Below are 72,089 nucleotides of genomic sequence, written 5' to 3'. Positions count from 1 at the left end.
ACCACATTGAATTGAACAGAAAGTCTGCATTTTAAACAAATATTTGAATATTAAAACTAGCTATCAGCTGCCAAACTTTACTCTTTATTTAACTCAATTAAAAGAGCAGTACCTGGAATGTTTATACTGAAAAACTATGTGGAAATTATTGAAAAGTAAGATTTGTGAGACCTGTTTTCTCAACCATTATTGTCTTCTTAAGAAATAAATTCTTTACCCTAGAATTATGGGCTTGAATGCAGTCTAGAAGCACCATTTAAAATAAGTGCCTGCTTTCATTGGGCATACTGCAGTAAGGGAGAAAGGTACATCACTGATAATAAATAATCATCATAAACTCTGTCTAATTCTGCAGAACTGTGCAATTCCCAAGGATCTATGTGGCTTCAACTTGCCATTAGTGACAGGAATCCATCTTTAAGACACCACATTTTGTCATTTATCTAGCAGAATCGTCACCTGCACAATTATCGTATTAGTACAAAAAGAGTTCATTAAGATGTCATCTGTTCAGCAGACAGATTAAGCAGACCCTCTACCAACAGTAAAGCAAATTAGATGTAAACACATCCTTGAAGTATATGCTTATGTTCTTTCCTGGATAGAACTTGAAGGGTTAACAAGTTTAAATTTCTGATTTAGGAATATAACTAACATTTTTTTAAAAACCCAAAAGAATATACCAAAGTACAAATGTGCAATGAGGCCCATAATTCCTGCCAGGAATTGGAGTAAACTAGTCACCCAGCATCCAACTATTCTTTGGAATACATGCCTCTAGCAAAGCACATTTTTGTGGTATTGAGCTATACTAATGTGAAAGGTATCACTTACTACTCTGAGTACAGACTCATGAGTTTGGACTACACTGTATGATATCATAACGTTAGAATTATAGAATCAGAATACGCTGACTAATAAAGGACCTAGAAGGGCCATGGATTCCAGCTTCTGGTCCTGCACAAGACCACCTCAAGAGTCATACCAGGTGCCTGAGAGCATTTTCGAAATGCTACTTGAGCTCTGTCAGGCTTAGTGCTGTCACCACTGCTCTGGGCAGTGTGTTCTATGCCCAATCACCCTCTGTGAGAAGTTCCTTTTCCTAATACCCAACCTAAGCCTCATTTGACATAACTTCAGGCCATCCATCTCTCAGGTTCTGTCACTGGTAACCATAGGGAAGAGTGCAGTGTCTGCCCCTCCACTTCCCCTCCTGAGGAATCTGTACGCTGAGATCTATCCTCAGTCCCCTCTTCTCCAGGCTGAACAAATCAAGTGACCTCAGCTAGTCCTTGTATGGCTTCCTCTCTATACCCTTCACCATCTTCAGTGCCCTGCTTTGGATGCTTTCTAACAACTTTATATCTTTCTCATTTTGCACCACCCAAAACTGTCCCCAGGACTCGAGGTGAGGCTCCCCCAGTGCAGAGCAGAGCAGGACAATCCTCTCCTTTGCCCAGCTGGTGATGCTGTGCCTGATGCCCTCCAGAATAGGGTTGGCCTTCCTGGCTGCCAGGACACTGCTGACCCAGATTCAGTCAACCAGGATCCCCAGGTCCCTTTCCACGGGGCTGCTTTCCAGCATCTCATTCCCCAGCCTGTCTGTACATCCAGGATTACCCTGCCCTGCGTGCAGAATCCAGCACTTTCCCTTGTTCATATGGTTGGTGATCGCCCAGCCCCCTAACTTGTCAAGATCACTCTGCAGGGCCTCCCTGCCTTTGAGGGAGTCAACAGCTCCTTCCAATTTAATATCATAGACAAATTTGCTTAGTATCCCTTCTAGTCCTGCATCCAAGGACATAATTTATGAAGATGTTAAAGAGCACTGGCCCTAAGACGGAGCCCTCCAAAACCCCACTAGTGACAGGTTACCAGTCTGATGTCACCCCATTTGCCGTCACCCTTTAAGTCCAACCCATGAGCCAGTTGCTCACCTATCACATGATGTGTTTATCCAGCCATGGACTGGACATTTTGTCCAGAAGGATTCTTTGAGAGACAGTGTCAAAAGCTTTATTGAAATTCAAAAAGATTATATCAGCTGGCTTCACTTGACCAACAAGGTGAGTTATCAGGTAATGAAAGCAAATCAGGTGTGATAAGCAGGACTTTCCTCTCATGAAGCCATGTTGTCTGTGATCAATGACTCTGTTGTCTTTCAGGTGTTTTTTAATACCTCCCAGAATAATCTTCTCCATAAGACACTGAAGGGAAACTGACAATACTGTCCAGGGTCGTGCTTCTTACCCTTCTTGAAAATTGGGACAACATTGGTCGGGTTCTAGTCTGCTGGGATCTCACCAGATTCCCCATAGCATTCCAAAAATCATTGACGAAAGTCTCACAATGACACCGGCCAGCTCTTGTATTCTAGGATGAATCCCACCAGGGCTCATAGAAATAGGGATCCAGCTGGAGAAGGAAGTTCAGAGTCAACTGAGAGTCTATCATTCTCACAGTCATGGTCCTCCAGCTCATGCCTTTAGGACTCCCAGAGCCTATCACTTGTGTTGAAGACCTAAGTAAAGAAAGAATTAAACATCTCTGCTTTGTCTATGTCCCAGTTTGTGAAGTGACTTTCCTCTTCATAAAAATGGGATAATGCAATTTCTGGACTGCCTTTTGCTATTAACGTATTTTAAAAAGCTTTTTTAATTGTCCCTCACAGTAGTCAATTTGAGCTTTGGCCAGACGAGTTTTCTCCTTACAGTGGCAAGCAGTATCTCTGTATTCCTCACATGTCACCTGCCCTTGCTTCCACCGGGCATACACCTTCCCTTTACACCTTATTACAAAGTGATGATTCATGTTAAGCCAAGCCAGCCTTCTGCATTGCCTGCTCGTCTTCTGACATTAGGGAATTGCCTGCTCCTGTGCCCTTAGGAAGTGGTGCTTAAAACATGATCAGTACTGATGGGCCCCAGCACCTTTAAAAGCATTTTCCCAGGGGATCTTACTAACTAATTTCCTAAGCAGCCTGAGGTCTGCTTGCCTCATGTCCGGAGCTGAAGTTTTGCTGTCACTTTTCCTCCTGTCACCAGAGATTTTAAATTCAACTGCTTCATGGATACTGTGGCAAAGAGAGCTGCCAATTGCTTCGCTCATGACACCTTTGCTGTTAACAAGAATCAAATCAAGGAGGGCATCTCTCTTAGTACATTTACCTCTTAGTCATCTCTCTTAGTACGTTTACCATGAAGTCATCATCCAGATGTTTTAGCAATCTTCTGAACCTGCATGTACCAGCTGTGTGGCATTCCCACCTTACATCTAGCAAAAGTCCCCATTAAAGACAGGGGCAGGTGATTTAGAGGCACTTAGTTTCTTGAAGGAGGACACCTTCATCAATGTCATCATCCTGGCATATAGGGTGGCCTATAGTAAACTCTCACAATGGTATCCACCGTATTTGTTTGTTCCATAATCTTTATGGAGAGACTCTCAGTCATGCCATTAGCAACTGCAAGGTGTTAATACAACTTAATATGGTGAAACACAGGGAATTAATAAAAAAAGAAAATATTGCAGCAGAAAGCCATGCAACTTTTCATATGTTTCAAATATCGGGAGTAAGAAATTTCTTACAGAAGAAATTCTGGAGACAGTAGTGATTTTTACCCTCCATTCAAAGTCAAACAGTGTCTCCTTATATTTTTTGCTGTACATGACATGCTGCTTTGAACCATGTTTTATGATGCCCTACTTTGTCTCATGTATGTCATGATAAAATGTGACATGACTGTCAGTTTTGTTAAGTCAACAGGAATGAACAAATATTCACATGGTTTGAATCTTTTTCTAATCTGGTAAATATTAGCCTATTGGCATATCCATCCTTGAGTAACACAAAAGAGCAGTTCATGCTTCATGGGGTACTCAAACAAACATTTGGAAAAAAGTCCTGCTCAAATTCACAACTTAACATTTTTGTCCCTTGTCCAAGTTTGAATGAATGATAACCATGAATTTTTCCCCAGCTAGAAATTGTGATGCATCTTAGTGGTTTATGATTTCAGTTGAACATAAAGTAGAAAGAACAGATTTGTTCTGAAGAAAAAAAGATTCTCACCTGTAAATATTTTTGTAAAAGAAACAGCAAGCTATACAGATAGAATATTTTCTCATTACAGAGCCAGATTCATTGCAAGAGTTTGCCCACTAGCTGAAAAATAACTTCCTGACAGTTTTTAACCATAGGATTCTCAAAACTGGCTACAGAATGAATGATCCTCTTCTTTAGTAAAACCTCCCAGAAAGGACAGAAGTTCAAAAGTCTTCTACTCTTTCAAACAGATACTTTCCATACTTTGTCTCTGCTGTCAAAAAAAAAAAAAAAAAGGTGAGATTATACTATAATACATGCATTAGCTACCTTGCTGAACGTCCTCAGGGAGGCCAGGCACTGCAGTTTTAAATGAGATAAACCAGTGGTGAGAGAAGTGTTGACACCAGCTATATCACAGAGAGACTGCAGACGTGTGACCTTCACTGTGATTTCACAGTGAGCTCACCATGGCCGGTCACCTTGTCGCATCTCTACCATTTCCACCCCTATGGAAAAAGGGATGCAGCATCAGTCAGTCTGCGACAGGACAGATCTTAAGTGAGGCAGTCTGTGCCCTGGCACACAGGGATCTAAGGCTTGTGAGAGTGGGAGAAGTCAGACTGCAGTTAGTACTAAGGCAATTATCCAATATGTGAAGACAGCTATGCCCAGGCCTTACTTTCCTTACCCCTCTTCGGAGCCTTTCATTACCTCCCTGAAATACAGTTGCTTCCACTGTTGAAGGTAGTACAGTCCAGGCTCTATTTCACTTTTATGAGTGAGAGAGAAAGACACTTTGATAGTTTTATTCCTGCAGTTTTTTGCAGACTTGTAGCTATCTCAAGCAATATTATAAAAGGAAAATTTCTGAGACACATTGAAAACTGGAAACATATCCTGCCTGAAAGTCAATTTTTGCTTTTGAAGAACATCTCTCCAAAAGTTAGGAGTCAGGGCAGCTGGTTCATTTATAGCCTCATGTATGTTCCATTTTCACTGTTCTGAAAACATGACTTAGTATGTACATGCTCTATATCTTTTCTTCTAACGTGCCAGCCTTCTAAAATGGAAAAAGTACAAAGTCACCCTGTAAATTTAATTACCACAAATACAGAGCAATAGTCAAATGTACCCAGATTTAATAAGTGTGAAAGAGAGAAGAGGACATGTAGGAACATAATCAGGACTCTTTTTGAGTGAGTATTAAAGTCTAGACTGAGATTTACTTGTCAGTGTCACTGATAAAAAGGATAATTATTGACTCCTGAATTTCAGAGATAAAGGATGCTGTAGGATTTTATTAATTTTCTTGGAATAAAGTACAGTAATATATTAGCCTAGTCTGAAGTTTCTGCTGCTGCGAAATTCTTTCCAGCTATCACCCTGCATAAAAGTGCTCAAAATCTACAAGCAAAATTCACAGTGTGCAATTTGGCATAGTGTGTCTGGCAGTAATCTTTCTTGTGTATTTGCATTGATTTATCATAAACATACTACTCGACATGTTCATACACAGTATTTGATTAGTCTTCCTCTATGTCAAAGTGATTGTGCAGAATCAGGTACAAAATTTGCTCGTAACTTTTAAGTTTTGGTGGCATGGAGGCTGCAGGCATGGTCTCTGTGGAAGGATGTCAGGGTCTGCCCTGTGTCACCCACAGTCAGCTTCAACTGGGGGAAGCGAGTGAGTGTCTGGGTGGGAGTTTACCCATTACCCAAAGGCAGCTCACCACATTTAGCAATAAGTAATTGCACTGACATTGTTTAAAATAGAGACACAAAAGTGAGGATTGAAAGCAACAAGAGCAAAGGGGATTCAAATGAACTTCCTATCCAAAGCAAAGTATTTTTGACCATAAAATGTAGATAACATATTTATATACTTAAATAAATTTACATGGAAAACAAACTAGCAATTTTCTTCCTTTCTGGAAGGATGAAATAGTTCCCTTAGAGACAAAACAAAATTCCAAGCACTTGGCTGTGTTTTCCTGACTGAATTACACAATCAGAATGCAGATTCTTATTTGAATCAACTAAACTTTTAAAAGTAAGAAACAATAATTAACTCTTTAAAAATAGAAAAGTAGTTTTTCTCTTTCCCCACCAAAAAAAAAAAGTTTGTGGATTAAGAAAAGCATATTCTACTATTTTGTAATTCTTTGAATAATTATTATTATATTTATATCTAATTTTTCAAGTTTAAATGAAGCCACATTTAGAAAACATTTTTTCCCTTTCTCCCAAATTTCTTTGCTTTTCAACACCTTGAAGTAGTTATGAAATCACCATCTCAATTCACATAAAACCATGCTTCCAGAAGTATAACTCCAAAGCAGTTAAAAGGACCTGTAATTTTTATTAATTTGTAATTCTGCTTCTAATTTTAGTTCTTAGAAGCAACAATACAATTAACAGTACCTGTCCCTGCATTTAGAAAGAAGGAGCATCAAGTTCATTTCATCTATTGATATTTAATTTCTAAGCTGTGCATGGTCAGATAAAACCAGCTGCAGTTTTCACGAGGTTATTTTCCTCCAGTCTCTGCAGCACTAGGCCACTACAAACTAAACACAATAGGTATGGGATTTTTACACATAGCTAATAAGACAATAAAATGGGCAGCTGTGGCCAGTGTACAATGGTCATTGCATTGAATAAAGGAGAATAAGGTCTTGGGTTTGGCACTTATTTGATCAACAGGTTAACACTGACATGGGTATACCTCAAATATTTAATGAGAAATTTCATCCTTGGCAAGTGATTCAAGTTCCAGCATTTTTTTTTTTTATTTCTTTAAAATAGATACCTGTGTAAAAAATCCACAAATTAAACTTTTCTAATGCAAATGTTTTTTCAAAAATTGTAGTCCAGTTCTAGTTCTGCTGGTATAGTGAAGAGTGAAAAAATGGCTTTTTTCCTTTAAATTTGTAATCCTTAAACATAAGATCTGCTACTGATCTTTCCTTATTGTCTTATACTTCAATAACAAGATATGTCCCTTAAAAAATAAAAGAAGTTCCACACAAAAATTTTGATTGCTTTGAAAAAAATCCCCACAATTTTATTAGAACAATTGCTAGAAAATATTAAATACCAGGAAAGAAAAGAAACAAAGATGACAGACAAGAGTGCCTATTCACTGTTTATGCAATGACAAAGCTTTGTTTCCACTTCATATGCTCAAGATAATTTCCATACAAATAATATAGTAAATCTTCAATTTTTCTTTCGTTATAATCAATAGAAACTATAATCACTTCAAGTAGATGATAAGTGACTCTGTCAAATCACATTTGTTTTGATCAGTTGTTATTTTAGGAGATTTCTTGATCCCAACCATTTTTTTTTGCAGGTAATAATCTTCTTTTATTTGCGCATCACTGTTTTCATACTTGATGGCCTCTCAGTTAATGCTCACTAAAACAGATAAATTGATTCTGCCATGTTGCTCCAATGGTGACAGTTTTTCCTTGTCCTACACATATGAGCATTTTGTCTCAATTCTATACATTAATTGACCATGGAAGTACTTGCACAGCCCAAACCTAATTTGTACAGCTCAGATAAGACCAGCTGCTGGGGCAGAAACTTGAGTGTGAGCAGAGTGCTTAAACGGAGCACCCCCCCAATGTCTGAGATGTCATTTTTTCAATATTGATCAAGCTAAAGAACTGTCGGTTGGATTAAAACATAACCGCGGAACTTCAAGGAGACTTTTGAAACCAAAAAGGGGTCCCTTTGAAAAGAAGCATGGAGTATGAAAATTTGTAAGGAAAAAGACCCTGGAGCACGAACTGGAGTGAGGCAGCACCCTCAAAGCCACCCTGCAGAGCCAGGCTGAGCAGTCTCCCAGTGAAACACTGTCAGCAGCCAGGGAGGTGATGTAGCAGGCGCAGCATGCAGGGACACAGGCCCAGGTGTGCCTGTGGAGAGGGGCTTTGGTAGGGAACTGAGAGCAGGAGCACTCACCCCTCCAAGCAAGCCAGGGAAAAAGGCACATGCTCGATAGCGTGGGGATGCTGGTCACCCACTGTCACAGACTGAAATATTATAGTTTATGACTTAAACATTTTCATGAAGGACTTTTAAAACTCTATTACAAAAGCTGCAGAGAAGACTACCATACCCTGAATGGGGCTCTGAGAGGCCCTGGACTGCTCACTGGTGAACATAAGATAAAGTAACAACTCAGGGCTGGGAACATTCACAGAGCACAAGCTTAACACCTCAGGAGTGGAGATCATGGCCCCAGGGCTATCAGCTGCCAGGCCCCCACAGACCCCCGCACCAAAGAGTGGGGGGAGAGAGGCTTTGGGTGTGTGTTGGAAATGCCTCTGGTCAGAGGCGCAGTGACCGCCCATCCTCCACTGTGCAGACCAGCTCAGCTGAGGGACCCTCACCCAGGGAGAAGCTGCATCCACACGAAGGACAGAGGGGGTGACATGGCCCATCAAAGGCCCCCTCAAAGGGGTCCCCAGACCCTGCACCAGAGCACCAGAGATGATGCAGCAGACCCTCAGTGTTGCAAGGGACAGTGTCAAGCTGGCCCATGCAAGGGAGGCACGTGGGCGTTCCCACCTGCCCAAAGCATATATTAATCCACTGGATTCTAAACTCTTTGGCGTGTGGCCACGTGTGGCAGCGTGTGGCAGCATGGCAGCCATGACAGGGGACCCTCACCACCAGCAGACCAGATGGAGGGGAGCAACAAGATGTCATTGGGACCCTCAGATGGGTGATATCCTTCCACCTAGCCCTGTCACTCTCTCCCTGTTCCCCCACCCTCATGCACACTTCTTTCTCTTTCTTTCTTCCTTTTCTCTTTCTTTCTCTTTGCCTCTTTTATTATTAAAATATATCAATTTTTTGGCACCAACATCTAACCTAGTTTGATTTTAATCTTGGTTTTGGGTATATTTTGAACCTTCTAAGCTCTTTCCAGTTTATACACAGAGACTTAATTTTCTTTGCTCTTCTGGATTTAAACTGGATCATAAAACCCACTCTGCAAATGATGGAGCAAAGCAGGAGGTGCTTAGAACACTTTGGTGCTAGCTTTCAAGGTTGCTTAGAAATTTGTAATGTTTTTTAATAGCTTGCAAGTACCTCGTATTTTCATTTGTCTGCTGTATTGCTGATACAGAGCCTGAATATATATAGTTCACTGGTTGCTGGTTAATTGCATGTCATTGATGAATCAATAAACCACTTTGATCATGATTTGATTTAAGCTGCAAGAACTGAGCAGTGTTTTCCTGCAACAGCTGGTGTCTTCCTGTCTGTTCTGAACAAGAAAGAAAAGGTGGAAGCCAACTCTTATTAAGCAGAATACTGTTATTTAAAATTGGAGAAGGCCTTTCAATCATTATGAAGAAACACTAAAAAATTTATCTTTAACAGCCTTACTAAAGCATAGGAATATAAGGAACTAATTAGTTTAGTAACTTTATCATAAATTGTGAAATATATCAATCCCATCAACTTCTATTCAGTGAATGAACCTCAAAACCAGTAATTTGCAATAAATCTACATCATCAGTGAGATATATTGCAAGTCAATAATGTTTGTGCTTTGAGGTTTTTTTGACCAACCAGTGTTCAAACTAACACTCTCACCACTCATAGTTTGTTATGGAAACTTCATCAGCCTTCCTTCTGAATGATGGAGTGGCCAATTACTACTGTCCTCCCTGCACAAGCAGCCGTGGATGATGTGGACGGTGCATGAACATGCTGGACGTAGTTTGAAATCTTACTGTGCATAGAAATGATTTTTTTTTTTTTAATTTGACAGCCAGGTGAAAAGCAATTAATTAATGTTTTAGCTAGATTAGAAACTTCTTTATCATTTTCCAGTATAAAATTTTTACTTGGTTTCGATGTTAAATGTAAATAAATAATAGGTTCATAAAACCTGAGATGAAAAGCATTATGTCATTTTTCTTAGTTTAGGATGTACTCTAAATCATATGTGTTATGTTTGAGACCTGAATTAAAATCACTTCTCTGTCTCAGAGAAAGTGATTCTGCCAAGGGGATTTTACCGAGATGTTCTCCATATAAAGTAGTTCAATGTAATTGCTTAAACAAGACAGAAAAGTCTGATTCAGACACTGCAGTATGGGTATTAGCAAGCTACCTTGGGGGTAGGACCCCAAGATGGAGCACATCTTGGTCATGGTTCTTCATTACTTATACCCAGATCACTAGACAACAAAAGTTCATTCATGGATATTACCTACACTAATGTGCTGAAAATATAGCTGCAAAATATTGCCTCCATACAGCTTAAAGAGCCTCCATTGTGATGTTTCTATACAACATTCTTCTACTTCTCTTGTAGGTACCCATGAATAACTGACATGTCATTTGAAACTATTGATGCAATAGTATTGTACTATGGAGATACTATTTTTATTTTATAAACACACATTTTAGGGTGTTCTTTGCAAATTGCAGTGATAGGCCAGTCCTCCTGCTTCAGTATATCACAATCTTTTAAATTTTAACAGAACTGAGAACTAAGTAATTCAAGAAGTTTAATTGCAAAGGCACAGGTTCAGGACTACAATCTCAGTCCCTCAGCTCTGCTGTGTTATTACATTGTTCCTGTACAAGAAAAGTAAAATTAATGAAAGCTCTTAAGTTCATGGTATATTGACCTCCCTTTATAAATCCACCATGAGCAAAAAAAATGAATAAAATGAAGATATTGGGATGCTTAAGAAAATTCTCCTCTGTGCATCCTCAGTTATAAACTTGTTTAGCCAAATCTGCCACCATGTAAAGTCAGCAGAGAGCAAGCATATTAAAGGAATGACTCATAATGTGAAAAAATATAGCCTAGCTGCACATTTTTGGGTGATCAGGATACAGAGAGTCAGAGAAAATGAACCAACATACAAGAGGTCTAAAATGTGAAATGACAAAATTATGCTGGTCCAGTCATATGTGCAGTAAAAAGAGACTTTGAGTATGACCAACTCCAAAACTATCCCACAAAACATTATAAAGTACTGAAGAACAATAAATAATGAGCTATTCAAGGTCACAAAGGACATTTCCCCTGCCTGTTATTTCCTAGTGGCCAGATATTGCACTGATACAATCCTGGAATAAGACATTAATTAATATACCTTAAGACACACAAAAAATTTATTTCATAAATGAAGTGCATGTGAAAATTGAAGGCTGAAATAGAAAACTATTGAGATTCATGGTAGATGTAATTATATACTAAAGACCATGTCAAGGCCAAAAGCCTCCCTAAACAGTACTGAAGTTATACCTTTACAGGTGGAAATGGAGGGACTCTATCTTAATGAAATAACTCCAAGATTTGGAGTTTGTGGTGAATAACTAAGTCTGAGCTTAAATTGTAACATTGCAACCAAGACCTTGACACAAATCACCAGTAAATTAGTAAGAAACTAGTTAGTAGCCAAATAGATGAGACTTTACTCCCTTATTTGATGCAGGTAAGATAGATATTGGAATATTGTATCCTGTCATTATTTTAAAAATTCTGCAAAGTAGGAAAAAAATCAGAGGAAGTTGAAAAGTATATGCAAGGACTTCAGGAAAAGGAAAAGACAGTTTTCTCTCTTATCAAACAAAAATTATTTTAGTGTCATATATAGACATACAAATGTTTCATCTCAGAAAGACAAGATCAGATCAATTTGAGCTAGAAGTGAGCAATAGTATTTCAACGGTAAACATGGCTCACCACTAACATAACCAACAGCACAAGATTTTCCATTTGTCAGGAGTGAAAACAAAAGGTTTTTCCTAAATTTCCTAAATGGAAATTTTGATTCCTTATTTAAAAATACTTTTCTACTCCACTTTCAAATGAAAATTTTTTCCTTATTTCACTTATTTCATTTTCTAAAAATTTGTGTCAATTAATAAATAAAACCATTATCAAAACAATTAATTTATTAAAAACTAAAAATATATATTAATTTTCCTAGATATTTGTCCATTTCCTGTGCAAATCTCTATCTATCGCTTTAGCCATGACACAGAGATTTTAATGTGGAATAGATAGGCCTCAGATTTCTGCAAATATAAAATACAGGTGATCTCCATACCCAACCTTCAATGGGCTTCTTTTCATAATACTCTCAAATGCTCATGAAACCCGGGCACTCCACATCTCATTGTATCATAAATAACTTCTATTTTCCTGCTTTCAAAATAATGACAGGTAATAAATTTAAGATCTTGATACTTGATAACCATACCCCCAACCTCCCCATTTTCTATTTCTGCACATATTTACTCAGATATAAGCAAACTACATTTTTGCAGTTGTTTATCCCTGCTAGACACTTTAGGATTGACTTATGCAGGTTTTATTTTAGGTTTATTAATTGCTCTTTGGAAGAAGCAGGGACATAAATAAGAGAATGATTGCTGTTGCAACAGGAAGAGATAATCTGTTATTAGTCATAAAAGTTGGCAGGATAACACAGAAAACTCCTAAAGAAAAATCAATTTAGCAAGACTTATCTACATTTGCTCACCACAGCACTCCAAAAGCCAAAGAATTTAAATATACCTATAAAAGGTGCATAAATTAAATTTTAAAAATCAAGTTTGTAAGTGCAAGCTGAGGAAACTAAACAGAAAGGAACTTAATAGGATGGTGCCGGTACACAGTCATCACACCTCCTCAGCAAAAGGATTGAATGATTTATTTTGTTGGACCAAACCTATAGTAAAGGTACTTTGCATTAGCATTTTGTGTCTCTCTAACACAGATGCAAAACAATTCAATTTTCTCAAGTCTCATTAAACTCAAGAACCTGTTACAGATAAAATGTCAAGCAAAGAATTTACCTTTAGTGTAATTTAAAAAATTCTTAAAGCACAACCAAAATGCAACAAACAACTATTACTACTAGGCCAGTTACAGAAATAGGAACACGCTTGAAATAAGGAGTTGCTTAAAGGTACTACAGTTAAAAGCTGTTATCCAGCAAGATCTCCCATTATATACCTCTCTTTTTTTGGTGTTATCTCCACCCTTCCACTGCTCCTGGGTCTTAAGGTAACAGATTTGGTCAAGAGGGAAAGTGTTTGGAAATATGTGAGGAGTGTGACGATACTGACAGAGGCACGGGATGTTGCTATTGACAGTTTTCCCTTTCTCCTCACTCCTGTATCCACTTGGGTACAGTCTTCTAAGAGGTTTTAACACATATTAGACCTTGACCTTGTTTTACTGGTCCATAACTTCATGTTACAAACAATTTTCCTTTATAAGGTGCATTGTATATGTTAGACTATGATTTTTACCCCCTTCTGTTACCCAAAAGTTACCTTTGTTCAGCTTCTAAGTTTGTACTTTTTTAGTAACTGGTTTTTTAGTAACTATTTTTTTAGTAACTTAGATATTCATGAAACCTCTGTTTATCAGCCTATGTTCACACCTACAAGGTCTCTGCTGTCAATCCTGACCTGTAAGTCCTTTACACCACATCATCATCATAGTGCAGAAATAATTCACTCTTGCAGAGCAAAACTACTTGTTATGTCTCCTAGCACCAAAACTATTAATGACAATTATTCCACACACTTATACGAAGGTAAATAGAACTGAAACTAGATAACAGCCACCTGGTCATTAAACAACTATTGTTACAGCTAAGTAAGCTAAACCTAAACTCTGAGAGAAAACACACCAGACAACACAAGACTGACAGCCACAAGCATGCTGATGCCTGTGCTGTTCACTGACTACAGAGTTAACACTCTGGTAGAAGGGATATTGGTTCTGTCATACATAAACACATACATAACACTCTCACATATGTATTCATAACAAAGCTTATCTTAAAGGAAAAAATTACACGCAGCTATTCTTCATTAAAGATATTTTATATATATAATGTTAAAGGCATTCTAGCAATTTATTTAAAGCCGTGATTTGGAGTTATTAAAAAGTAGCATAAAAAGTAAACATTTTTGTGTTCAAAACCCTTAAGAATCATACCAACATTTTAATTAAACAGTTCTGAAACTGCTAATAATAACTCATTAAAATTATGCCAAAGAATTTAAATACACCTATTAAAGAGTGCACTGTCATTAACTAAATATGAAGATCCAGTTGGTAAGTATAAGTCTAAGAAACTAAGCAGAAAGAACTGAACAGCATGGTGCTGGTACACAGTCATCACAACTCCTCAGCAAAAGGATAAAATAAACTATTTTGTTGGACTACAGGGACCCTTCTAATATTTTTCCTGTAGGAAATGGGTTTGTAACAAAATTGTAATTTGTTACAAAGTGAAAGAGCATTTTGTGCATCCTGTACATATGAATGTCAATAAAGGACCAATTAATGCAAATCTTTCCAGTTATAAATGAGGTCTTCACCATAGTCCGAGCTCCTTTATCAGCTCCCATATGTGAGAGCTACTTGATGTTCCTAAACTATTGGGAACCACCATATTCACTGTTCAAGGGAATATTGCCCGTGAGTTGCAAAATACCTGTCTGATAGATTGTTCTGAGGTCTCCTATTTATTGGCAAACACTAAAAAGAAGGCAAAACACCTGACTAGTCCTTGGCTAATTTTGCTTCTCCATGGAAAATCTTAATTTCATCTGGGTTCTTAAAACACTGGCAACTGTTTCTTACAGCATGGGCTCCCACCGGCACAACATCCCTATCTGTTTCCTGCAGTCTTGAGGCTAAAAGATAGAAAAGAGTTCTAGCAATTTCTGCTTCCCTGAGGAAAACGCAGATTTTCTACTCTGTAGACAATAAGGAAGGGATCTGGGATTTTGACTTTCAGCTTAAATTTAGGCAGGTTTGACCCTCTGTTCTGCTACAGACACAATATAAAATGTGAAAAATCCTCAGAATAAGCCAGGAAAAAAATTCTGCAATTGCTTTACCATCTTCTGGGAACTAATATAATCTCACTGCTCTAAAAATTTATGAAGTGATTTTGCAAGAATATTTGGGACGTGCATGCAATCAATTGAATCTTGCTTAAGTAAAGATGTGGGTAGAATGTCCTGCAACTAACATGGCTTTTCCATTACTAAAAATTTTTCAAGTGATGACAAGAGAAACTTGCAGAATCAGAATTTCAATAACCTCCTCCATATGTCTGAACAGAAAAGAACTAGAACCAGAAGGAAATTAAAATTCATAGTGTTTCCTGTCTTTACTTCAATATTTGCAACCAGAAAAAGGCATTACAAAACAGGGTACAAAACTTTTCCTACATGCTGTTCTTGACATTTACAAAGTTTACATGAATCTGCGCAAGATGAGCCAAAAGACTGCAGATCGGAAAGTTCAAGGCAGATGCTAACTCAAGTATGGCAGCCACGTATTGCCATACTGAGCCTTTTTGCAGAGGTCTCTGCAGGAACAGGCTTGTCAAGGGCAAATGATGGAGTGAATATGGGTCTAAAAGCAACTGTACTAATAAAGTAGTGGTGAGGCTGGCACTATAAGCCAGGATGTTACCTGTTAGGCAAGGTACTAAACAATAAACAAAATTTTAAAAGTACTAAATAACCAAACAAATTAAAAAATAAACAATAAACAAAGTACTAAACAATGAAACAATTTATTTCCTGACAGCAAAAACACTTTGCTGTAGCTTTTCCAATACAGTGCCAAATAAAGAATTAATTTTAGCTAGTCAAGACAGCAACTTTCCACTTTTCTTTAAAGTTTAGACTAACAAGAGGAACTAGTCTGCTTTAAAGGATCACATTTTAAAAATACATTGAGAATTATACACAAGTAAATACACTCTACATTCTTACTTAAAAGATTGGATTTTAGAAATTAGCCTCTGATCCAACTGGACTCAGTCATACATAAACACACATATGTATTAATAAAAAAGCTGTATCTTCAGGAAAAAAATACATACAGCTCTACATCATAAAAAGATACCTAACATATACAATATTAAATCATCCCAATACTTTATCCAAAGCCATGACTTAAGGTTATTTTTAAAAAATTGAAAATAAATATCCTTGCTGTGTTCAAAAACCTTTATTTGATTTAAGGATCATGCCAACATTCTCATTAAATGGTACTGAAGCAACTAATAATATTTCATTAAAACAATGCTATAAAGGTTGAGTCTGCTGGGGATAAAGATGTATTTGGATTATGTAAAATCACATCTCTCTGTTTCCCAAGGCTTTGGAAAAGATTTTGTGGTGTTCATGGACCAGGAAAGCAAGCTTCTGTACTTGACGTTAAACATATGTCATTGTAACAGCACAAAGAGTTCAAGGTGAATCTTTCACAGTGATCACTTCCTTGATAGCATGGTTAAAAAAAACTTGCCATCTCTAAGAAGAATTGGTAACATTTTCAAATCACTCAGTATCATCAGAATCCTTGGTTTTTGCTCAGCTTTCTTGAAAGCAACTTATTCTCTCAAACCTGTCAAGAGACATGTCTGGAAGATCACTACCAAGTTTAAGTTCAAACTAAGCAAGATGGTTTCCTTTTAATATCAGGAAAGAAGGCACAGGCATCTCCACAGATTATTCATTTAGCTTCCATCTCATTCTGCTCTTATTCTGAAATTTTGGGGCCTAGTTCCAAAACACCGTGTTCAGTTGTGATAGGTTAAATATGGAATGTGGGTTTGGTTTTTTTTCATTATGAAGTCACCAAAACTATACTGATCTGGATATTCTTAGGATATACCTCAAAGTAGTCCCCAAAGACTCAGTTGATGAAAAATATTGAAAAATATTGACTATTCACGACAAATTCTGTGAGTTCTTAAAAATACTGTAATTTTGATATGTGATAAAGTGAATTTAAAAAAAAAAAACAAAAAACCAAAACAAACAAACAAAAATGGTCTTTCCAAGAGAATCACAAGTAACAGAGTACACATATTAATAACATGTTCTGCTTCTTTTGGTTTTGCTTTGAGTTGGGGGGGTTTTCAGTAATTATTTATAGGGGGCAATAGGTGTTAAAGTTCTTTCACACATCAGCTAAATCATAAGTGAGTTAAAGAAAGCACAGCTCTATTACACAAGCTGGAAAAAGTGTTTGGTGCCTGCCAATTTTGATATAAGCCATCAGAAATGCCCTTCAAAAATCATTATACTCTTAGGCTTTCAATTGACTGAAACAGTTTGTAAAATCAGAAAGAACTGCTTTATTTCAGAGTAGAGGGGACATAAGTCCTAGTGGCTTGAACTTTTAAATACCTCCTTTTAATAACCTCCTTCACTATTCTCGAATCAGTTTTTATGAGCTGAGCCAAGTAATGCCAGCTCCAGTCCTTAAATAAGAGCTGTGGTTTAAGAATTGTTTTTCTTTAACCCTGAAATACAGTCTACCTAATTATGATCATTGTTGTGCCTCTTCCTTTAAAAGAAAATATTGACCTTTCTTGTAGCTGACACTGGAAGAGCTTGGGTGCCTGTAGTGGCAGCTCTGGGGCACATAGCATTCAAAGGACCACAGATTAGAATTCACTGAGAGGGAGAAAAAAAAAGAGCAAAATTAAACATGAAAAGCAGAGATCTGCCCAAAGTCTCAACAATGCTGCATTCACACTGTGATGTGGGAGACCGGCCACAGGTGATAGAAGCTAACCTTGGTCCCCGACAATAGCTGGTTTATAATAGGGGTGATGCCCTCAATCTCAGAGGAAGGGATTTGTGGAGCATCACTCACAAGCACTCTCTGGGAGCAAGTGTGCTGTACTACTCTGATCTTTCAGAAGAGTAAAAACTCCTGCAAAGGTAGGACTAGCTTGAACAATCTAGTTAAATGTATGTGAGGCTAGGAAGCAGAATTAAATGAGAGAGGATGGCAGTCCAGATTGCAGTGGTCAGAAAATGAATGGTGCTAAGGAGATCAGTGAAATGCTCCACGCTTTGAAAAGAAACTTGCCCAAATATCCCTTTCAAACCCACTATTACCAGAAATATGACTGTAAAAAAAAAAAAAATAGGCAGACAGCAATCGTTTCAAAGGAGCTCCTCTATTTCATTTCTTTTAATGTTATCTATACTCTGCTGGAGGATTTTTCTAAATCAAGTTCACGGAGGAGAAAAACACATAGATATTAATTTAACTAAGGCAATTCTTGCATCTTCTTCCTTCCAAAAGTGAGAATTTTTAGGCATCTCTTTAGAGGAAAATATAATTCTATGCAAGTAGTCCACAATTTTTTTAAGTGCTTTTTACTCTGTGGAGGTCTCTTAGGCACTGGAGTATCTGCAAGAAATAAATTTTAAAATGTTTTAACATCAGCTCAGTTATGTTGTTCACACTCTGACCAACAAATATCCATGCAGTCACAAAGACATGACATTCCACACTAGGGGAATGAGCAGGTGGATACAGTGGAAGACAGTGTTCAAGGCCAGGCTGGATGGGGCTTTGAACAACCTGGTCTAGTGAAAAGTGTCCCTGCACATGGCAGGGGGACTGGAACTAGATAATGTTTAAGGTCCCTTCCAACCCAGACCATTCTATGATTGTCTTAAGCACTTAATACTGATGGGTTTGTGTAATGAAATCTACAAAGTAGAAATAAAACCTAGGAGACAATTTACAATACAGATGAGCTTCTTCATCTGATGGAAATCACTCTAGCCACAGGTCGCCAAAGGTTTCAAATAAATTGGCACCAGATGTTAAGTTGATAAAGCTTATTCTGATATATAAACTAACAGTTTATTGTGAGAGCTTACTCTGATAGATCTGAATTCTGACAGCAGGTGGAAAATACCACTGAACTGAGAGCTTGCTTGATAAGCAAGCTTGATCTGGTCAAGTTACAGTGCATGGCCAAAGACAAGACACATAAAAATAATTTGAAATTGTAACATTCTCAAATAAATTCTTCAACTCCTAATATTTTTAGAGGATTTGCGTGTAGAAAAACTATGTATCCTTTTTAGCTATTTTGATGATAATATAAACCAAGTAGCTCCACTTTTAATTACAGTACAAACCATAGGTAAAAATAAGGCAAGGACTTTTCCTCTTTGTTCCACATCTCTTCCTGGTTTTCTTATTTAGCCCTAGAATTTAAAGTGCTTTAATGTCTGCTTTTTATGATTAAGAAAACATTTTCTTTAAAAAAAATAATAACAAGATAGCCAATTCTTATATTCAGCTCTTCTCTTCAATCTCAGAACTTCTAATCCATTTTTGCTATCTTCACCAGTTATGCTTGCTTTACTTCAGGATAGATTTTAATTAAATACTCACAATATTTGCTGTAAAAATATTCCATAATTTTTTTGATGGCTAAAATAAGATTATAGTCATCTAACCTGTATTTCAGTGAAATGTTTAATTATCTCTGTACAAAACAGGTGAAATCATAAAACATACTTTCTAAAGGAGATAATAAGCTTTAATTCAGGATATTTACAACCAAGGGGAATCATATTAAGTGCAGATGTTAATTTACCATAACAAGACGGGTCTACTGCTAACTACTCCTTCTTTTAAAAAGAAAAACATTTGAAATAATTATTTTAACTGCAGGTGTTGGTAATGGCTCAGCAGGAACAAAAGTATTTAAAACCCATCCTATCTTTCAGCTGTGTTTGCAACCACAGCTTTATTCATTCCAACAATAGATAAAACATTACTAAAAGCAGCTTGTTTACATCCTTGTTAACAGAAGAAAGGCATAATTTGGGGCCCACGGGCCTGAAGTGTGCTTATTGTTCTGACTCAAAAGCCTTTCAAATATTGTGATTGAAATGACCATAGCCAAAAACCTATGGACAGAGAAAAAAATTATTTTTTGTTTGTTTTCTAGTTCCTTATATTATCCACTCCTCTATATGGTGTTCTGACACCCTAAAAATTATCAATTCTAATTCATTGATTTTTATGCTGGGTTTGGCTTCAATTTCTTTCTGATTAACATGAAAATGAATTTGTTAGTCTTATGCTTCTCCTACTTGAGTGCTAGCTGGAAAATGCACAGAACCATTTGGTCCAAGTCACCACAACTGAAAGACTCCTCTCAGGAGAGAACAAAGAACTTGTGAAAAAAAAAAAAACCTTTTTTCTTTTTTTTTTCTGAAAAAAGCCAATATGAAACCTTAATAGCATTCTTAAAACTATTTACTATAAAACATTTACCATTGGTAATGTAAAGACTAATTTTCACAGGAAATAAAAGTTTTAACCTGGAAAGTGTTTTCTAATTAGAAAATTTATTTCTGCACAATTCCAGATTGTCATGCCAATCAAAGTAGCAATGTACTTAACCATTCAACATCCAGTGATGAAAGGATGGTTATAAATCTAAATTTAAATGTTTAGAAAGGTTAGGAGATACACTCACAATATCATTTGCATATTGCCTTACTTTACCTTCCCAAGAAAATGGATTATTGCTTAAAGTAGACTCAAGGTTCAAGAACCATGCAATAATTAGAGAAAATTTTGAGATTAAAAGCAAGTTTTTTATGAGATTACTGTTTATTACAGGCTTCGGAATATGGGGCTAATAACTGCTCATATATGCATATCCCTCCTTAGAAGGTATGAGGTTTATCTGAGCATACTATAAAACATGCTAAAAAAGGGGTGACAATGGGACAAACCAAAATCAACAATTTTAATGCAAAAACTATCAACTTTTTTCCTGACCTCAATTTATCATAAACCCCAAGCTGTCCAATTCCAACTGATGGATCCACTTGGAAGGTGTGTTGTGGCTGGACACTGGCCCAGCACCAGGCACCCACGAGAGTCACTCGCTCACCCTCCCCTGCCACAGCTGGGCAGAGGAGAGAGGGGAAAAAAAATTAAGAAAGGCTTCATTAGCTGAGATAAGAACCAGGAGAAAACATTTCACGGGCAAAACAGGCCTAACGTAAAGTTATAAAGTTAATTTATTGCTAATAGAATCAGAGAAGGATAATGAAAAATAAAATAAGCCCTTAGAAGAAACACCTTTTCCCCCCAGCTCCTCCCTCCTTCCCACCGACAGCGCGGGGAGACAGGGCACGGGGGTTTGGTCAGTCCATCCCCGAGATTTCCTCCCGCAGCTCCGGGAGAGGAGTCTTCCCCTGCGAGGCCGTGGGTCCCTCCCACGGGGGACAGTTCTCCGTGAACTTCCCCGGCGAGAGCCCACCCTCAGAGCAGCAGCCGCACCGCCCCTGCTGCAGCGTGAGCCCCTCCCACGGGCACACAGCCCTCCCAAACTGCTGCGCCGGGGCTCTCTCTTCCCACGGGGTGCAGCCCTCCAAGGCCAGGCTGCTCCAGCCTGGGAGCAGGGCCCTCTCTCTGCACCGGGTCTCCCACGGGATCACAGCCTCCTCCAGGCATCCACCCGCTCCGGCACGGGCACGTCCCCCACGGGCTGCGGGTGGATCTCTGCATCCCCCGTGGATCCCCAGGGGCTGCGGGTGGATCTCTGCATCCCCCGTGGATCCCCACGGGCTGCGGGTGGATCTCTGCATCCCCCGTGGATCCCCACGGGCTGCAGGGGCGCAGCGGCTTCCCCATGGGCTGCCCCACGGCCTGCAGAGGCATCTCGGCTCCGGCGCCTGGAGCGCCTCCTGCCCCTCCTTCTCCCCTGCCCTTGGTGTCACCACGTTGTTTTCCCTCACATGTTCTCACCTCCTCCTCTTCTCTGACAAGAAGCAAAACCTCGTGACTTTGTTTTGATTTTCGTCTTAAATCTGTCATCGCAGAGGCGGTACCAGCCTCTCTCACTGGCCCAGTTTTGGCCAGCAGCGCGTCCACCTTTCAGAGCCATCCGAGATTGGCTCTGCTGGACATGGTGGAACCTCCCAGGAGGTTCTCGCAGGAGCCACCTCTGTGGCCCCCCTGCTACCAAAAACCAGGCCGAGCAAAACCAATACATCCTGACAGAACTGTAGAAGGTAAAGACTGTCCTCTGATAACATTCCATCAGCTATCAAAAATAATAAAGTACAAAAGTATAATCTCATGCTAAATAATAAATTGATAAATAACCAACTGGTCCCATTGACGAGATCTATATAGAAAATACCTTGTATTTTCTAGCTCTGGTTAAAGAAACATGAACTCAGAGGATTTCTCTCATATACCTTCATTTTATTTTGTTTACTTCCACACCCTGGTCTGACCTCTTTATGTTCTTTTCCAGTCCCAAAGTTACAATAAAATAGATTTCAATGAAACAATTGCCATAACTATGAGAACACAGAGATTTTCTTGTATTTCTGATCCTTCCGTGACAGGTCTGCCATAGTCATACAGTATTTCTAAGTACTTTTCTTATCATGTATAAAATTAAGCTTTTGGTACCTGTAAGCATTCAGATTTCCCATGTCAGTTAGTTTGGACTTTTGCAGATGAGTAGCACAAACCATAGCAATCTTAATAAGGAAATATTTAAATAGTAAGAACAATGGAATTAATAATGATAATTTATTGGCATTTGTATACTTTCTCACTCATATCTACATAGAATTAATATTGGCATAGAAAATCAAAATCAGAGTGTTCATTATTAACATTTATATCAGTAAGCCAGCATTTGAAAATCAACTGATGTCTTTTCTGCTTCACACCTCGTCATCAACAATGACAACAAATTAGAACTTCATTTAATACCCCAGAAGTTGGACAAATCTATAGTTTTTCTGCAGAATAATAGATCTACAGAGTAAGAGAGTACCAAAGGTATAAAGTAACCAGGAGCACTCAGAAGATATGAGCTGGCAAAACACAAGTAGAAAGAAGATTTTTTTTTGGCAACAACTGCAAAAATATTCTTTCCTCAAGAAAATCCAAACCCACCACAACACCTGTTTCATTCTCTTTGCATTTTGCTGCCTAAAATCTGGCTTTGATCTGTATCTCTTTTACTACGTGGTTCTGTTCTTTATTAAGAAATACAAGGAAGCAGAATTAATTTCCAGTCCTGGATGAAAAAAATTCACATTAAAATGAATGTGATATTCTGTGCATTGGGTATGCTTTGAGATGATTATTCTTACGGCTTATTGAAGTGCCTCAAAAAATTACTAACTTTGCTGTAGTAGTTGAATCAATAACTGTGCTTGCTTTTAAGGATGGCAGATTTAAACAGAATAAATAAATATTTTTGGAGTCCACTTTATTCTGCAGCCTCTGTAAAACCTGTTCTCTTTCTCTTTCATTGTTACTGAAAAACAGGTATAATTCCTGCACTGTTTTCACACAGTGTAGGATATTCATTCTCCCTTCTGTGGTCCTGGGTGTACTATTCTGTTTGCTTAATTCAAGTCGTTGATCGCTTTGGGGAAAAGTAGAATGCTACAGTAATCAGAATCTCTGTTACCTCCTGCTAACCTGGATGCATTCCTAAATAGCTCCCACTATGGGCTTCAATCACATCTTGCATACCCAAATCTGATAGCCTAATCTCTTAACAGGTGGACACATCTGTTCTACTCTGCCAAATTCAACTTATGGTGATTGTGCTTTGAAATATTTGCATAGTTTTTTCCAAAAACTATGCACATCTGTTATGGTTCAGTTAAATAAAAAGTGACATTTTTAAATTTTCCAAAGGTTGTACATGTGTACACATTTCAAAATACCCTTCAAATATTTTAAAAGATCTTTATATTTCGTGACCTTTGGTTTTGCTTTAGCCACTGAGTAGGTTATCCTCTTTATTTTAAGTAACTAATAAGTACAGGTAGAAATAATAAATGATAAATACTCACCTGCTAATAAACAGAGAAATCACCCATCATATGAGAAGGTTCATGCTATAAACAGAATAGCTAGTATGCTCGACTATTGAGACTGCTAGAAAGAATAATTTTTTTAATGTTATACCTAATACAGTGAATAGCAATTGTCCCATATATTCTAAATTTTTCTGAAATCACAAAAGTATATGACAGGTAAAGAAACATGGCTAGATAAAGAAGCAAGGGATGGACAGAAGCAGTAGGGAATATGAAGAGTGACTTTGAGGGTTTCCGTCACATTCTTCAGTAAGAGCAAACATTTTTACCTAGAAATATTTTGAGAGATATAGCTGCATATTATTGGTTTGGGTTTTTTATTTATCATAACTGGAGAGAACTCAATATTAGATCAGTTACTTGGCAATTCCATACTTCTTCCTATTGAAAGATATCAAAACCAGTTTGTGAGAGGAGTGTAAAGAGGCTGTAAAATCTGTGGCCTGTGGGCTTTATCAGGCTGCAGTCTGAAGTTTATTAAGGGCATGAGTCTTATTCACCAAGACAGCTCTTACAGGTCAATTAATACTTTGGAGATCAGACAGAATTAAATCCACAGAACAATTTAGTTGTGTATTATATCAACCCCACATTTTAGGTGGACAGATAAAGAACTGCAAACCTAAAAACCAATAGACTTGTTGTTGCTCTATTCTGCAGTCACTTAAAACTTCTGTGCCCTTAGATCTTCAGGAATGAAATTTATATTTGTCCAAGATTTCCTTTATTTTGACAAGGTTAGGGGTCTGGCATTTAAATTCTATTCAACATTGCAAATAAATCTTTTCTTCGTTTGTCTTATTAAGAGGGCCTATCTAAAGTAAGTCTAGTAGATTGTGTCTGGCAAAACATAGCATATTTTAGGAAGCTCATTCCTTCTAATCCAAAATTTTGGAGGTTTATCCACAATTATCTCCCAGGCACTTGAGGGACAAAGACAATTTCTCTTGTTGAGACAGCACAAGAAATAAAGATAATACCATACTTATAATATTACTGTATAACTACTATGTGTGTAGTAAAGTTAAATGTGTCTCTCTGAATGAAAAAAGCAAGCAGGAATTGGGAGTACTCTTTATGCCAGGTGCAAGGGCTCTTGCCTGGGAAGAACTACATCTAGGTACTGGCTTGTGCTTCAATGGATATGTCTACATTATTCTCTGCATAGCATGAAAAATATGTTTTTTCCATAAATTGAGCAGTCTCAATGTTACAAATTCATGCTAGTGGTTCCTCCTGCTTTGTCTAATTATTATATACTGGAAGAAACTGTTCCAACAGAGCAGTCCTCAAAGGCACTCTTGTGAAAAGTGCACCAAAAGTTTTAATCTTACCCCACTGAGACTTCATGTTACACTTCTTATATTTTAAGTGTCATATACTAGGGATTGCCTAGGAGACAAGCAGGTGGAATTACTGATGGACTGAGGAGGCTGGTATAATTCTTTATGAAAATAAAGAACTCTCGTATCCACATTCAGGAGCCACAGCTCAGACTGGTGGATATCAGAACAAAGTAGAAAACTTGAAATCTTTTTACATTTAGAGATGTAAAGAGGAGGGAGATAAGGTGTGCAAGACTGCTCACACTACACCCATCTCCTAACAACTGTACTCAGCAGGTTTGCCTTTCTCCTAGGCAAATCATTGAACCATACATTTTATACCTCATTCGTGTAGTCTTAGTAGTAAGGTGCTAGGAAAGGTCAGGAATAGCAACAAGATCTTGTAGTCCTGTTGGCAAGAGACATTTTTATCTTTGAATGTCAGAATCTAGGCATTAAATCTCATATATCTCTAGATTTAAAGAACTATGTCCTTAGTAAATCTCTATGTTAGGAAAAAAATTAATTTTTAACATGATCAAAATCTTCTGATGTAGCTGAGGATGCACATCTTTTTCATTCCTCAGTGTCACATCAGTTACATATGACAGAAAATTCTAAAGGTACTCCTAACCTAGCTTGGAAACCAAGCTATCTGGAAGCCAATATTCCAGGCAAAAAAAGGCAAAAAAGGTTTCAGAAATTCTTTGCTTTGATTTACAGCAAAATCACAGTCTTGGAAAAATTATTTTTCATAGTTTATGAGGGTTGATTCCTATCAAGGTCAATGGATTTCATTTATAGTGTAAAAAAGCAATCATCAGTGGTGTCTCAAATTCTGAGATGTAAAGCAGAATTCCAGGTAAATTTTAACATTTTTTCAGGTAAATAAAAATTTGGGGAGGGTGAGGGAAGAAAAAAGGGACGTTTATGGGACTAATTTCCTTTTTACTAGATTTGCATATCTTTGATTCTTTGAAAAGGTTTGAGAGTCTTTTGCCAAAATCATTGTTTCCTCAAAAACTTTTGATATTCAAAGTAGTTCAGACCTCGGAATCTGAAGCCTATTCAAAATGTCTTGTATATCTTCAAGAGTTTCCTGTAGATCTCCAGAAGGTGAATAATGACTGTCTCACACAGGTAGCTAGAAAACAAACTTCAAATCATCAAGAGCACTCACTTCAAGCCACCTGGACTTTCAGCTGCTACTTCAGCCCAGTTAATCCATTACATCATCTATTCTCAAGACCTACATTCCAGAGTTATAATTTTCTAATGAAAAACTAGAACCGAATGGATGCCCACATACATAGAAGGAATAATGGACAGGCTGCTGTATTAGCACAAGAGCCCCTCGAAAGTTGTGTGACTGAACCAACTGGCTCCAGGCAGATGCAAAGGTGTGTCTGACTTCTTCACAATCAGATGGTTTCATGTGCAGGTTCAAGGACCATAATTTTACATCGAGGCTGTTGTTCCTCACATGTTGTATTTTTGGCTGCTTGAAACATCTCCTCAGCTTTAAAGTGATAATTCCTTATGTTTATATACATATAATGTAAGGGAATTACAATAAACTGTTACTACATATTCCATTATATATTACATGGAGAAAACAAACCCTTTAAAAAGCAAAGCTTTTTATAAATTAAATTGCATAAACCCAATAATCTGAAGAAGGAAGGTTGTAATAAAAAAATAATATTAAAAAAACTAAGCCTATGAACCAAGTATTTTTCATTCTAGGTCTAAATTCTGTATATGACCCATGCTCTACTGCATATTAATAATTTTGACTGGAGAGAGTTACAGGAGCATTCACATATTCTAGATTTGCCCTGAACGTTTGTCAGTATGTCATATGATATGAATGAATCACTACAAAGATCCCTTGAGAAAGTACTTGAGGAATATGACAGAAAATAAAATTTAGCAAATATTTAATTATTTTTTTTTTTTTTAGTGCAGAGCATATGTTGGTGTTATATATGTATACATAGCTATATACATTAACATACAATACACTAAATATAATACTTATATTCCCTGTGATCTTTGACTAGATGGAAACATATATTTACCATGAAATAATATTTTTAAAAGTCCCAAATTCCCATGGTCCTGATATTACATTGCAAGGCAAAGAAAGAAATCAGGTTTCAGCTAGGATTTTATCTTCCATGGAAAGTATTTCCAATTACTGTTTTGAGACATCACTTAATATTAGAGCAGTGAAAATCCAGTACATATTCACTATCACAGACCATTATTTGACAGTGAGATATATCACTCCTATCTAATTCATATATTTAATTTTCTGAAAATCTAATAACTCTCAAACCATTCCTTCAATGTGATAGCATAATTTGTTGATATATAGAAGAAACAAAGAAAAATCTTTCCAGTTTCAGAAACTGATAAGTATCTTTCTCTCCACATTGTCCATCTGTTTACAGGGATTTTTCAATATGAGCTAAATTTGTTCACTCTTCCTGCTGGAATCATGTCAAAGATTAGAGGTTATGTTTCCATACCTAAGATATAAAAGAAAAAATGCACTTAAAATTGGACTCACATCCACTTTATAGACAAAACAAAATCTTTTCTCGAACATATACTCTCACATATATATCTGTCATCACAAGAACTAGATACATTCAGTAAAGGTTAAGTGACTCCTTCCTCTTTTAAAAAAAATTCATTCCATTTTTTATGGAGAAAGAAACTCTGCTGGAACCAATCCCCGGTGTTGTATTAACTCAAATTTCCCATTGTATTTTAACACTCTAGCTTAGCATCAAAAATGTTGAATTCCCACTGACGTCTCTGGTATAGAGAATTTGACACGTTTCATGTCACCAAATGGTTGTGAAGGTTAGAAGAAGGTCCATGACTACGCTGTAGGCTCTCCAAAAACCAACAGAAGCCTCCAATTTATCCACTGTCTTTTGCCTAGCCTGCCAGGTCAAAGTTCCACAGTGTCTTAAATACCCAAGACATGTCTACAGCCATGCAAAAATCCTGCATCTTGGCAGTTCTGGAAGCAAAACACTCTTTTTGCAACTGTGATTTCTTTAACACCTTACTTTTTTATGGAACCTGCTGCAGCCTGAAATATGTTGGAGAAAAGTAGCTAACCTACCTCTGCAAAGAGTTTTCTACGAGAATTTTAGATGAAAGTAAAAATGATGAAAGGAAATTTAGCTTCTGATGTGAATGCAATTACAGGTCTAATTCTGCTTTCCAGGCTTAGAATTTTATAATTTCATTTAATTCATTGGAATGATGCTGAAATAAAATTGGACTAATAATACGCTGAGGATATTTGCACCAGTGGAATCCCTCAATAGTAGTGAAGAGAAACAAGCAGTTATTGTCTATCTGCTTGGAAGAACAAGGAAGGCAGAGATATTATTTAGAATAGATTAATAATGCTGGAGTTAAACTGGAAAAAAAACTTAAATTCAGGCTTAATTTAAGGGAAAATACCATGAGGACTGTTGCATACCCTAACAAGGGAAACTAATCTTTGTCTTGTGAGACTCTCTGAACAAAATTGCTCCTGACCTTTTGCATCCATTGTGGAAGATCAGCTTTTAAAGATGTTCAGTAGCACATTGTGAGAGACTGGAACACTAATGCCTATAGATTCAAACACACCCATCGCCAGAGGTTACAGCTGGGCGTTGAACAAGACAAGGAAAGAGGCTGATAAGAGGCAAATCCTGTGAGGTGGGGTAGTGCTTTTCATCATGCCAAAGTCCTTAAACCGGTGACTCAGCTGTGAAAATTCCCCTCCAGGGAAGCACCAGGACATCCCCATGTAGGCCTGAAGGTACTCATCACTTCTGGGGAGTCACAACTGACTCAACTACACTGACATAAAGGCAGCTGTAACATTTTAGAAAGTGTCATAAACTATTAAAGACTCCCAAAGTGTCCTGTAATCCACAGCATTACATCATTCAGTGTGAAACTCCCTGAGCCAGGGAAGGCACCTAGGTATTCCCACCGAGCCTGAGCGTAATATTAATGCTCTGGACTTTGTGTTTCATCAGCTTCCCCCACCCTAGACAGAGCAAGATTTTGACCATCACTTTGACAAAACTGCTACCATCACCTCGACCACCAGAAATTGCAACAACCAAGTCTCATTGGTGGACATATGGATGGTGGCCATTTACCTTTTTATTTTTCTTTCTTTCTTTCTTTCTTTCTTTCTTTCTTTTTCTTTCTTTCTTTTTCTTTCTTTCTTTCTTTCTCTTCCTTTTTCTTCCTTTTTTTTCTTTTCTTTCTTTTTCTTTCTTTCTTTCTTTCTTTCTTTCTTTCTTTCCTTCTTTCTTTCTCTTTCTTTCTTTTTATTTCTTTCTTTTTCTTTCCTCTTTCTCTTCTCCTTAATATATTTCCTTAAGTGTTATTTTTGTGCTTTTATATTACTATATAACAATACATAAAACCCAAGCAGCTGCATACCTGCTTTCCTTTGCAACCAAGTCGTTCTAAAATAAACATATATACATTTATAAAATAAATAAATATGTTTATAAAATAAACCTATCTACATTTATATACATATGTGTATATATATATATTTATAAACACCAATCATTCAGTGTTCTTTCACTCCAAGACACCCCAAGAAATCTATTAACAAGTACCTGGATTACTCTCACCTTCAGGTGCGGGTCGTAACACATATTTCTTGGACTGGATTGGAAAATCTGATTATCTTTCTTACACTAGAGTTGGTCTTGTGTCTCATTTCTGTTGTCTGGTATCATGTCACAACCTTCCCAAAAAGCGCCTCCAAGGAAGCCTCTTGGTGCAGCCAGCACACTTGCACACACACACTGGGTAGCCAGCTAAAACAGTCCGACGGTGAATGAGCAGGAAGAGTTTTCACATAGGGTTCTACAGGAGAGATTTAATGCATCTGCACTCGTGCAAGGTTTCAGAGAAGTCTCCGGGCTCAAGCCGTAGGGGGCCAGGGTAAGGGAACTAATCGAGAAACTCTGAGGACGTATCAGGTAACAATGGTTGTGGTGGCCAACGGAGAAAGCCAGGGGAGCAGAACTGGGGTACATTAACATCACAGAACAAAGCATTCTGGGGGAGGCTTTTCAGTCACCATAAGCTGGAAAGGAACCTAGGACTTATCCCACCATAGGACTCCTGTCGTTCCTTGTCCAGCAGGCCCACCAGCCTCCACAGTCTTGAATGGCTTTTGATAATGAATGACGAATGGGGTTCTGAGTGAAGATGAGCTCTTTCATCTGCAGGTGCTTCTTTAAACTCAAACTTGAAGATTAGTCAGTATTAAGATGGCTTTGACTTTTCAGTACCAGAATACTATTTTCCGCTTCAGAATCCCTAGATGTTTGTCTTCTGTCCAGCTGGGAACTAGATAACAAGTAAGCAGAACTGAAAGGGTTACCTGGCCACTCCTTACTCAAACACATCTTCAGACCTTAGATCTCCAACACAGCAGGGAATAACCTCAGATCAGCAGAAAGTGAAACTGGCTCATTGTGCTGTATCTTTTCTATCTTTACTGTCTCAGAATCTTGGTAACTATTTGCTAATTTAATTTGTTGTGACTAATACATTGTTCCAGTGTTTCCTGCTGTTATAGTCTGCAGGAGAATTTAGTTATAATGATGGCTAAACTCAACAGCAAATTTTAACAACAGGAATTATAGCACCATTATGCAGAAATGTCTAGCAAATTATGCAATTGTATCTATCACAATATAAATCTCTCTTTGTTTCTTTGAAACTGTTAGCCTTGGTGTCAGCCAAAATGTAATATTCACAAAGGCTTTTTTTTTTCTTTTTAAATCCTATGGGCATTTCAGAAGACTGTTAGCTGAAACTCTAGATCTGTATTAGCTCTGTTGATAGAAAAATTGTATTTGTTTACACAAACTGGGTGCTTATCACAAGTAACAAATAACACCCCAAATACGACTCAAATGTCTTAGAAAATATTACTAATAAGCATATATTCCAAATTGATTTATAAGTGCATAAAAATACCAGATTAGCAAATATGAGGACATTTACAAAATGAGCAAAAGAAGTAGCAAATGCTCATCAGACATTGAAAGGCACAAACAGCTCTAACAAGCTTTCCCTAAAAATGCATATGAATGCAAAAATAAAGAAAATAAAAGAATGTGGGTCTGTTATTTGATAACACTGCAAACATTTTATAGTGTGCTAAATAATTTGCCAAGCAAGTGACGCATGTTGCAAATAGCAAGAGACAAACTTCAAAAGCTTTTCCAGCCCTCTGCGTACAAAGCATCCAAGTCTTTAACCAACTCCCTTCTCCCCACTTTCCCTAATTTCCTTATCCTAAACTATTTCACACTTTGCTAATCCCTACAGCTTGAATTCCCTGGGTTTCTTGTCAACCCCAAGTTCCTTCCACTGCCCTGTTCCACTTCCAGCTCCACCACTCCTTTCATCTTTTCAAATATTCTTACTGTAGGTCTTCAAGAGAGTCTGCAATGACATTTCATAGGCTCCAAGAGGCAGGTGTTGAAAAGTTAAACTTTTTGGAGTTCTCATACTGCCATCCTCAAAATGCACTACATGTCCCACAGCACATGAGAGAATGGGTCTGGAGGAAGATAGAATGGCTGCATTCTTTCAATCAGATCCGCTCTGTCAACTTCTTCCCTTTTCTTCTTCATGTTTTATCACCATCTGGTGGCAAAACCTCAAAACACTGCTCTGAGACGTCATGGATCCTACAGAGCTCCCAGTGCTCTGAATTGGTTGGGAAATCACCAACTGCATGTCATCTCTGACTTACTTGTGATTCTTCTGTTGCTGGCATAGATTGCAGATACAAGTAGCATCTCTTTCCAGAAGAACTATCAACATTTAATTCTATATTTTATCTAATCTATCACACTCCAATGAGGACCAGTTCTGTTCTTCTCAAAAAAAAAGCAGAATTAAAGGAATACAACCATGTATTAAACACCACAACCTTTGTTACAGTCTTCCAAGTTTTCCAGATTTACAGTATATGCTTGATCCCTAGCTGAACATGACTTGACTATCGTCTCTTCTTCCAACCGAATCTTTTTCAGTTACTAGCAGTATGAAAATATATGTGTGCAGAGGGGCAAAAATAAGAAAAACAAAAGGAGCTATGTTGTTTGAAGGATGGGAGATTTGTGACAGAAATAAAATTTATATTGTTGAAAGGAGATACATGAAGAAGAGAGAAATTTTAAGATTAAGTAAGGATAGTTCAGTCTTGTTTTTATGGGTTTGTACCAGATGTGTGTGTGAGTAGCTGCTCAAATAACATATTTCCACAAAACAGTCTGTGTTTCAGTGCTGTGGGCCTTTGACTTCAATCACATTCCAGCTGGCTTTCCAGCATGGGGATCAATGTATGTTGAGAATCTCAGGTTACTTCCATGGTGGTATTTAGACACTGTTTTTGTGTTTGCATTGGCTAGAAAATAGCAAGTGCAGCTGTTATCTGGGTAGTTGAAATCTAAACCTGTGAAACTATTTCTTCACAAATCTATGCATTCAACATTTTTGAAAAAAAAAGCCAGCAGATTTTATTAATTTCTTCACTAAGTTACATATTAGTACTACCTCCAAGGATCCGTTATGGGCTCTTGCCTGCACTCAAAATAAAAACAAACATGTTTTCTTACAGAAATACTACACTTGTACTGTTTCCTGCTGAGACAATTATAAACTACCATAATGATTTATTGTAACAGTTGTAATTTCTAATTTAGATTAGAACTTTTTTTTTTTTTTTTAATATTATAACAATTATAAAGGTAATTCAAAGTTCTGATCTGGCAAAGATTCTGTTGCCTGAATTTAGGAAGATCAGTCATTATTTATTTATTAATTATTAAGCTCAGTCATTAAGAGCAAGACTTAGAGATATGGGGCTTTATCTGTGTCTGTGTATTTGCCTTTTAAATTACTTTAACTCTCTGGAAATTACTAAGCCTTGTAAACAACTATAAAAGCCATAGCAATCTCATTTCAAGAAACTTTATTTAAATCCATATACATAGTGTGCTAGAAACTGTAATATAGCCTATCTGTAGTCTCTGTCTATAAAGATTTGTCTCATGTCAAGTTTCTGCTCTGCCTTCAAAACTTGATAAATTGAGTGAGTAGAGAGAACACAAAATAAAGAAAACTGAGTCTTATAGGGTAGCAAATGTACAGTTAACAATATGAATAAAGAATAATATTTATCATAAATTTAAAATATGTATTTGGAAAGAAAATACACATGACTTAACATGAAAATAACTCCTCATATGCTAGCCTGTATTGTGAATTAAAATTGAAACATGTAAAGTCTTGATTAGACAAGAGACATTAAAATTGTCATCCTCTGGTTTTTCCTGATGGTTGCTGAATTATTGGGGTTTTTTTCCAAAGAGGAGGGCATGTAATTATTGTACACAACTTTTCATTGCCTCTTTGAGATTTTCTGGATATGAATAACTTATTATTTAAAATTTCACATAATTGACACATTACTTCTGAGGAATTATATAAATTTCTCATTCCTTTTGAATTCTGTCATGTCATTTTTTAAATTACAAAAATCAGCTTTTATACTACATTATTATTTATCTATTTTTGTGTTTCAACCAGAGAAAGATAAGTACATTTCCTGAAGTAAGAAAATAATTCTTATTATTTATTGTAGTCTCATTTATTATTATCTGTAGACAAATCTAGCACTTTCTGAAGACCTCTCACAGACAATATAAAGGTAGGAAAATAAAACAGTATGAAAGACCCAACAAGACCGTGTAATTTTATGTAGTGTTGAAAAGTGAAGGCTGTCAAGCAGAGAAGATCTCAGTCTATAGATATTTTCTTCAAAATTAATGAAGGAAAGGAATTATCTTACATAGATGTAAAGAATAATTCTCCCCACTGAAGGAATCACTGGATGAAATTCTGTGGCCTGTATTACTCACGAGGTCAGAGTAAAAGTTTATCATAATGCCTTTCTGGTCTTAAGCCTGTAAATCAGACTACCTAAGGATGAGAATTCAAAGAGACAATTATACCTAAGGAGAAAAAACTTCAACTGAGATTTTTTAAATAAAGTTCTTAATAGTAAGAGTCTGGATATCCATGTTTTTTACAATCCCTATCCTCCTTCCTTACTAATATTCAAGTTGAAAGTAATTGCATGTCCCACCTTTAGCAACTTAGAATTACAAACCATCAAAAAAAGGTTAGATCTAGAGGTTAGCAAGTATATTGTATGAGTAACACTGCAGAATGCAAAGGTCAGACTAGGTGACCCAACGGACTTTTTCCTCTGCTTCTACTATCTGTGGTTCACTGACCTGGCATTCTTCCAAAGACACTTCAACAATTCTTTGTTCTTTGCTTCTGTACGTGTAAGCCAAAGGGAAGGCAGTGATGTGACAGTCCAAACTATAGAGAGAAGAAATTTCAGAAATATTGTACATGTGGAAAGCAAAAATACATATTTAGGTTATAAATTGGGGGACAGCTTTATAAAAGTATTTTATTTGCCAAAAATGCAAATATGTGCTTGTTGAGATTAATAGAAATAGGTAACTGGATACTATTGAAAATCTGCATCTTAATGTCTATAAATACTCCTGTTAATCCACTACTTCGAATTTGGGGTTTTCCCTGTATGAAGAACTGAGCCTCTCTGGATGGTTTTCAGGTAAAATAAAGTAAAAGTCAAATGGATGAGTGAGTGCATGTGCATGCAACACTTTTGATTAGAGAAAAGAGCAATGTAGTGGGATTATATAAGTAATAGCTGTGCTTGACGTATTATTTTAAGTTCATGGATGTAATAGTGACAGCTAAGCAAGGAAATAAAATGTTGCTCTTAGGTACATATCACTCTTCACAACAGCCACAGAAGCACAACCTAACTGATCTGAACACTTAGAAGTTTGCTGAAAGAAAGGAGTGAATTTAAGAGCTGTGGACAAGAACTCCAACACGCGATGTAATTGTGCAATGTGACGCACAAATATACTTCCTTCATGCCGAGAAGTACTGGTGCAGTGTAAAATACAACTTCCCAGCCTTCGATTGTTGCACACCTTTGTCATGTGGTTGTCTCAGTCTTACAATCTCATCTGAAGTACAAGGCAGTCATCTTTTTACCTGTGGTTGAGCACTTCATATGCAAAGCAGAGGAAATAGAGACATCTCCACAATCTCTCATTTTCAACAGCATAATCTCATGTTTCTCAAGATGCTTTTTAAAGGCTTGTTTTCAGGGTTCCTAAAAAATATTCTCTATTCACAGTTTCCTCTCAGCTTGATGTTCAAGTCTGCATTTGCCCTTTCCCATGCTGCCTGCACCAACAGCTATTAAACTTTCCTCTCAACAAAAGAGCTTGGTAGACAATTTTTTGCCTGAGGAAGTTGCATGTTCTTCCCTTTGGGTAACCTGCAATGCAGTGGGACACACTGCAGCCTGTACTTTTTCTGCTAGAACAGATTTTTTTACTGTAATTCTTTCCCTTTCTTCATGTAACTCTATCCATATCAGGGAATAAAAGTGGCTAGGAAGCATCTAGTCTGATATTTTGGTTTTTCCTGGCTGTTTGTAATGTCTGTCTGATTTTGTATTATATGTTGATAACATTCTTTAATAGGTGCTTTGCACAGTGGGATATAATACTTTACTATGTAAACTCAGTCTACTTTGAGACTTCAGTCTTTAAAAACTGTTCAATTTTTGCAAAAAGTGTTATTTTGGGTTTTTAGCTGGGAACAAAATTGCAATAATTTGACCAGCAGATGTAAGTCCACTTACAGATCAGTAACTGGGTTTCTTTCAACTAAATTCTGTGAAAGGTCTCATCTTGTACATGTTCCAAGAGCTTTCTTGAAAAATACTAACTCCAGACACAAATCATAAGTTTATTTGAGATTTTGTTTAAAACATATCTGGAAATTATATCAACCTTTACAAAATAATAACATTGTAGGGAGCTTGTTTAGAAAGAGGGGAAATGACTTCACTGCTCCCTTGAGCCCTGGGGAAAATACCTTACAGCCACATTTCTCATTTCCATGGGAAGGCTGTCCTTAGGTTATATTGTTCACCTTTGCAAAAAGACTAACCATCCCCTTACCCCTCTTGACTGAGACTGTGCCAAAAAACTCGTAGATACATTGCTTGTATCATGGTGATGGATAGGAAAAAAGAGGAAGCAAAATGTGTTTCTGCAGTGTAATGTTTAGCCTAGTGATCAGTGGTGGAAGAAAAAAACTAAGGTGTCAAGGTACATTTCTGATGCAACAAAACGTCTATGCTAGGAGCAAGAACCAGAATAAAGGCATCTCTGCTCCAGCATAAATAGGATCTTAGCTTATAGATCCCTGACTGTCCCTTCTTTATTTTCCACTTCAACATTTTTCACCAAAGTTCAAAGGTGACATATTAGTTTATTATCTTTCTCCATAGGTCTTGAGCTGAAAGCAAGTAAGCTGATCATGAGGATCAGACTGTGACACACATATTAAAAATCAAAATGATCATAAATCAAAATCAGTGTTTCCTTTGTCCCACTGCCTGCAAATATCCAGTGTAAGTTAAATTGCAGAGAATTAGTGGTCACTGCACCTAAATTTTGTTTCCCCTAAGTGGAAGCTTTCATCTTTCATTTTAAAATTTTCCCTTGTGATTGAGTGAACATAGATGACTTCTACACCTGCTGTGGAGGACTCTTCCGCATCACTGAAAAGGAAACCACCACCCGGTTTTCACACCAAGTGAGAATACTCTCTGTGGAGACATCTTTTATCATTGTCTTTCTGCCACAACATTTTTTCCTGTATTATTTAAGTTCTGACTGTATCAGGTCATCAGCTGTGTAGTCATTTGTCAAAATGCTGGCTTAAACTAATCAAATACAAAAGATTACAGCCTCAGCATTAGGGAATATCAGTGCAGGAAATCTGCTCAGTGCCACCTGTTCTCCTACAGCCATGTAGCTCCGTAATACACTATTGTCATTGCTAGTAGCAAGCCACAAGATTTTTACTGAATTTGCACTCCCTCAGGATGGGAGTTTGCCAGGCTTACTCTGTCCAAGCTTTCCTGACCTGTCTGCAGGTTTTGTTTTACTCAATGTCCTGGTTTCAGTGGGGGTAGAGCTAATTTTCTTCTTAACATCTGATACAATGCTGTGGTTTGGATTCAGTATGAGGATAGTGTTGATAACACACTGATATTTAGTTGTTGTTAAGTAATGCTTACCCACAGTCAAGGACTTTTCAGTTTCCCATGCTCTGTCAGTTGAGGTACACAAGAAGCTGGGAGGGAGCATGGCCAGGATAGCTGACCCAAGCCAGCTAAAGGAATATTCCATAACACAGATTATACGCACAATATAAACTGGGGAGAATTGGCCAGGAAGTGCTGATCGCTGCTTCAGTACAGGGTCAACATTGGTCAGGGGATGGTGAGCAATTGTATTGTGCATCACTTGCTCCTGAATTTCACTCCTCTCTCTCCCTCTTCATTATCATTATTATTATCATGTTCTACCTTATTTCAAATATTAATTAAAATTTATTTCAAATATTAAACTATTCTTATTTCAACCCATGGGTTTTATGTGAGGTGGGGGAGAAGGAGTAGTGAGCAAGCAGCTGCAAGGTATTTAGTTGTCATCTGGGGTTACACGAAGACATTTGCTTTAGCAGAAACAGCAGTATTTTTAATTGTCTAGTCTCTATAGCTAATTTGTTTCATTTTTGTTTATTTTTGTACGATATCACCATAGCTTTACAAACCTAGCATAATAATGGAACATACAAAATACAAGCCTGCCATGTAGAGGTCTTAAGAGGCAAAGACTGAGAATGTGGTGTGGAAGAGAACAAGCATGGGAAGAAAAAGGAAGGGGCATAGACTGGCTCTGGAGGCTGCACTGTAAACAACTCCTCAGTAGTCCATTAAAGAAATGCAGACCTAGAGATGGCCAAAACTGAGCTTACTGGTAGCTAAGAATACAAAGAAATACTGTCTAAATCACATATAAAGTACCAAGTATAGTAAATTGTGATTAGCATGGATCTGCAGACCAACAAAGAACCAAGATGTACAAGCATGTTAGCTAAAATATAAAAAGGTACAAGTGAATCTTTGAGTGAAGAAGAAACCATCATCATGAACATCACACCCCTCAGAGATGGACTTCAGGTGCTGACAACACGTTGTTAACCTCCTCACCAGAATAAAAACACTGACATTACGACCAGAGGTGCAGCAGAAAGGTGAGTATGACATCAGGAACAGGATAAAAACTAAGCACATGTATAACAATTTTAACTATCCTATTATCCCTGCTTTTATTGTAATAGCTACATCTGGACTAACTATTATTCAATTCTTAAATTTGAGTTATCTAGAGCCTTTTTGGCTTTTTATATATCTATGCATATGCATACCTCAAATGCATTTTCTCTTTGCCCATGGAAAGAAATTTTGAGCATAACATCATGGTTTCTGAGAGTTTGGTTCTCACTGGGATCACTGCCATGAGTTACACTAGTTTACTGGGAAGAAATTCAAGTAAAACCAAGACAGCAAAACAAAAATCAAAATTATTTCCTATTGCAAAAACAAAAAGTACAAATAAGTATTAAAATTCAGGCACAACAGCCCAAGACTGTTGAATTTGCACAGTAAATATTTTATTTCCTCCACTTTATATAAATCCTTCCATTCTCTTTTCAGTGGATACTTAAGTTTAAAAAATTCTTCGGTAAAACAATGCCACTTAACAATTTTGTTTATTTTGCTGCACCAGAATATCCCTACCTGAATGGCAGTCCCGTAAAATTGTGGGTTTGATACAAAACCAAGAGGGACTGAAGTTCTGAGAATTCTTCTGGAAATGTCAATGACAATGTAGTTGGAAGGACTTTATTCTGGGCCTAATGTTCTAGAAAGGAAATCCCCCCAAAAGTCCTCTGGTAATATTTATGTCACAACATGTGTGGCAGGACTGACGGAATGAAACGATCCTTAGACTATTTTAATCCTGCTGGGGACACTTCCATCACTGTGAGCTGAAATCCAAAAGTGATTAGGGTACTAGAAAGACATGCAGTGCCATCCCTCATTCTTTGTCAGAAAAGGGAAGCTTCATTTTAAGCAGCATTCCAGAAATTTTTGAATAAGGATGATGAAAACCCATGTAGCAGTTAAGTCCAGTCAACCCTGAAACCAGTATGGTAGCCTCACATTTCTCAGTCCCTGCTTACCAGAGGAGAAAAAAAAGAACACAAATCACAGATTTAAAATAATTCATAGTTGTAGAGAAAAATAAACCAACTTTTTTTTTTATTATTTAGTCTTTGCATCTTCTGTAGTCATTTACATGAACATAGCATGGTGTAAAATCACCCAAAATGCTGAGGGAAAAGAGAATTTTGAATTGTAGCCCTGTTTACTGATTTTGAATAAAATAAAAGTACATGACTGTCTCTGGAGAAGCAGTCAAATGCTTTGAAAGCACACACATATATTCAGATATATAGTGAGGAACTACCTATAATGTTAAGACTCTAGGGTAGGCTTCAAAGGAGTGCAGGTTCCCCATATAAACAGCAGAGAAATTAAAAAAAACACCCTGGTTCTTCTAAAGAGTGATTGAAAACATTTAAATTAAGTCTAGCTGCTGCTTTATTTGTGCACCTTTAATCACCTTTAAAAAGGCGTATCACTGTCCTCCACAGAGGACATGAGTTACTGAGGTACCAAACGTAGGTATCGTGACAAACCTTGACTGTTGGTACTGAAAATAAATCTCTCATTCTTCCACCACAGTGTAAACAAATATTCAGTTCACTCTGGATGAGAAGAAATTGTAAGTAGCACTTGCATTTTTTCTGTCCTTTAAGCACACAAGATGGAGATGGAAAACGTTTATATATTCCCACCTTATATTATACAACGAACATTTAGCTGTTTCAAGCAGCAGAAGTGTATCATTTCCTTTGGAAGATGGCTACAACATAAAGGTTTTTGCAGAAAAGGAGATTTTAATTTCTGTTTTCCTATTTAAGATAATCCCAAGAGATGGTCCTTTTTATCATGAAAAGTAATTCCAGCAATATTTGTTGTGCTAATGAGCCTATATTTTCAGAACTATATTTGCATGTACTCAGCCACCTGTATCACTTATGATTTAGAAAATTAAAGGTTTCACAATTTTTCCTTATAAATCAATTCTGTCGGCCCATTGAACAAGCCTATTTCTTTTCTTTTCTCCCATCTTAATATAAGACAGTATTTTTCTTCTGTTATGGCATTTCCATCACTCTACCATTTGCTCAAAACACAGTGTTTCTATGAGCATTTTGGATTCCTCCCCATTTGGTTTTCTTATATAAACAGAAGCTGACTGCCTGTAAAATGCAGGAGGACCTGTAAGCTGGAGTGAGATATACATGGTGGAGCCTCTGGTTATAGTCAGTGTTTCTCATAACCTTTTACAGATCATACGGTATCTACATAATCAGATTAAAATCCTTTCAATAAAGTAAAGCAAAGTGCAAGAATCAGCCTTGGCCATAATACTCACTTTAAGCCAGCTCCCCTTACATCAGCTGTCTTGACATGCATGATCACAATACTTTCAGGTCTCCTGCTCCACACTGAGAGCACTGGTTTTCTTCCAGTTTTTGCATAGTTACCATAGTACTTCCCCCTCCATCTTGCCCTACAGGACAAGGCACTGATACAGGCTACATTTAATTCTGCTCTCTAATGAACACTATTCATAAAGAGATGCCTATACCACTCAGCTAAGTAGTAATATGTAACAAATATGGTACATCAGGATTGCAATCTACAGTAGAGGGTACCAGATGGACAGCATATCAAGAATTACATTCAAGGATAGTACAGGAAATACTACATTCCCAGAGATAATTTCTTATAATGTTACCAGTATTAGAATATCCAGAATATTAATTTAGTCCTCTTTTCCATCATTCCATCATTATGTTATGGATGAACAAATGTTCGCAGTATGATACTTCATTAAATAATGCAGACTCATTTAAAGAAATATGGGGAGATTGCTGACAAAATTATTTCCAACACAAGATAGGACTATTCCTCTTTCTGCTACCAATATTTGCTTTAAAAAAAAAAAAATCCCATTTCCTTATCAGCTCAGACTTTCACATGACTGAAATTAGCAGCATTAATCTTCTCTTCTGCAATAAAAAATGTGTATAAAAATTACACAGCAATACCTGTAATACCATACATTTTTCAATTCAAATGCTAAACTAGACTCTCACACTGCTGCTTGGACACATTACTCTAGCATGGCAAATTTGTCACTATAGGAAGAAAAACGCTTTTCTTTTGTTCCTTGACTCCTTTTTAAGTCAGTTGAAGATCACGTTATTTCTTCCCATTTTAAACACTGGGGGGAAAAGGGAAATGTAGGGTACAGGGAAATCAACAATTTTCTTTTTTTCTAAAGAGTGCATTAAAAGATTAGCAGCACACAGGAGGAATAGCATGATGCTGTAAAATAGCCTAGTGTCCTGTATTTAAAAATGAAAAAGATTAATACAAATTCATCCTATTAGGTTAGTTGCTTTTTCTTTCTCAGATACCAGCTGCTAGGATTTGCATAAAGTAGAAATTCACTTCTGCTTTGCCATATTATGACATTCTGTGCCTAACAAAGGCTGCCTACGTTTTCCAGGTCTTTTTGCCCTTCAAGTAAACTGCAATAAGCAGGGGGAAGATGTGTACAAGGGCCCCGCATTAAAACACTGCTCTTCCTGAGACAGGAGGAGATTGCCATCTGCTGGTCTCTGGCCTCTACACGAAGTCAGGCAAAGGGTATTGAGTGAGGATCTCTGCAGTGACTTTTTTTAAAGCAGATAATATTTTTCTTCTCCCTGTTCTTCATAAGCATATATTTGCATAAACAAGTATGTATTTGAAAATAAAGTCAGGCTATGTGGTTACCTGCTCCAATCTAGCTGTGCAGGATGCTGATGTGATAGACGGCATGTAGCATCCATTTGATGTAAATTTCTGCCATTTCAAAGATAAGGCTAAATGGCCGTGGTATAATAGTACAGAGATTATAGGTATAGAGATTCTGATACATGTATGGACCACATCATACGACTCTGCCGAAATGTGATTCTTCTGAATGGCAAAAGAGTGCTGTTGTGTTAGTTGTTTTGGCAGAATATATTCAGCCCTGCCACCACAGCTGCCAGGTAACCTCCTGTTCTTGTGCAGTGATGCATTAAAACACCCATGACATCATGCTTCTGCATAACATATTCCTGCTCAAGCTCAGCTCTCTTTTGGGCATCGTGTCTTTCTTGCAGTGCTGTCAGGAAGGCATGGATGCCCAGTCCTTGTCTAGTTAAATTGCCCATGGAAATTAGGATAATGCTAAAAAACCGCACTGCGAACAGGAGTAGCTGACACAGACACGCTCCATCTCACCAGCCACTGACCTCTCACGGGGTAAGCAGACAGACAGCAGCCCTTAAACTGGCATGACAATGGGCCATTGCAATACTGTGGTCCTGCCTTGCTCCCGGCAGGGTTCCACACAGGCTGCACGAACACAGGCAGACACACACACACTGCCCGTGCTAATGCAGCTCACTTCAGTTTTCTAGTCCAGTAGAAAAAAGCCTTGAGACAACACAAAAGGCTTTTAAACAGGAACATTGGAGAAGTATAGGTATAGATGATATAGAAACATGAAAAAAATATTTTGTATTATGAGAATCTAAGGAAGCAGGGCACATGGATGGCTACACCTGGACACAGCACTTGACCACATTCTGCAGCACTACCAATAAATGCATGAGTCTGGAAACAGCTAACAGGACTAACACATCACTTCAACATGCCCAAGAACTTAACTCGGCCCCCCCTGCAATCCAGCATGCTTTCCTGGTTACCTGTGATGTCAGTAAAGAAGCTGCTGGGCAGAAAAACAGGCTGAGAGAACTGAAAACCAGAAATTATTTCTTGACCATTCCAGTAGTTTAGATGCAAGGCAGTTAATCACTAAATGCAGTACTCTCTGCATTACATTGCAGTTTGATAGGAGCATGAGCCTAAGACAGCATCAATACTCCTGCATCTGTAAATGATATGTGCATCTGTATAGCTGGAATTTCTGGTTTGGCATTTTTTTTCTATCTAGAGCAGTACCTTTTGAAAGAGTAGACTCTGAAGAAACAGACATTTCCATGCAAATGTTAAAGGAAATATTTCACTGATATGAGAAATTGCTTTAAGCAATTATTTTCCTTATTTTTCAGCCACTGCGGGAAAAATATAAGAAACTGTAATCCTGTTTAGAATGAAATTTCAATCTAGCTTCTATGATAGCTATGCTGCCTTCTCTTCCCGAACATATTGTTCACAAATCTTAATGCTACAATGCACCAGAATTCATGTTTGCAGTCAGTTCTCTATAACTATTTCATCTCTTTCCTAATCAGTATGCTGGATGACTGCATATTTAGTACAGATCCCTTACACTGATTCCTTCCTCCCAGATGAATTGTTTAACATTTTTCTACATTAAACTGCATTTTCTACCTGATTGTTCACTTAAATGATTCAAAATCTTCTGTGTTTTGGTTTGTTTCTTACCACCTGTTATATTTCTTTCAGAAAATAAAAGAAAAATAGAAAAAAATATAGAAATAAATAGAAAAAGTATAGAAAAAATATAACTAAATCTAATAACTGTAACAATATATACTATAAAATTCAGCTATTTCCATCATCTTCTGGTTTTTATCCATCCTTTTCCCTAGAATAAGGTCAGAATGCTTGTTTTCTTTAGAAACTTAAAAATACTTTGAATTAAATGTGTCTATAATAATATCAAAGACAATTCTAAAATAATGTAGTCAGACATAAGTGAATGAATTAATATCTCTTGGGTTTGTAAACATGCATTTACAATCTAAAATAAAAAAGTAAGATCATCAAGGACCCATCTTTATGTAAATAATTTATAATTTTGGAATTTGTTTAGAAGAACAACATGGCATTATTTTAAAATGTACATCTGACCAGTTTTGCATATTTTAGTAACATTATAATATAGCAATACCTTTATGATCAATCTGATACAGGCCCAATAAGTCCTGCCCTGTCCTGATCCCACATGTAGTATATTTTAAACAGGTTTTCACAATTTATTCTAGAGGAAAGCAATTTATATTGTGGTGCATATTGTCTGTTTAGGCTGAGATTTTATTAACTCATCTAATGCACTGTTCCTCTATCTGACTTTCAGTTGCAGCAATGCAAGTCTTGTTTCTACTACCCTCTCAATTTGCAGTAATAAGGAAGCTTTTTTTCACTTAGAATTCATTAATGGACAGAAAGAGAAAATTCTATCTACAATAGTCACACAAAAAATTAAGTAGTAAACTGCTTTATGGAAGATGTATAGCTCCACCAAACAGACCAAGACCTCTGCAGTCCTGTTTTCAAATGGCCTGCCAAATTTTTGTTTATCCAATTGTTGCAGCAGCTTTTTTAAATGTAGGTGGCATTCACTTCTTGCACCACAGGGCTCTTTGGCCTTCTTAAGATTTAATACAAATATTACGTGAGCGCTATCTTGGCCTTCTCCATGCACCTAAACAGCCTGTAACATGTTTTAATGAACCAATTGCCTTCATGCCTTTACAAAGGCATCTGGTTCTCTTTGAATCTTGCTGGTTTGATTTCTTGTCACAAAGCCTTCCCTATGGACATGTCATCACTGGCAAGTGTTGCAGGATGGAACAAGTTGTAATTTCTTATAATTATGCTCCCTGCTTTAGCCAGAATGGCATTTATATAAATCCCTCCTGCTAGACTTTATCCTGTCTTTCCAGAGTTCTTAGATCTATAGGCTGAATCAGGCTGAATACACGTGTCCTGCATGTTCCACTTCCTCCTGTGCAGCCTTGTAGAAAGATCATGGTATGGATCCCTGCTGTCTCTGTGGTCACTGTAACCAGAGGAGACCCCACTGTGCTCAGAAGTCTAACCACACATGACCCTCCTTCGCACAGCAGTGCAGTAGCCGAGCAGTTTGCAGGCTGCTGCGTTTTTCAGTTTGTGCTAGTTCACAGAGGCATTATGGGATGTCTCTCTGACCATCGTGAGGCTCTTTTGAGATATTATCCACTGATCTCTACTGCAGCCCCTGTTACTGTAGCATCTCAACCTTTGCTGACTTTATCCCCACACTTCTCTAAGACTGGAAGAGTGACGGGAAGAGTGTAGGCACTAGGTACAAAGAGTGAAATAATTGTGCTGTCGCACAGAGGTCTCAGTCAGAACAAGGCAGGGTTTCAGATGTCCAGCATTTTAAACCAATATTCACGTCACTTCTTCCTATTTCTCAGCACTGTTTTCAGCACAAATCACAGAGTTCTACAAAGGACACACAAGGATTAGAAAACAAAATTAGAAAAACAGAGGGAAATACGTGCCTCTGTGTGAAAGTCATGGAGATTAGGTGTTGACTTGCATCTGAAGGACATAATTTCAGCTACTGTAAACTGGCCTGATATTATTGACATCACTGAAGCCACATTATTTACATCAGCTTACGAGCTAGCTCAGAAGACTCAGCAACTGAACATTTCCAGCCAAATAAAAAGGGGGCTTCCAGGAGACTGGTTGATGGCTTAAAAATAATGAGCAGGATCCACAAGGATCTAGGTAGTGATCTAGGGATCTAGGGCAAGACTGAGAGGCAAACTGGGCTGAAAACCATTTGCATTCAAAGACTGCTGTCACACCAAATGAGCTACCTAGTAATACAGACAGACTCCCCAGTGCTAATGAATTTAAACGTAGCATGGATGCACTACCACCTATGGCTCCTTCCCTCCAAATCACCCAGATGAACTGCAGCTCAATAAAATGAAAGCAAACATTTCTGAATCTGAAGCTGCATCCAGTGTTCAGATTTTTATCATTTTTACCCTGAAGTTCATTGCAAACTGTGCCTATTGACTGTTTCTCTCAGAACAGGATTCTCCTGTCAGTCTTTTCACCTCATTCCTGCTCTGCTCTGCAAAACCAGTTTTGACATGCAGCAGCATGTTGGTGGAAAGAGAAAAAAAGAAGGAGACCTAACAAGAAATCATTTCCCTTTTGACCTGAAATTGTAAATCTTTGGAAGCATTCCGGCATGGTGTAAGGTTAATACTACAACAAATAGCATATCACAGCAGCAAATATAAAGCACTATCTTTTTGTCTGTCTGTGCACTGAGTGGGCTGAGAGTTTTTATTTCATATTTCATTTACACCTTGCTGAGTGATGCCATAGAAATGGTAGAACTTTCATCTCCTCCCACTTCTGCAGCAGCACAATATGTGTAAGAGCAGCAGCTCCCACACTGCGCACTGGAAGCTTGAGCCGGATGCAGATCACAGGTTCATTTCTATTTCTTCTACACAACATTCTCAGATGCTAGAAGACATCTCTTATTTTCTTATTAAAGCTTGTTGCAGAAATAACATCTGAGTGAAAAACTACCTCAGAACTTTAATCACATAAATGAAAAACACTGAGCTTTTCCTCAAAAGTTCTTCATAAGGAAAAATGGGAGACCAAATCAAAGTAAAATTTGTTTAGGAAAATGAAATGAAGAGGACAAGCATTTGGATATAAGACAGTCTCAAGCAAGCAGAAAGGGGTAAAGTTGCATATCTTTTGTTTATCAGTATTGGGTCACTGAAAATGTAGTAAACACCACATCTGAAAATCTAGAAACTTTCCAGAGGACTAAGAGAAAATTCATGCTAAACAAGGTCAGCCAGTACTATTCAGAAAAAGATAACCTAGAGGACTTAAGTCATGAGCAAGCCCAAGAGTGCTGCAAGATGCTCAAGACCATCACTTTGGTAATAGTTTCAAAGATAGATGATAAATCAAAGTTTTTGAAAAGTCAGTGTTCTTAAGCCAAGCTGTACTTCAGTCTGAATTCTTCAGAAAGCAAGCAAAACGGCCCATGAGTTTAGTAATGAGCTCAGAATTTTCTTCATTCAAGATAATCAGTTTGAAATTTGTTAATGTTGGACGTTACTGAGTAGAGACACTTCTGCCAGATCGAAGGAGTTCCAGATTTGCCCACAGTCTGGTTCTTCCATCAGTATAGAAGCATTTCTCACAAGTTGCCAGAGAAAAGTTCATTAAGTAACCGTCCACAAGCAGTTTCACTGCTCACAAGCTTCACAAGAGCTGAAGCTACATGTTATTTGAATAACTTACTCCCATATAGTGTCTACATGAAATATTCTTCAGCAAACCCTTCCCACTACCACTCTACTGTAGCAGAGGACCATTTCAAACACACATCAGTGATCCTTGTCTGTTGTGAGCAAGAGGGCTGACATACCTGCCTGTACATTACAGTGAAATTATGTTTGTAGAGATAAGTAGCAGAGATAGAAGCTCTATGAACATTTGGGGTATTCAAAAAATGTCATTCTCTCAAATACAGTGAAAATGAAAATCCCAGTGTCAGATTATCTATACACATAAAATTGTTACACTTTAGTTAGATTTATTTTTCTCTTTTAAACTTTTGTTTAGTCTAAATTAAATTTAAAAGACTTTTTTTAATTAAACACCCTCAAATTCCCTTAATTATAAAATTACAGGTATTTTGACTTTTAAATTTTTTTTTTCTAACTCCTTATATTGGGAAGTATATCAACACTGAATCTGGACATAAAGATCTGGTCTCAATAAATAGTAATTCAAGGGGAAAAAGAACCAGCCATTTGTCAGAATACTACCAGCTCAGTTTAGATATTAGCCACATAAGCAAATTTTGTTACTCTTCCAAATTATGGTTGAAATATTTTTCCAAGCTATTGCAAAGTACTGTATTTAATAAATAACAGAATGAAGAAGGTTCAGAGGTTTTTTTCCCAGTCAAAAATACTGCAGATTTAAGAGTCCCACATACTACAGGAGCCCTAAGTTTAGTTTTCAGAACATGGCATTCTAAAGATTAATGACTCCATTACAATGGTATCACGATCTTTTTCAGAATATAACCACAAAGTTTGTCAGTAGCATTCTGTCTTGCAGAGTTTCAGGGCCTTAACATGCGCAGCAATACTCCACTCTCAGCATGCTGCAGGGGCAGCCACATTAGTTTCATATCTGCAGTGAGAGGTATGTTACAGATCTCATAGCTGTGTTCCAAAAAACAGAGCCCAAGAGCTACTTTGATAGACAGACCTTGAGTCTGGCCTGTAAAAGACCACTGCTGCACTTCAAGACACATGCATGGCAATACCCTGAAACTTGACTTGCCTAAATCAAAGCCAGATTGCTGACAAATCTGGCACAGAACCAACAGAAGTACATTGCATATTAGTGCAACTTTGAGAGACTGATATATCTTGTGTCTAGATGTAATTCTAAAGCCTAAAAAAAGTCATCAGAATTCCTACCACAAAGATCAGAGAAATTCTGATATATACCCCACGGATTTGAAAGCAGAAGTTGCTACTCAGGTAATATGGACTTCACCTCCAGGAAAGTTAAGGATTCCACACCACTCAGACACTGTCCTACCAAATCCCACCTTGACTGGCTCTCAATTGAGCACACAGAACATCTGGCAATTAAAGAAGCAACTACCCCATAAGAATAATTGGGAGCTGGTCATGTTCCCACTACCAGAACAGACTGGGAAAGGAATTGTACATGACAGGGGGGTGGGAACTAGATGATCTTTAATGTTCCTTCCAACACAAACCATTCTATGATTCGATGATGATGATGCCAGTCTGAGATGAGGAGGCTGGCAAAGACAATAAAGTTAAGTCACTAAGTCAACCAAACCAGAAGAACATATGTAAAGAAGCAAAGGGAAGAATATCTATGGAAAACACCATCAAACATTTAAATGGCTAACTGATGTGGAAAATCACTGGTATACTCCTAGCATTCATTAGACTTTATTGAAATATTGATCACAGCAAGCCTTTTAGAGTTTGATATTTTTAGGCAGAAAGAGTTGACAAAAGCTTTGGAAAATAGCAGCTTAAGGACCCTGAATTAGATGTACTGAGTGCAAATTCCTGTAACTCTGTCAGATGCTTAAGGCCAGAGTCAAATGCTCAATTGAATGGCCAGAGGCTTTAGGCTATTGAATTTACACAAAAATTGAAAGTGAACATACCAAAGTTGTTTCTGACTTTCAAATCCTCCAATCTGGACATTTCTACACTACTACAAAAGCACTTGGAAAGGTATTAGCTGATATTCCTGATGTTCCAAGATGTAAGATCTTTCAGAATTCTGCTCATTTCAACACAAGATAAATGGGAACACAGAGGATAGATTTACCTAACAACACACATTAATGTAAACAACCACCAAATTAATTTGTTAGTCAAGGTGGCAGGGAAGGATGCTGCAAAGTCACTGAAGGGCCAATACAATTCGAGAAATGAAAAGGAAATACCTCAAGAGAGAGAACAGTTGAAATAAAAATAATCACAACATGTGAGGTTTGACGCCAGTTCCAACATTTGGATTTCTGATTTATTCCACTTGTAAGCCCTTCTGGTCTTCCTATGTGTTTGAAGCTTCTACAATATAAATGATCCATGTCTAATTCAAAGTAAAACCAAAAAGCAGAAGTAGAAAAACTCTGCTTAACTCCATTCAATTTTGGGAGCATGAGAAATACCCAATTCTCATGTGTTCTTTCCTAAAATAAGCTCAGTGACTAAGGCAAGGAATACATTGCAAATGGGCTGAAACGCAACGATCCTTTCAGTAGCAGAATGGAGAATGATACCAATGTGCTTCCTATGGACTCAAAATCCATGGAAAATGTCACAGAAAAATAAATAATTGCATGGAAAGGCTGAAATGCAACAATAGTATCTAAAAATATAGATGGTCTGTACTTTCAAAGGATGCTGCTGTTTACAAGTTCTTCCAAGTAGTGTCTGCTGTCTTGCATTTGTGACTTTCTCATATCCTTAATGTGTATAAGCATGAAAACAAAAGAAATATATAGCACTGGAAACATCAGTTATATGATTGCATGTACAGCTGACTTAAAAGAAAAAAATAAAACCTTGACAGAGACAGGCAATTTCCCATTAAAATCTTCAGTTTATTCGAAAGCCATTTTTATCATCAATAAAAACAAAATTTCAAGATGTTGTGAACAGCAAGTTTTGTCTTAGCTAATCATCACCTCTTCCCACACCCAGGAACAGCCAGCAATGGATGGCAATGAGATCTGAAGTTACGATGTTACCATCTGTGCCAGAAAAATTTATTTAGGAATGTATAAACCAGAAATGAGTTGGTTGTAAATTACTTGCAGGCTTATAATTTCTCTGTAATATTTCACAATTTTGAAATTAAAACCATGTAGTTAGAAAAGAATTTTGCACATACTGGCTGATTGGCTCATACACAGACACATGTAGATAGTTCTTGTTTCTCCTGTATTATTTATCCTGTTCATACACTTGAAGTCAGAAAATACACAAAGAGTAACAACACTATAAAAATAAACATTAAGACCTGCATTGTATTTACAAAAGAATATCATGTCCACAGTTTTTGCAAATCAATTATTTTTCTTATAAGGAAAAGCATCTTTTTTCCTATATAATGCATTCTTTTATCTTAAAATAGATACTCTTTACTTCCATGGCATAAATGACTGGAAAACACAATTAGATCTCTGTACTATGATTTTAAGGTCACTGGCATAAAACACTTCTTCCATATTCCTAGCAGTAATTTTCTGAAAGCTGTTACTAAAATGAGAACAATTATACACAGTTTTATAGCTTGTGGATGCAAGAGAACTGCTTATCAGTGTCTAGACACAGTCTTCCATAAAATTCATGGGCCTACATGTTGCCTTCGAATGCTGCATTTAGCCTTGGGATCTTTGATTTAACTGACAGATGTGCATAATCTCAGCCATTGGTTAGCTCCCTCACAGCTAAACAGCTCTTCAGATATATGTGCCAAAACTATTCCAGCTGAGGGAGCAAATTCAGTTCATTACATTTCCTCCAGATCTGGATGTTTTAAATGGCAGCTTAGTAAGGATAGAAACTCTTCCTCTTGCCCAACTTTACTCCTCTTGTCTTATCCACAAGCCATTTCTGTTTTGCTTCACAGGCTACTGATGTCACAAATGTTTGAGTTCTGGCTTACAATTCTGAGAGCTATGTTTACAAGAATATAAAATGGAGTTTAGCCCATAATATTTACCTTTTCTTCTTGGAACAAATGTTAGGCGGGATAAATAACACTTTGTAGTAATATACTCAATCAAGTACAACAAAGTAAATGATGCAAAGGTAGAGTTATATGTAAGAGCCATGTAGTGGGAAATGACAAGGTACTTTGTTCTATGAAAATCGGATTATAATAACTCTGAAGACTGTAAAGGTTTATTTTCTTCCTTCCTTAGGTTCATATTTCTAAAACATAAACTCACATGGGAGACTGTGCATGAAAGCAAATTTTTACATGATTATGCTTACATCCAAAAATAATTAACATGAAACACTCCCCCTGTCAGATATTGAAGTGCTGCTTAAGATTAGTAGTTGAGTAGAAACCCAGAAAAATCTTCTTTACTGAAACAGTAATTTTTACATTAACTCAAAGAAAACTAGTGATTGAGTAAATAAAATTTCAGTTGTAACACAAAGGCTTGATCTTCACAATTGAAGCCTGAAATAATGGTAACAGCAGATTAAGTTTCTCACTAGGTGACTAGGCTGACAGTTAAACTTCTTTTGGGTTTGGTTAAGACTTCCACTGCTGGCATGCAACAAGGATGCTCCTCCAACAGTGGTACAGATGCATGAACTGAAATGCTTCCAGTTCATCTAGTCCTTTGTCCCAGAGAGGGGAGACCCTTCCCAGCAGTAGGTGCAACCTTACACAGTTTTCTTCCAGGGTGGCAGTCCCAGCACACATTTTGGTTGAGGGCACCGGTGGGGGTGGGTTACCCGGCCCCACTCCACTCTCTCCCCTTGCAGACATAGGCTGGTGTTAAGAATGAGCCAGGTGGCACACAGGAGAGCGATCTGACAGGGGGCAGGATAGCTCATTATCTGCTGTTGCAAACAAGGCTGAAGGCTGCTTGTGGTGAAAGCAGTTGAGAACTGGCTCTGAACCCACCACAACATCAAAAGAGAGGTAGGGAGAGGCCATCTAGCTACAACTCCTGCTCCTGCTCCTGCTGCAGGGCCTGAGGCAAGAGGGGTGACTATTCTGATGCATACGCCTCAGATTAGGAGCCCTGTTCCCTGCATTGTTCCAGGGCACCCAAAAGAATCTGAAGGGGAATGAAGAGAGAATGAGAATCTGAACAGCAATGCCCAAGACTGAACACATATGGGATCTGAACAAAAGCTTTTCATATAAATATTCTAACATCAACTCAAAAGACAGGTACGACTTCTTCACAAGTCTGATGGGGACCTGATTAATGTTGATAACCCCATCTCAGGGACATCAGAAAGCAGGCTTCTTGACACCCCTGCAAATTACCACTTGTCAACTGTACTCCTCGGGGAATCATTTTGTCTCCATCCCACAAGCCAGAGCACAGCTCAAGTCCTTAGAGTTTGTGACTACTGAATTCAGGAAATCTTGTTCCAGCAATTACTGATTACATAATATTATAATATTTGTATATTGTACTTTTTCCCGCTGTGGCATGGTTCTGATTAAGGTTTTCCTTCCAAAATCTTTCCCTACGTCCTTACGTTTTCTATAATGCACATGCACTCATTAAAAAAAAAGGACATTCAAAAATTAGAATTTTATAAATATTTGAAATAAATTCAGCTCTAGCAAGTCTCCTGTACTCTGTTGCCAGCTGAACAAAAACCAACAGTCAGTCTCCTCATCAGTGGTGGACCCAAAGTAGTACAGGCCTCCCACTATAAGCAGAGCCTTGAAATAAATATTTATCATGCAAAGAGAGAAAATAAATTACTTTAAAATGTTTTTTACTAGTCAGACTCAGTGTGTCATCAAACTCTTATAAAAATGGATGTTTCTACACAATTACTTGTACTCCGAACTCAACTGTTTCATCTAATAATTGATGCCTCCTACTTGCACACATTTGCTTAAGTTCTTTAGCCTGTTCTGCTAGGAAGATTGTAAAAACTACATGTGTGGATATGTAGGAGTAAGCATATACATATACATTCAGGACAAGAATGTTTATTCAGAATAAATTATTCGGCTCTAAAGGAAATTAATTAAGATGGATAATTCATAATTCAAATACCTCTAGAACCCCTGAGGAAAACAACATCAGAGATAATACGTGTGAGTGAAATGCTTTTTTTCAAGCATTGTTTCTCAAAACTTATACAGACTGCTTAGCCAGAAAAGAAAAAAATGTCTCATCCATATTTCACTTAATTCTTTTCACTGAAAAGGCTCATATGATAAAAAACAAAGTTTTTATTTTCTAAGCAGCTCCACAGACAACTACCTTAATCTGTTAATTTTGGAAAGCCACACCTTCTGAAAAATCCAGGATCTGGAAATATGAGGGAAGAGAAGGGGATTTTGTAATAACAGTTGGGCTTCTCCACACATTCATCCTTGACATAACTTTCATTTACATCACTACATTGACCCTCATTGAGTCATTTCTCCCTCTGAACTCAGGTACTGAAACATTATATAAGCACTCACCCCATTTCCAGAGGATGGGTAAACAGCTTGGTTGTAGACACAATCCTTTAAAAAATGAGCCGGAACTGCTAAATAAAATTACTAAATTCGTGTTCCATAAATTTCACTTTCAAGGAACACAAGTAGTCAGCTGCCACTGCTAAGGCAAATGCATAAACCTAATTATTTCAATTTAGTTTTGCCCGTTGGTCTTATCTGTATTACTGAATATTTTAATAATGTGAAAGCAGCAGGTGTGCCCGGTGTTGTGTAAATACTGGGCAGACACACTAAACAGCAGCCAGGCTCTGCCCTGACCAGCGTCTGTGCGCTGCGACAGACACGGCAGACAAAAGGCAGAATCAATGCAAGTGCACGAGGTGCGGAAGCGGTGCTTGAAGGTTAAATTTGCCGATGCAGGAATGCTGCTTTAGGCACTGAACTCGGCACCCTCGTCCCTATTGATGGCTACCAAGCTGTTTTCACTGGGGATTTATCTCCGTGTGTTGGCAGACCGCGGTATAGCAGAGCGTTCATTCAAAGGCAATGAATGGCAAGTTTGCTGCTGCACGGGGTGAATCCCCAGGCCCGGGCAGGAGGCTGACAAGGACTCGGACCGCCCGCAGCCGGGCCCAGGCACTCCCGCAGTCACCGCCCGACGCCGGTTCCGGCACTGAGATGTCGGCACGGTTACAGCGGTACCCGTGGAGCGAAAGCTGTCAGGGATCGCCGTTTTCCCGACAGCCGCCACAAGGCGTAGGAGGCGAGGCCGGCTCACTCTGGAGGAGTGCTTTCCCCCGGGTGCTCCGGGACGGGAGCTGCGCTGCTGCTCCTGCCCCGCCGCGCCGGGCGGCCCGGGGCCAAACCGGCGGGGTTGTGCCCCTGGCCTCCACCGAGTGCCTGGGCACGGCCCGTACCGCGCCTCAGCTCAGCAGCGGCCGAATGTAACTTATCCTGCGAAGGGAAACTATGAACATTTTTCAGTCGTGTTTCCGCTCCTCCGTGCCTGATTTCGGCGTGCCGCGGGAGGGGCGCGGAAAGCTCGGGCAGAGGCCGGGGCCGGGCCGCGCCGAGGCGCCGTGCGAGGGCTCGCAGCGCCATCTCGTGGCCGCCCCTGAAACTGCAGCGTGCGCCCCGCGAGCGCTGCGAGCTGAGCTTCGAGCTGCGGCTCTTCCGACCCGTGGTTTACCCCGCGAAATCTCTGCCGAAACTTTAAGTGTTAAGACTATGCTTACAAAGCTCTCCCTTCCTCTATTTCTGATGAAATCTATTCTTTTTTCGGTTTTTTTTTTTTTTTATTATTTATACCTATGTTGTAATTTTATTAACATATTTTACTGTTCCAGTCTAAGGAAATGCAAGATATTTAGTTTCATGGAAGTGAAGCCAACATATACTCAGTTATAAAACACAGACGTATGAAAAACACCACCTTGTGTTGTCAAAAAGTTTCCTTTGTCTCTGGTGGTAAGGTGCTCCTATTCAACATTGCCTCTTCCTCCTCAGGAACAGAGTTTCGAGTATATTTTTATGTGAGAAAAGGGGATGCATACTACAGTCAAACAATTTCTGAATTAGAAAAGCTGATTGTAACTTTGATCAAGGAATGTCTGTCTTAATTTCCAAACTAAATTTTGTTTAATACTAATAAAAATATCTGTTTAGAAAATATAAAACAGGATTTTTTTTTATTTGAAAGCACAAAAATACATACCTAAGATTAGAATTATATATTAGCAACAATCAATCACTTTGTGGCTATGATTTTGTTAATGGATCAGCAAGAAGAGTCACAGTTTGAATGTTAGGCAGCTGCTTTGGGATAAGGGTGAAACAGTAATGCCAGTTCCATTGTGGGTTGAAGCATTGCTGCACCACACGATGTAACTTAAAGGTGCGGTCTTTGCTTATTCTGTCACCTCAGGTTTCTTTGTAGTTTGTGAGTTCAGAAGATGTGGGTTCCTGCCAGTGCACGTAACTGAGTCAGGACAAAGCAGAGGCTTGTAGTAATTACACTACTCCCCCTTACAGCCCTTGTGCTACAGAGAGTGGCCTAAGCCAGAAAGTGGCTTTAGTTCAGGGAATGTAGTTCTTGATAGGAGAGGGGGTGCAAGAACAATTTTGTTAAAGCACCAGTGATGCAGACAAGGTGAGTTAGGTGAGGACATATGATTCCAAGTTTATCCTTAGCATCATAAGCTACTCTGCTGGATGGGGGAAAAGAATTAAATTCAAACAAGCATCATGTAATACTGCTTTAAGTGTTCTCAAAGCTTTGATTTCTTCAAGAAACCGGATGGAGAGCGGGCAAAATCATGGTAGCTGTTTTTCTGAACTGACCGTGCCATTGGTAAGCCAATAGGTTTTCCACCTCCTCAGAGGGTACCAGCCTACTATTGACCTGCACAAGGACCCACTCAGTGACTTGCCAGAGCAGTTCTTTTTCTGCCCAATAGCTATGTACATTCAAGATTAGTCAGTAGAAAGAAAGGTTGTCTGTCTTTGAAGAAATTCTAAAACACAAGGCTCTGGGTGTTTTGATAAAGAATTGAAGGGTTCACCTGGAGGAAAAAGAACTTACTCAGAATTTCCCAGCATATTTTCTAGGCAATGAACCCTGTCATATTTGAAAGTACTAACCCCTGAGCACCAGGAGCACCTACTGTCTTAGAAACAGCTTAGTTAAATTCCCCAGACAGCAAGTATTGTGGTGTACATACACCAAGGTGTAGGAAGATGGACAAACTGGACTCGGTGTGGGAAGGCAGACAGCCTGGAGTGTACCAGCTGTAAAATCACAGAACTGCAAAAAAGAAAACATGGCTTGTAAAGTACCTACTGCATCAGCTGGTATTGAAGCATTAATGAGGTAAAAACCCATTTGGTCCCTCTTCAGCAGGAAACACTTCTTACTCCAACCAAAAATTAAGAGTTACCAGATTAATCAGATTTTTAAAAAGACCATTTTCAAGCCAATTTCTACCTTCAAACTTCCCTCTTTTTCACTGAACAATTTTGAACACACAAACATACCATGCAACATACCACTAGTATTTATGCATTGGCTTCATTGAAGGAAAAGGCTATTAAACTGGTAAAATGAAAATATTTTCAAGAGTAAATCTACATATGTATCTATATAAAAAAACATAGATACATGCACAGCAGACAGACATGCCTATATGTAATTCATTTACATTTATGTAGCTCAGACATTGTAGTTGTGTAAGTCTATCACTGGCATTCTTGACTCACATTGACAGCAAAGACTGCAAGAGCAGTACAGTATGGTTAGTGTGCTCATCGAGCAGCAAGGAGTCTCAAGTTCCCAATCTTTCTCCGTATGTGTTGCTGTATACTAAGCAGTGTGAAATATATGATATTATATGAAATTTAGTGTCACACTCTCAGTCAGATGCAGAATAAAAATTCTTACGGTTCTAAGAGTTTTGCACAGTGTCCTCAGTACTAAACAATTTCAAGAGTTGAGAGCACAAACTGCTACAGACTGAGCTAAAGAACTAGCCTTGCTAGTTTAAAGTCTAGAACTAACTCATCCTCAGTGGATCAATAAAGAGGTGATCATATAAGTAACCCTGTCAAATGAGTTTCACAGGCAAGTTATTTGTAGATGATTTTCAAAGATAAATTTGAGGATATAGCAATCTACTCCCTGGCAGTTCAGGAATGAAAGACACAAAAATAGCAAGCTAAATTTGTTAACTATGCTATTTGTGGGTCTCATTATCCCCATGGTAATGCCATTCAGTTAGAGAGATGTAATATATATGTGTATATATATGTGTGTGTGTGAGTGTGTGTGCAAATCATATATATGTGCATTACTGTTCTTGCTCATACTTTTGTATCACAAAATACTTTGAGATCACTGCACCTATCCTTTTTTTACCAATATGACGTCCTTATAGAAAACATAGGCATCTCTCTATAGTTCTTTATCTCACTGAATGCATACATGTCTGAAAGCTTTTCAGGATTAGGGCCAATATGCCATTTTAACAGCAATGTGCTATCACACATGGCAAGCAGATCAGCAACTGAATGCTATAATGGCCTTTCGAGCAAGGGGCTGACTCAGCCTCTTCCACAGCCTGTTGTAGAGAGTTTGCAGTCCAACTCCATATTCTCTGTTCTGGTGCACCATTCCAGTGGTGACAGGTTTCTGGGTGACTGTTCTGTGGCTCATGATCATCTGGAAGCTGGCAGAAGGAAGTGTAAAGAAGCTCTGCTCTGCAAATAACACACTGCAAAAAGAAGCCGACGTGAGCAGGGAGTGTAAATAAGATGGGGAGGAGAAGAATGTCTGCCAAAAACAACATGAGGCTTTAAAGGTCTGGTTTCACTGCTAAAAAGTCCAAGCCCTAGCTTCTCCACCTCTAACTGTACCAAATTCGGTCACAGCTGATCCCTCTTTCTCTGTTCTTTCTCACACATCAATCTCTAAAAAAAGTTATCTCACATCTTTCTGGAGCTTTTAACAAAAGAGTAGTCAATGTGATTTGAAGTAAGCTGAGAAACATCTTCCTAACACCAGTGCTACTGTCATTCCCAGCACACAGGACAATGTCCCGTGCTTAGTAACATCTTGCTAGAGGGAACTAGTCAAAAACATTATCTTCATAATTCAGGTGTTCAGCTTTTAGGCCTTGTTCTCTCTTTAAATGCGTTTAAAACTCTGCTCTAGTTTATTTTTTGAAGTGGACATGAACAGTTTATGCAATCAAACAAGAACTGGACCCTGGAAACAAGAAGAACGTCACGTATGTGACAGAATCAGCTCTACTACCCTACCAGTCTCTAGAACATCAGTATGAGTTGTGACTGATACCATTTACCCCCTTCTGTAGCCTTTTCATATAGTAAGGAACCTAATTGTTCAGATTAGCTCTAGGTGAGATTTTGGCATATCATCTGCTTAATTTAAAAGGTCCTCTAATTTGTTTGGATAATTCCCAGGCTTCTCAAAACCTCCTGCACATACGTTTATGAAATACCAAGAAATAGAAATATTGTATGGACTGTGTATACTTCCCATTACAGACATCTAAATGAGACCAGCTGTCCAGCAAGTAAAGGCTAAAAAGAGAGTACTACAACTTAAGCCTGAAATGCTGAAGAGAAGCGTGGGAGACCCAGTGTCACTGTGATTGTGGGAGGAACTGCTGCAGAGAAACCTTCTGGCATGGAACGAAGCAAGGGGGAACAGCAAAACTGTTCTGTTTCTGAACTGTTTCAGTAGAAGATGCCATAGGACTGAGTACTGAATTTTTTTTATAATGTCAACAAGCAAGTCTGAAGTCCAAAGGCCTAATCTTTGCAGAAACAAAGGCATGTGCTGATTTCAATAGGGGACCTAGCAGGAACCACTGTGCTGACACTCTGGGGATAAAGTTCATATGGTTTTTATTTTGTTGAATCTTCCCTGGCTACCAAATTAAGTATTAAGACTTCTGCATAACAATTTTCCCTCAAACTTTCCTGAAATTCTGTTACAGTCTGCAGATATTATAGGTGTTGGAACAAGAAATTCAACAGCTAAGAAATCTTACAGATCTAGGCAGTCACCCTTAGTTCCATTCCTGGATTGCTCTGTACCTACATGGAGACTCAGAAAGGGAAAAGATGGGAACCAGAGGGAAGATGAGGATTTGGATACTGTAACCATTTATGTGGTCTGCCACTTTCTCAGCTGCTTTAGTAAATTTATATTTCTGCCTATATTACTGTTCTTCTGCACCTTTGGCTTTGACTGCTAGAAATAAAACACCATTTTTCTGGCATCCTACTTACTCTGGTTTTCTCTATTTTTATGCAACAACAAATATCTTTCCTAGTTTCCGTAGCTTTCTTGGACTATAAGGGTCATATCACCTCCACAGATGCTTTCTGATTTTGCAGGTTGATAAAACAGTTCATCAATATCTCACTTCTACTTCAAGAACACAGCAGGTTCCAGACCCCACTACAACGTTTTACAAGAATGATAGCTAAATAATTTGCAGTGTCATCTGGTCTCCAGTCTTTCCCACAAGATATTCTCAACCCTCAATTGCCTCAAATATAAATGAGTGCTCTGGGTAGCTGTATATCCTGTCCAGTTAGGATTTCATCACCCACAGCAGAAGAGAGTTCAGTCCTTCAAAATAAACTGTGGCTACCCATGTCTAGTGCTTAGGTCATTAGGAGGAAATGGGTTTGTAACATATGCAGAAGGTAACTGCTTCATCTCAGGTTACAGCATAAGAGAAAACATGCCACTGTTTGGTTCAAGATAAGATTCATGAAGTAGAGCTACAAGCACCACCAAAATGTCCAGAAAATCCATGATGGAGGATGAGAAGCAGGGCTTGACACACACGATGAATGCGAATGCGGATCAGGCTGACTTGCATGGCCTGAGTTCACAGGGTAAGCCACAGAATACAGCCAACCTAGATAGGCAGAGGAATCTTCTGAAATATTTGGAAAAAGACTGCCAGGTCACTTAAAAGTCAAATTAAATTTTTGAAAGCTTCCACAGTCATAGTGCCTATTTTAATAGACCTTTTTTTCAACCAGGAGATACCTTCTTTTGGGCATTTTGTTGGTTTTCCTCCTTTGTAAAGGCAATGTTACTTTAAAACCCACAGTGATTCTCTCACTTTTGCATAATTTGCCTGCTGAATCTCCATGAAATACAGCAGGATATAATGAAACCTATTACCCTTTAGAGACAACATTGAGCAGATGAGCAAAAGGTGATGAGTTATCGTTATTGCACTGCTATGTTACTCACTCATGCCAATTAGTCTTTACTGGATTCATTTGGTGCAATAATATAAAGTGCATGGCATGGAACACATGAAGTCTATCTCTTAGACACAGTTCAGGAAGTTCCTATTATTTTCCTAATAACATTTCAGATAATGTCATGAGCATCATTATTAGTAGCATCTCAGGGCTGGAGTATATAAATTACTTCACTTTGAATACTGTGCAGTTATTCTTAAATTCCTTTCATTCTAAAGAAAAAGGGATTCAAAAAATAAAAATAAGGAGGAATGCTATACTGAGTTGATTGCAAGGTGATAGTGTTCATGAATACCACCCATTGTGTCAAATGACTCACACATCTGTCAGGTGTGCCTCATTAGCCCACAGAAAGCCTTTTGTACATGTTGTGTCCTATTTAAAAAAAAAAAAAATTGCATTGTCTCTTGATGTCAATCATGCTGATGGATGGGCCCAAGGTGTTAATGAGTAAGTTTTAAAAAATATTTATGCTCTGCCAAGTCTCTGCATCACGTCAGTAGGCACTAGGCTAGGCAGTTGGAAGCAAAAGAATATTTAGAAAGGACAGATCTTCTTGTGACTCATTAAAAAAAAAAACCCACAGTGCATGTTTTTAAGTTCTCTTTACCAATTCTCCTAAGCCCTTTGTGGGTTTTTATAAACACGATTTAACAACATTGTATCAGTTTACCTAAAACAGATTAACTCCAAGTGACTTTGATACTTCTTCTGTTACACTTGCCTTACATTTTGGTAAGTGTAAAGTCTTAAATCAATGAGCCAAATTCTTGAGTTACTCCAGATTTTTTTTCTGGGTAACTAAGACAGACATCTTAACACATTCTGTTTAGTACGTGTCATGCAACACTTTCAATTTTATTCTGCCATGGAAATAGTATAACACAAAAGTCTCTAACTGTGAGATACAAGAATTGTCGATTGGGGGGAATAAAGTGTGACTCGCAGTTTCTCAGAATTAAACTCAGAAGAGACTGCTTTGACTGTCCTGTTGGATTTCCTGCAGAGCAGATCCCAGCACGCTTTCCATATTTCTCTCTACCTACAGCATACCTTCCAAAGAAGCATACTGCCTTGCTTGCAAGATTGTAGATTGTGGTGCACTCTCTCAATAATTTGTCCTGATGATTACTGGCTCCAAGTAAAAATAGTTTTCCCAGCCACAATCAACAAAACTTCTAGAGACTGGATTATTTACGTCGTTGTTTGCTCCTCTAAGGATCTACTTACAATTACCTAAAAACTAAAGATTGGTAAAGTGGTGGCAACTTTTGGGTTTGTGTGAAATGTTTGTTTTCCAGCATAGAATTTCAAATTATTTCGTTCTGACCAGCTCTATAGTCATAGTAATTTTTTTCTTCTAAGTTTTCATGAGAAAAAGTACTCTTAAATTATAATCTGTATCAATAATTTTCATCCAAGTCCGTAACTATGGAAAGTGATAATGAAACAGTCATTTTACTAACTGTCTTCTACACTTAATTTTTTTAATATTCATATTCTGTGGAGAAAATAAGCACACATATTTCAAAATACATACTGAATAATGATTCTGATTAACTTCCTTTCTTTTTTCATGGCACTAGGTTTCTGGAGAACCTATGACTAAAAGAGAAAATCAGTTAAACTCAGAACTGGATTTCTTGCCGTTTTCTTATTAGTGAAGCAATTAAATATGCTTGTTATATATGGTTGAGTCATATATGTCATAATACACAGCATTGTTCAGTGCATGTGTGATCTGAAAGAAATCATGTTTTTAAGACTGCTCAGAGATTAATGCAGGTAGATCAGTGCCAGAATTGAATATATATACATATATAATCAGAGGAAAAAAAAATAAAATAAATTCTTTTTCATTCTGGTGTCTGAAACCTCTGGTTTTTAGGCTGTTTAACTATAGAGATTATTTTTCAGCCTTAAAATTTTTAAAGGGACTGATTAGAACCAGATACCAAATATTTCTTCCATTTCTGGAAGAAAATTTAGATTTTGAGAAATTTTTGCAGTCTGACTCTGGCTTAAATCATGTGTCATTAAAACATGAAAATCTGTAAAAACAGTGAACTGAAAACTAAAGTATAGGTCTATTGTAGAGTTTGATTGTTTTATTTTTATTTCAGTTTCTTTTCTCTTAGTATATTAGCTTAAAATTTAAAATAAAACAGCTCTTAAAACTGGAAATCAGATTTTCTTAAATAAAGTAACATAGAGCATTTCACTAACATTAGTGTTACTCCTGGAAGCTAAAAATGAAAACTGTATTTAAAAATATTTTCATATCATTCTACAGGCTTCCAACAAAAAAAAGTTCAGGTTTTCAGTCACATTTCTGTAATATTAATGTTTCTAATTGTTACCAAATGGAGCAGATTAGTTTTTTCTCTGAAGAGCATATGTTAATGCCAAGCCCTGGGTTGATTGACAGCAATGATGATCAAAGATGCCACCTAAATTGCTTTTCTATTCTTATTGCTAGTGTATTTCCCAAAGGACTCAAACCAAAGACTCAAGATACACACCAGCATTAGCAAGACTGAAAGAAGCACTGAAAATGTTTCTGAGCAGATCCTCAACTAGTGAAACTTGGCAGTGCTCCACTGACTTCTTGTTTTCACTCCTCCTTCTGTCTCGCTTGTGCTTATGTGTGGGCTGCTGCCCTGCCTTAGACATTTTTTGAGGAACAGACTCACAGCAAGCAAAGCAGATAGATTAAATAGGTAGAAACTTCTGAGCAACCTACAAGAGATTCAACAACAACCTAAAAATAAAAGTGGTACAAAATAATAGCATTTGTTTGTGCCAGAACAGTAAGCTAAATTCTCAACTGCTATAAACAAGGATTGGTCTGTTGCTGGAAATGGAGCTAGACCAGTTGACATCAAATTACAATTGATTTTTATTTACTCTCTCCAAAGGACATGCACCAGCTAATGAAGATCTTGCATATTTTATTAAATTAATCATAATTATGGGTACTGCATGATAGCTTTGTTCTAAGAAGAGATGAGAAATCTCTCTGAAATCTAATTCTCATCTTTGTAATGGTGTAGTAAATCATCAGTTGTGCAGCTTTAAACGATGTCAGAATAAAATTGATAGGGATGAGAGAAATTCCAGCGCAGGAAAAATGGGATCTCGCAGACTTAAGCAAAAAAATCAGGACTTAACAGATCTTAAAAGCTATGGCATGGGTGTCTGTAACACCAACTGCCTAGATAGCTCTATTTTTAAACTGTAATGAAAAGATGCTATTTTTCTGTTGAGAGAGGGGAAGGGAGACCTCTAAGAACCAGCAACAATGTCATTGTGGTTCCATTACCCAGTGTTTTCTTAAGATCACAACAAAGTTTTTGTGAACTTTGCTCCCAAAACTGACCCTCTCTGTGTGAGAAGTAGCAGTGAGTACAAATGAGGATGGATATTTGTTCTCTTTTCTGTAATCTGAATTCTAATCATTGTCACAAGTAATTTTGTGTATTGCATCCCCACAAGCCAACAAAAGAAATTAAGTTTGTGAAACACAAAACATGGAAGATTTTAAACTGAAAGTTCTCTGTCACTACACCTTCTTCCTTTTGCTTCCTCTTCAATCTGATTTTAAAGCTAATACTTGCACAAGAGCATCTTCTGGTTTTGTCTTTGCTATTTATAAATTTAGAATAAAATTAAGTTGAAAGCAAGGAGCAATCTCTGAGAAAGAAGAGAGGTATATACTCAAAAGGTTAAGGTAAGGTATAATTTCAAAGCAAGTAAACCTTTAAAAAAAAAAAAGAAAAAGTAAGAAAAACTAAGCACACGTTACTTGACTTGGGGCCCCCTTGGGGCCCTGGGGCCCTGCAGCTTGACCCTTTCTTTAAGAATACCAGATGAGGCTCAAATTGAGCAAGTCTCAGCTAGAGTTTCAGTAAGTCCAGACTCACCATGAGATTTACTCCAGTCTGAGAGAAAAAGGAGGATGGTAGATCATGACCTGAAGAGTATCGGTTATGTTGTTCTAGATGCTGGAGTCAGTTGCATCTCCAGGGTGGTTTTTCTTTGTTTCATGTAGCATTTCTTGGCACAGACAGTAAGATGGCAGGGATAAGCATGCTAGTTTTCTCATCAGCATTTGTGATCTTGGAATCATAGTATCACAAAAATGAAATTATCACCAGCACTGAGACTCAGTTTAAATGGTCCTAAAGCAAACCTTAGTCTCAGCTTGCTCAAAGTTTTCAAGAACTTGAGGTTTATCCCAGACGACCAGAAATTCTTTAACAGGAAGCATATAAGGAAGTTGCCTCTTACTCATGCACAGAAATGGAATTTGACTCCCCAGCTTGCTGGAGTTGAAATGAAGAGATTTCTATGTCATAGTGGTTTAAACCTACTAAATATAGGCTGTAACTGTTCTGTATAGCAGATGTTATATCAATAGACAAGCTGCATGACAGAAGGTTTGAGTCACTTGGAGGGTAAAGATCTAATTGCAGTTGGTTGTGCTATAGATACTCGAAAAAAACCATAAGAGTGGTAAAACCAGAAAGGCAGATGAGCAGAGGGGAGGGAATATATCACAACATATATCGGTGAAACTGGGTATTTTACTGGGCTGCAGTGGAAACAATATTTTAACCACAGTATTGTGGGACAGGGGACAGACAGCTGCTGAGCTCCCTCCAAACCAATTCTGTAATAATGAGCTTAGAAAACAAAACATTAGTAATTGAAATAAATCAGTCAAAGGAATGCAGGGTATTTACTATGGCTCAGTGTTCTCTGAGGCACTTCAGTTTAACTTGTCACTTCTAAGTAGGAAAGTAAAATCAGTTTTGAGATAACTGACTTAGTGGTAGCAATATACAGGATGTGAGGAAACAAAAGTGTCTAGTTAAAGCTATTATGAGACGATAGCCTTCAACTATTGAACTAGTGTCCATTCTCTGATAGAGTAAAAATACTAAGCGCAAGGTCAGATAAGAGTTAGAGGCAGAAGATGCAAAGAATGCCTGCTAAAGGTGTCTCACAACAACAGTGGCCAGACCTGAGAGATGAAGAAGATGGTAGGAGAACAAGGGATCCAAGAGATAAGAAAATCACCCAATTCCGAGGACAGTGGTAAGCATCCTGTGGAAATTTTAGCAAAAGTAGAGAAAATAGGCCTCCCTCCAACTGTGTAAATTGTCTATCTATTTAATCTTTCCCAAAGAACTCCATTTAATTAACCCACAATAAGTTATGAAGTCTGTATTCTTGCTCCTGGGGCATCTTATATAAGAAATTAGTTACAGTTACCTTTGGTTACAAATAAAGTTGCAGCCCTCAGGTTCATATCAGGCTTCTGGTTTGAAATGCAGTCTAAATTAACAATATCAGAGAGAAAATTAAAGCAGCATTACCAGTGTTATTTAAATGTAAAAATATACATTGTACAAACATCAATGAATGCACACAGCAGAGAGGGAAAACAGAATACGCAAAATTTTGTCAGTCTAAAACACAGAGATGGCACCACTGGAAGGTTAATGGTACCTAAATGAAGATAAAAAAGCTAAAGAATTGATACAGAAAAAAACATGTAGAATTAAACAACACCTTATATCATTCAAGAAGATAAAAGTCCAAGTGTGAATTTATAAACAATCAGTCTTTTACAATAGGAACCAGTGTTAAGAAAAAATAAACCCCAAATCTCTCACATTAAGCAAATGTGGTGATAAAACCTAGGCATATAACTAACTGCAGAGACCTTAGGTAGGAGATCTAATAATGGGAAAATATTCGGGCTTTTTATAAGGCAATCAAGATGAATAAGTCAGCTGTTTATATAGCGTTAAGAGAATCTTAGCATTTCTGGTAAAAGCATGGGGGGCGGGGTTACGTTATTTTATTGCTGCTTGATTAGTAAGAATCAGAACACAGAACTGTAGAATGGCTTAGGTTGGAAGAGACCTTAAAAATCATCTAATTTTGGCCCCTATGACATGCACAGGGACACCTTCCACTAGACCAGGTTGCTCAGAGCCCCATCCAACCTGGCCTTGAACACTCCCAGGGATGGGGCAAACACAACTTCTCTGGGCAACCTCTTCCAGTACCTCACCCCCCTCACAGTAAAGAATTTGTTCCTAATATCTAATCTAACCTACTCTCTTTCAGTTTGAAGCCATTCCCCCTTGTCCTGTCACTCCAGGCCCATGAAAAAGCCTCTTTCTATTTTTCTTGGAGGCTCTCTTCAGGTACTGTGAGGCTGCAAATAGGTCACCCCAAAGCCTTCTCGTCTGCAGGCTGAACAATCCCAATTCTCTCTGCCTTTCCTCACAGGAGACCTGCTCCATCCCTCTGATCATCTTCATGGCCCTGCTCCAGCAGGTCCATGTCCTTCCTGTGCTGAGACCCCAGAGCTGGATGCAGCACTGCAGGTGGGGTCTCACCTGAGCAGAGCAGAGGGGCAGAATCCCCTCCCTCTGCCTGCTGCCCACGCTGCTCTGGATGCAGCCCAGGACACACTTGGCTCTCTGGGCTGCCAGTGCCCATGGCTGGGTCATGTCCAGCCTCTCACCCAGCAGCACCCCCAAGTCCTTCTGGGCAGGGCTGCTCTCCGTTCATCCTCAGCACCAGCACCTGGGTATGTTAAAACCCATAAGATTCCCATATTCTCCTATTTATCCATGCTTTCAAAACTCTGGCAATTTTGCTTTTCCACCTATTTTGCTTCTACCTAATGCTAAATATACATGACAGGTTTTTTTTTATTGACATGTCTTTTCAAAATTTTGATTACATGTCCAGGGACTCACACCTTCTCTGGTGATTCAGCCTCTCTATACTGATGACTTTCTTTTACTGCTGCTGCTGTAAAATAACCCAAAAAATCCAGGCCCAAATAAACCCAAAATTTTACATTTGTTCAATAAGTATTATAACAATATCTATTCTAAAAGACAACTCCCTTGATTTTTTGTAATTGTTTTTGTTCTGCATTCACACCTTTAATAATTTGTAAAAGGTAATTATTTACAACAGCATCCCTTAACCAAATGCCAGATTCAGGATATTCTAATGTGTTACATTTAATAGAATTCAAGACAGTTCATAGAAGTCTTGGAAAGGAAAAGTAGTGATTGGTGAAGACAAGAAGTCAGCAATGAAAACCTTAGACTATCGAAGGGCAAAGATTACTTGCCTCTGAAAACCACCCTTCCCTGAGCTGGCATGTACCCGCAGAAAATAAAAGTAATAAATTAAAAACTGTTATTAATGAGGCCTCCATGAGAGAATGAAATTTGCAGGCATTAAGAAATTAGACAGCATAGGAGAAGAGCTTGAAGTGGTTTCAAACAAATGAAGTCTCAACTGTATTCAGCTGCACTCTCTCTTCCCAAGGAGGGAGAGGTAATCTTGGAGCAAACAGAGCATTTGTCAGTCATCAGGACTTCAGTAGAAGGAAATGACTGTAAGATTTTTTTGCAATAACTACAGAAATATGGACTGCATTTAGACTTGCCTGCCATCTAGGCTTGATCCGTACTGTCAAGGTTGCAGCGTTTTTCTCATGAGGGGTTTCGATGCAGCCTAAGCCCGGTAAGCATGAGTCACAACAGATGTTGCACATTTTTGTTTTGCTATATGTGAAACTTCAGGTAACACAAAGCTTCACTGGCATTTTTGGACCTTGTGATTAGTTGGAAACTATAAGCAGGACACTCAGTAGAGTACACTACTATCCCTGGTAGAGATATTGTGAGTTGTGGAATAAGGTCAGATTGGTAAATCTGGCAAATCTTAGTGCATTTTGCAGCATACCAGGAACCACCCCAGAAATTACTGGGTTTGCACTCATATCACAGAACCATGGTTCCTTCTTGCTTCTTTCTTGCCCTGTGTTATACTCAGTGAATAAAGCAATGAATGACAGTTCTTCCCCTTCCCTCCTCTCTCCCACCCACTTTGCCTTCACTTGCTGATGGCAAGATGCATACTGTCTTGAATCATAGCCACCCTATAAAAATCCCGTCAGGTTCTGTGGACAAAAATAGAACTTTGTAAATTGTTTTTGTGTAAGAGGGTAACTGAATCATCACTGATATCAGTAGATATGGGAACTCATAGCCTATAAACGAACCTTAATAGCTTCTCCTCGGTCTAGTTTTCTTGGTATTATTCAAACACACACAATTTTTTATTAGAAAGGTCTACCGGTTTCAAGGTATTTTTAGCACCTGAAATGACCTCCCAGCAGATATACTATTGTCATGAATGCAGGTTAATCTTCTGAATAATTTTAGGAGCTCATATCTCTGAGGAAGATTTTTTTCACCAGACTTCCATATTCTCCAACTCTTTGTTTCTGTCCAATCCTTACATAGCCTATGGCTTTTATGAGATCCTTAGGTTTTTCTCATTGTCTCTAAATCTTCATTTTAACTTTTTTCAAATTTATCCCGTCTTTCTCTCTTACAGAGCCACTGTGACCACAAAAATCTAACATTCTTCTGCTACTGCTGTACAGCATCATGCAAGCTCAGTGCTTCATAGAAATGATTGCTTGGCCAGTAACCACCTGCCCAAAAGATTTAACCAAAATTTCTTCCAAATACTTCGATTCATTCCCATATGGTAGTTTCACATTTCATAAGATAGCTTTGTGCAAACTTGAGCAGAAAATATAAAGACAGAAGAATTACTTACCTGATCTGTTATGTTCTCTAAAAGAGAAGCTTTACTGTAAAGCACAAAAGGATTGTTATTTTTAATCCCTGTTTTTACAAACTTGGCTTGAGTTAAGAATATGCATTTCAGAAAGGTAAACTTCTGAGAGCTCATTTTGGTATTTTTCTCTGTGTGTCCTTCCCACAGCTTTGATTCTCCTCTATGGCAGAATCACAAGATAAACATTCATAATCAGATTACACAGCCCAGTGATTCTGAATATTACCTGATTACTTCACTTCCCAGACTGAGGGTACACAATGACATCCTTCAAAACTAATTGAGAAGTACAGATAAAAAGATAGTTAGAAATACTTGGAAGGGGGGATACTTCTACTGGAAAAAAAACTGGAAAACAATTTTCTAATATGTATACCAGAATTACATGGTTGCCCCTCAGACATCAAGGAATAAACACATTCACCATAACTTGCTGTTTTAATATAGCAGCAGCAATGTAGCTAATGCACACTGGAGCAACACTACACCAGAGCAGCGTCATGGACCAGAACTAATTCTCAGTTTCTGAACTGATTCATGAGCATTTTCCTTCCCCTGTTTATTAAAAAGTTACACTGGAGAAACTGCCCATTTAAGGTGCTGGTATGAAATCCTTTTAAAACTGTAAGGTTCCATTCTCACTTTTGTCTGAAGTCTGTGGCACTACCTTGGGCAGGTATGTGATGCACAGTGTGTTGTATTGCAGTGAATTTCATGGGACAGGGCAGTTACTTTTATAAGTAAATGACACTTCATTAAGAAAAGCCAATTGAAAAAAAAATACGTGTAACTGACTAGAAGGAGCAATAGCCTTTAAGAAAGACCAAGATAAAATGATACTCGAGAGTTGGAATGCTAATTAAAAGTTCAATTAAAGTCTAGAAAATTATAAATCACAAGTCTTAGGAGTTTTTCCTCATTTGCACCTAGGAAATGCCACAAAACAAACTTTGATAGTCTACTATATAGGAATATAAAGTAGATGTAAGAGCCGCTCTTAAAATTTGTCTTAAAAACATCACACTTTCACATTCCAGGAGAAAATACTGAATAACTTCTACCTGTGTGATTTTGAATTCTACGTTTTTAAGAAATAGACTACTCACTATCAAATCAAACTAGTATCAAAGGAAAATATTAAATTCAGGGCTGAGGCAAATAACTGCGGTTCCACTTCTGCCAATAGACTGTTTTAACACTGGTGTACCATTATTTCTATAGACTATCAAGATGATTTTTAAGCACACTAAATTAAGTGGCAAATAAAGTCCTAACAAAATGTTCTCTTTGAAAAGCTTCATTGAAATACAAGGAGTGGGCAGCTCATACTGCTAGGTGAATGTGATATGAATTACTTTCAGCTACAGTGACTCTGAAATTATCATCAATTAGAGTTGCCAAATTAAGTAGGAAAAAATAATGGACAAGATATGAAGGTGGGAGTTATGGAGATATAGTTACTACTAAAAATACAGGTAAAGCTGTAAAGCCATCGTGACACAATACCTAATGATTTGCTTATTATTCAGCATCTATTAAAATGTCAGAGATTTTTTTCCTATATCTAATGGTTGGTAAATCATTCCTCTACTGGTCCCTGTACTGAGTGCCTTCATTTAATGCTATATTTTTTATGTGATAGTGCTAAAAAAAAAAAATCTTTGTTAAGAAAGAGAGATGGATTAAATGGATGAACTGTTAGATGGATAAGGAATTGATTGGAAGGTCACATCCAGAGAATAGTAGCCAATGATTCAGAGTACCAATGGACATCATTGACAAGTGGTGCCCTTCTGGGGTACATATTGGGTCCACTGTTATTTAATATCTTCATCAATGACATAGAGGGATTGAGTGCACCCTCAGCAAGTTTGCAGATGACACCAAGCTGAGTGGTGTGGTTGACACAACTGAAGGATGGGATGGAACGAAGAGGAACCTGGACAACCTTGGAAAGTGGGCACATGGAATTCTCATGAGTTTTAACAAGACCGAGTGCTGGTGCTGCAGCTGGGTCAGGACAACCCTAGGTATCAGCACAGGCTGGGGATGAGCAGATGGAGAGCAGCCCTGCCCAGAAGGACTTGGGGGTGCTGCTGGGTGAGAGGCTGGACATGAGCCAGCCATGGGCACTGGCAGCCCAGAGAGCCAAGTGTGTCCTGGGCTGCATCCAGAGCAGCGTGGGCAGCAGGCAGAGGGAGGGGATTCTGCCCCTCTGCTCTGCTCAGGTGAGACCCCACCTGCAGTGCTGCATCCAGCTCTGGGGTCTCAGCACAGGAAGGACATGGACCTGCTGGAGCAGGGCCATGAAGATGATCAGAGGGATGGAGCAGGTCTCCTGTGAGGAAAGGCAGAGAGAATTGGGATTGTTCAGCCTGCAGACGAGAAGGCTTTGGGGTGACCTATTTGCAGCCTCACAGTACCTGAAGAGAGCCTCCAAGAAAAATAGAAAGAGGCTTTTTCATGGGCCTGGAGTGACAGGACAAGGGGGAATGGCTTCAAACTGAAAGAGAGTAGGTTAGATTAGATATTAGGAACAAATTCTTTACTGTGAGGGGGGTGAGGCACTGGAAGAGGTTGCCCAGAGAAGTTGTGTTTGCCCCATCCCTGGGAGTGTTCAAGGCCAGGTTGGATGGGGCTCTGAGCAACCTGGTCTAGTGGAAGGTGTCCCTGTGCATATCATAGGGGCCAA

The 72,089-nt window shown here is 38.0% G+C and overlaps 1 long non-coding RNA gene across 1 annotated transcript; it reads right to left on the bottom strand.

Moving 5' to 3' along the window:
• Positions 1–22,138: 22,138 nt before the first annotated feature.
• Positions 22,139–54,612, bottom strand: LOC125327843. The gene is made up of 3 exons (XR_007204399.1): positions 53,915–54,612; positions 34,485–34,575; positions 22,139–27,647 (listed from the first exon to the last, which is right to left on the bottom strand). It is a non-coding gene; the product is annotated as an uncharacterized LOC125327843 (long non-coding RNA).
• Between the last annotated feature and the right edge of the window lie 17,477 nt (positions 54,613–72,089).

The sequence above is a fragment of the Corvus hawaiiensis genome, chromosome 6 (assembly GCF_020740725.1).
Source record: "Corvus hawaiiensis isolate bCorHaw1 chromosome 6, bCorHaw1.pri.cur, whole genome shotgun sequence".
Lineage (NCBI taxonomy): Eukaryota > Metazoa > Chordata > Aves > Passeriformes > Corvidae > Corvus > Corvus hawaiiensis.
This window is presented reverse-complemented; position numbering and strand designations above follow the sequence as displayed.